This window comes from Mytilus galloprovincialis, chromosome 14 (genome assembly GCF_965363235.1).
Source record: "Mytilus galloprovincialis chromosome 14, xbMytGall1.hap1.1, whole genome shotgun sequence".
Classification (NCBI taxonomy): Eukaryota; Metazoa; Mollusca; class Bivalvia; order Mytilida; family Mytilidae; genus Mytilus; species Mytilus galloprovincialis.
In genome coordinates, this window is record NC_134851.1 from 28,045,855 (window position 1) to 28,117,943 (window position 72,089).

Below are 72,089 nucleotides of genomic sequence, written 5' to 3' on the forward strand. Positions count from 1 at the left end.
AGCAAGGTAACCACAAATTGGTAAAAAGCGAAATTGATTTTGTCACACATATATTTAATGACAGGACTAACATAGTTATTTCATGGCGATATTAACTAGTTTGCTTAAGATCCAGCTATAAATGCAAAGGTGAAAATCTTGTAGTTTTAATTTAGATATATACATGGCAGTGGGTTGAATGAAAAATGATGATACATACTTCGTGCTTTGTTTTTTTTTATAAATAAGATTGCAGAAGTTATAAATCAAAATGAGTTCAAAAAATTGAAATACTATTGATAAAAGTCAACAGGTATTCTAACACTCTTGTAAATAGTTGGTCATGTTTATCTTGGGATTGTTTGGTGAGTTCATTAAACCAGGAAAACACGACTTACCCTTTTCACAGATAAATCGTAACGACCACTCACAAGGGGCATCATGCCAAGGATTCTCGGCTTTCTCCCACAATGCAAGGCAATGTTCATTTCCGTCTGCATTGTTTGGTTGTCCCTCGAACCAATCAGTAAAGGTGATACGGTTCTGACTTAATTGGTGACCATATCCAAACACCTTCTTTTTGTTCGTCTGTTCTACCTAACCAGTACCCTATAAATTTAAAATATTTTGTATCCGGTATAGACATGTGCCTCAAATATATTTCCAGCTTCGAGCCTGTGTTCTCTTCAATAAGTCATTCTGCAAGTTTGTTGTCCTATGTTGTGACGTAAAAAATTATCAAAACGCTAACCTCTAATTTCAGAGCAAAGTTGGATGCAAAGTGAGTATAGTCATGATAGTTCAGCTAAAAGTCGTATATCTTATATTATGGTGAACGTCAAATTGTAAATAATATACTATACCCTTTGATAGATTTTTTGTGTCTATTTGGTTTTTTTTGTGTAGGTAGTGACCTTTTGTCGATCGGATAAGCCAGTCGCTTTCCATCTGACTTTCTACGTTTGTTCTGTATTACATATTTTTGTGAGTACTCAGCCCCTCTTTATTTTAGACTATGATGTATAAACACTTAATGTAATTAACCCCAACATTCAATGTAATCGTGTCATAGTCAATTGCAATTCACATTAACAAACGTGATGGGATCCAATCTTATCAAAACACAATGATTTGAGGCTGAAGAAGAACCACATGTTGAGTGTTATTATGTCATTTGAGGATTGCTGCTCACAAGGAAACTATGAAGCCAGGAGTTTAAAATGGTGAAATTGAAGTCATCCCTCCGTAATTTTTGGTTGACCGATATGAAATAACCGTTTCACAGATGCTATCGGATATGTTCCTAACGTCGTAACTACAAGCCCCTTCCCTTTTCATGAATGTACCCTACCGAATTTGACTATTTACCGGGTTTGTAATAACATTAGCAACACGACGGGTGCCACATTTGGAGCTGGTTCTTCTTACCCTTATACAATTGAATTTACTAGAAATAAATCTAATGGAAACACTATGCTTTCAAAGATGAATATATCATTTTCACACGGGAATCTTACTAAAATTTATGACAAAAAATGATTTTTCGTTAACTACTGTTGTTTTTCCTTTGTCATGTTTGTTGAATAGTGATGTTCGTTTGGCACGATCTTACGCGGATTATATGTCACACCTTAATTGCTATCTGTGTCTGTTGTGATGTTTAAGACTTGGACAAACTTTATATATGCATTACTGGTTAATGAATAAGTGAGACATATCTTTACCACAAAGTGCTTTAACCTTTTATTAAATTCATGCATAGATATAAAAATTTGCTTCGAAGTTTTGTTGTACCAGTTTGGTTTATATTTCAAACGAGATAGCACATTCACATTTTTATGGCGATGCCGTCTACCGTGTCCGTAGATTTAGAAACGATACTGGTAAACTGTAAAAAAACTTATTCAAAAAGGTTGAGACATCAACACAGAAATAAGGTCTTTAAATGTTTTTTTTTTATGATTGGTGATAATATTCACTTTGCTAATTTGTTTATTGAAAGCGAATATCATTGTTATGCAGTGGATTCAATAATATTCGTTGTATACCAATTTTCGTAAATTGAGTGGGTTCGAGAGAACCACGAATTTAGATGTTCAACGAATAACACATTTTAAGCCAATATAAAGTATAAATAAAGGTCAAGGGTATCATCATCTACTGAAATCGTTTCTACAATTGTCCGTTAATAGAAATTGCAATATAAAGAAACTAAGGATTCAAATCATTTAGCTAAAGTTGATTATGTAGCTCTTTGAGTGTATTAGTTTCTAAAGCATGTAAAGGTATTTGGTGTAAAATTTTTGATTTTAAGCATTCTTGACGAAGGCAAATTATGGAAATCGCTGCATAATGTAAGACATTTATATAGTGTAATTTCATTCTTTATATAAATAGGTCGATACCTATGCAGGTCGACTACTGGTGTTATTATCAGCTCAATATTCGGCACTTCGGTATGGTGATGATATGTTGAGTTTGGTGGATATTTCAACAGAAAGTCGATATTCCAATGGATACTAATTGCACACCTAATCTAGCTGTTGCTTTTGTACTCGTATAAATCAGAATGCAGTAAGAACCTCCGAAAAGACAAACAGAAAGAGCAATTGACACAATTCTCAAATTTTATTTATAGATATATTGATGATATCTTCTCCCCGAATAATCCATTTTCTTGTCAGGACTTACATTTCATTAATGCAAGTGAAATTAAAACCAAGAATGCTACTGATACTAGAGGGACTGCTGCATACCTTGATAGTTTCGTCTATATTGACTGATAATGACGACTTCACACTACAATCCATGACAAACGGGATGATTTCGACTCTCCAATTATCAATTCCTTTCTAAGCAGTGACATACAGTCTGCTCCTTTTGTTGGTGTTTACAAATCTCAATACGTAACTTTGATCATCACAAACATGAATGGGTTAATATAAACGATGTATATGTGTCTAACCTAAATACCGACGTTTTACATACGTCTTAGATTGTAGTTAAACTTTGATGTCGTCTTTCTACTAAGTACAGAACGTACCCTCTTTCCTACTACGACTGGTTTATCCAGTGTAAATTTTCATTGCTTTACGATGTGTCTCGGTATTGATATATTTAAAATTTCATGTATTAAGAAATGATGTTCCTGTTGTGTGGCTGTATATATAGTGTGCATGTTGTGTTATATATAATCGTTTTGGATATGCTTGGAGAGATGAGAGATGGTGAACATACATTTATTTTTAGTGTATGTTTGATTTTTGAGTTCCGTGATGCTATTCACAACGAGTCGTATGAATGTTTTTTCTTAACATATTAATCTGATTTCAACACCTCGTGTATTGCAAAATGTAACAAAAGACCTGTTAAACTATATGACCTGTAATGTAGACTGCATTACACGCTTTTTATGTACACACGGCTTTAACAGCGATGTTGGAATAAAAAAGACAAAGAAAGTGTTCCTGATAAAACAATTAAAAAGCTTACATCATATTTGCTTCTAAGAATTTTGCTTCGGATAGAAAATCCTAAGTATTTCTCAAAATGTTTTATTCATTAAATGTAAAAATAATGGTGGATTTTATTAGATTTTCTGTCAACATATCATTGCTGACTTCAAAGCATAAGATGCCGTTCAATTTCACACTTGATATGTTCAACAAATATTTCAATATTTGAATCAATTTAACAATTGATATACGCATAATTCTTCTTCTTTGACAAATTCTTAGTCATCACACATTATTGACATTCTGATATTAGAAATAAAGATGTTTTGTGTTCTATTGTCTTTCAGGTTTATTCATTAGTTCAATCTATGCAAATTTTATGTTCGGACGATCGTAGCGAGAAAAAAACTTACTGTGTATTGCTTACATACTGCAATTTATTAGAAGTATATATTTAAATGTATTGAGTATGTCTACCCCGACGACTCATTTTACGTCGAAGATGATTAACAGCGAGGATGAATATTTAGAATTAAATAAAAGATAGATGCTTTGTAGATTTCTATATGTACCAAAGAATTACTTCAGATAACACAAAATTTTCATCAAAAAGAATTTTTTTTTTCATTTTTGTCTGATTGAATCTATTTTAATATAGTCTGTATTTTTTTTCCAAAACTCACGTCCGTCTATTGGACAGCGTTTTATTTTTCGTCCCTCTCTTACAGACATTGGATGTCAGTCTGCGTTTTGAATGTGTAAATGATGAACCAACAGCGTCTAAATAGATTAAAGACGTTCAATTTTTTTAAGAGAGTGCAAAGCTTCTTTTTATGTTTGAAAACCGTCATATGATTCTTTGAGGGGTCTGTATGTAGCCAGTGTTCAGACTTTCTTTCTATCCCTATCCAGGTAACCCTTATTCTCCAATGGGTTTTTAAATTTTCCGCCCTTCATGTTGGTCAATACCTTTTACCGTATTTTATGTGTGTATTGTTGTCAGGTCATTAAAGATTACATGTTTTGGCTTTAATATTGATTCATTTATAGGGTCTTTACATCGGACTAAACACATTTATTTAAAAAAAATCAGTTGTTGGCATGACACGGGTTATGTTCTTCTCATATATTTTATGATAGTATGATACTAAACCTCCTATATCGAGAGGGATTGTGCCTGATACTCATATGATGAAGACATAATCTTTCAATCATTTTTATTGAGGTCTGGACCTGGCATGTCAGTTAACTGCTAGAAGTCTGTTGTTATTTATGTAGTATTGATATTTTATTTATTTTCTTTTGTTACATCTTCTGACATCGGACCCAGACTTCTCTTGAACTGAATTTTAATGTGCGTATTGTTATGCGTTTACCATTCTACATTGGCTACAGTTATAGGGGATTGATCTCATAAACATGTTTAACCCCGCCGCAATTTTGCGCCTGTCCCAAGTCAGGGGCCTCTGGCCTTTGTTAGTCTTGTATGATTTTAAATTTTACTTTCTTGTGTATAATTTGGAGTTTAGTACGACGTCCATCATCGCTGTACTAGTATGCATATTTTTAAGGGGCCAGCAGAAGGACGCCTACGTGTGCAGGAGTTTCTCGCTACATTGAAGACCCATTGGTAGCCTTCGACTGTTGACTGCTCTATGTCTTTTCGTAATCGTTGGTTTCTATAATATCTTATTTTTTAATGGTTGAGGTCAGTTGTAAAATCGGTCTTGATATGGTTTGAATTTTACTTATTTTCAAAATAATAAGATAAAAAAAAATCATCGTTTTTAAAAGGACACTGGCTACGAGACACTAAACTACAATATTTATAATTGAACTAAAGCATGTAAAGTTAAAGAAAATTTTAACAAGACTAACAAAGTACAGTGGTTTCTGACTGGGGACGGACGCACACATGCAGCGGGTTTAATTATGTTTTGTGAGATTCCAAACCTCTAGCCAATGTAGATTAAAAAAAAAAACATGACACAGCAATTCTGTAAATACTGTTTAACTATTATTTGAATATGCGTAGACTTGTCAACTAGGAATGAGGCAACATTTTTTGTGTTGTGTCTATTTTTATAAGTATTTTTTGTTTGGGGTCAATTAAACCTCAGTAATGTAATCAGTAACGATTGATACTACAAGACATCCCCACAAAACGTGCTGTTTCAATCCTGTATACCTTCAGGCTCAATGTTCTCAACACTCCTTTTTATTTAAAGGTCTTTTAATATCAAAAGCACTTATTAATGAAATAACAATGAACAAACGTTTGATGAATGGAATATTTTATTTTACAACAACGAACACACAGGATGCATACAGCAAAGCTTTAATCATGATAAGTACATGTAGTAAATGAATAAACACTATTACAGATATTGCAAAATATGAGGTATTTTATTGGTATGATTATGGTACCACGTGTCTTTGTCCTTTTTGATGAAATCAATTCTTTATTTATAAGAATTATATTTACTTTATATTTCTATATACCTTTTACCGTCTTGGATTTAAACCAAGGGATTTTTTGTAAACTTCCTTTAACGGACGTACACTTATATGTTGAGTTATTCTAATTAAGATCATTAACAGTTAACCATTTACGAAATTAAAGGATGAAATAATCATGTTTTTTAAAAAAAATTGACTAAAACTTCAGAAAGTAGGTTTGATAAAAATAATTTCATCTGATAATTAATCTGCAAGATTTCCCCCTCATTACGGACAAATCATGAACAATGTCGTCCTGAATATATTTCTTTTTTGAATCTTGCCCATTTGCACTTATATTACGGCTATGCTTATGATTTTCAAGCTTACAAAGTTTCCAAGGTAGACAATATTCATTTATCCACGAACAGACGAAATTCTCCTAAGTGTACAAATTGTTAGTTTTACTCAGGAATTGACATATTAGAACGTTTATATCATCCTATTGAAAGACTGTCGCCATTGTAACTCAATATGCCTATATGGTATTAGCAAAATACCTCAAATTGTTACATATGATGCTAAGATTGATACACATATTAATAACTAGTAACATAAAACAATTGAACAAAATTTAATCCTGATACATGTATTACAAATGTCTAAAAAAAAAGAGGGACGAACGATACTAAAGGGACAGTAAAACTCATAAATCTAAAACAAACTGACAACGCCATGGCTAAAAATGAAAAAAGACAAACAAACAACAGCACACATGACACAACATAGAAAACGAAAGAATAACCAACACGAACCCCACAAAAAAATTGGGGTGATCTCAGGTGCTCCGGAAGGGTAAGAAGATCCTGCTCCACATGTGGCACCCGTCTAAATGATATTCTAAGTTGAAGATTTAATAGAAATAGAGAAACATAAATACAATTAATATGCAAACCGTCCTTGGTCTTTTAAAAAAATGGTCTTGCGTTAAATGATTATATCGTTATTGCATTAGTTAGACATGATGTCCTTAAGAAATAAAATAATTCTTTTAGAATAGTGTTATTTGCATATTATCGAACTTAAAAATAAAAGTATGACTTAAAGTTGTTAATTTCTGAGTCATTTGGTCTCTCGTGAAGTGTTGTCTTATCAGCAATAATTCTAGAACTTCCTCTTTATTTTAAATCTTGTCAGTCTCCTTTTTTTTAAATTATAACGCGTTTCAGTAAACGCATGCAAAACACACCTCCCTCTACAAACACGTAGAGTGTTTGCAATTTTTTATATAAATTGTAAGATATTATATTTAGATACTAAGACAACATTCAAACTTATAGGTGGTGGTAATTGGTGTATATACAGCAAATCAACTAAATATGTATCTAGATTACTAATTAAACATTTATCACAACAATTTAATATAAAATATATAGCAGCATACACGATAGGTGCTTTGATTGATTTTGAGCTTTACACAATCAAAGGATGGACAAACAATCTTTAACTGTGAAAGGCAAACTGCAAAATTAAATATGCATGAACGAAGAAAGCATTAGCGGAATAACGTAGATTTTAACAAAAAAATATAATTATCAAGTATAATCACGGCAATGCAGCAAATTACCTTTTTCATATTCTTTTTATTGAAATCACTTTATACCACATTATTTGACAGGATTATTTTGTAATATAATAGTTAAAAACTGATGTTAATAAGATCTTCAATAAGGGAATAAACAAACTTTTGGAAGAAAAAAAAATCCAATTATTAAATTAGGAGCCGATCTATGTAAACTGTTCTATACACCAACAGTTATATTGAGTTGTTTTGTTATCATTGCATATATAATAAAACAAGACTCTAAAGAAGCAACCACAACAACACACAAGGAACTTGCATGACAGATATACAACTCTGCGTAAGACACATTACACTTTAATGTATAAGACAAATTGTTGTAGCACATGCTTCCTTGCACTCGCCGATCTCTGTCTTCTAACTCTTTTCTTTTTCTTCAACTCAATTCAATAAATCTGTAAGGAAAAACTTGTATAATTGAGAATGGAGATGGGGAACAGGTCACAGAGACAACAACCCAACCACACAGTAGATAACAATATTCTAAAAAAACACCAATAGAATAACTAAAATCCAAATGTAATTGAAGAATTCAAATACAGAAAATTAGTTATTCGTTTTATTAAATTGACAATGGAATTTTTAGTCTAATTACAGTAGAAAATGAAAGGAACTACATTGTATATCCTTTTCTACGCATTCACAATTGCTTTGATGCGACGTCATCGATGACGTCTTGACAACACCTATTGTTATATGACGTCAGATGAGTGAAATAACATAGTTTATTTCACATGATATATTTTCAGTTTGTATTTAACTGGGAAACCACGGTTTTACATTGCAAGCAATGTCATAAATGGAATTATATAAAGATCTTCAGAAAAGTAAACAGGATAGTTTCGTTAGTATGTTTTCCCTTTGGTTCACACTTTTTTTCTCAAACTGTGCATGCGCTATAAACATACTCATGGTATTCTGGGGTTTTGAATTTGAACTTGAAATATTGAAACAAAAACAATACAAAAATTTGTCAATGACAATAGAAAAAACAAAGTAAGAAAACCAATAACGGAGATAGGTCGATACATACAAAAGATATCTAGAATAAATTAAAGTCGTTATCTTAAAACACCTGACATCAATGTAAATCATCTGTTTCAATGGAGACTCTCGGACCTTAATCATTTTATGTTAAAAACAATAAATTTGATATAAAATAAGTAGATTAATTAAGGGTTACTATTCATACAATTCTTGTTTTCATGATTGCATTGAATTGCTTGCTAATATTCATTTGTAGTTGAAGTGAGAGCAGAGTTTTCAGGTAAACCGAATTGGAAAAAATCAACAATGTTTAATTTGAGTTTTGAAACGAAATAATAATAAATGCTTTGTTTTTATTAAACAGGCAGTAAGAACACATTTGATAGAAGATATAGTCATAACCTATAGTAAAAAAAATAGAGGAGCACACATGTAAAAACAATTCTTGCTAATCAAATATAGGTATCATTTAAAATTAAATATCGACATATTTTGCTAAATGTCGATATGTGATAACGACAGAAGCTGATAGACGACGACTAGGTTCGATAACAATATTTCTTTTACGGCAACTGTAAAGAGCAACTTAAGTGATAACTCATACGTATTTCCCGTTCTTGGAGTAGGTGGGAAAACTCGTGTAACTAACGACGCACAGTTTTGTTTTCCAAAATTCAACGAGAGGCGTGCAATTACGTTCACCTCGCCGTAAGTGATAATTCATAGAAATATTACCTAGGTTAACAAATGATACATCACAAAAATGTTTGAATGATATTCCTAAAGAAAAATATAACAATTCGTCTATTGGTGTATTTGTCAGATTTCTGAACTAATATATCTGTTGTAGCAATAACTACTATTTGTGTTTGATGATGGTTTACCGAACAATAGTAAATTCCGTAAATATTATTTTAGGTAAATGCAAAAAGATAAGTTATTTTTGTCAAAGGAACATATCATTTAAAACATTCATAAATCGTATAAAACAAAACAAAATATAAAACCATGTGCAAAGTGAAAAAAAATTAAGAAAAGAAAAATGATTTTAACAATAGAATTCATGTATGTATTGAATGGTAGATGAAATACCAAGTTCAAAAGGAATCAGATGGTTTTATTTATGGTCATCTTAACTTATCTGCTTAATATCTAGCTTAACAAAACTTGTGTGTCCAATTTACCTAGAGAAATGCCGAACTTCGTATTTTGTTAATTTCATTTGGGGGTAAAATAAAACTTTTGGATTGCAAATATTATAAATTAAAATGAATGTAAAACTTTAGAATTATATTGGAAAATTAAATCAAAACATACGATCATTCTTTTGCTACATGTATTTAATAAACATTTGTAAAGAAAAAAAAAGTAACTTACCTTTTTCACAGATAAATGGCATTAAATCGTTACATGGGCTATCATTCCATGCATACTCGGAGGATTTCCACAATGAAAGACAATGTTCATTGCCTTTATAATTGTTTGGTTCTCCATCTTTCCAATCAGTAAAGGTCATAACGTTCTGACTTTGTGACCATATCCAAACACCTTCTTCTTGTTCGTCTGTTCCACCTAACCAATACGCTATAAATTGTATCAACACAGTATTAAAACACTTTATTCCTTTATACATGTGATCCTCAAAATTATGCTAGCCTCAAGTCTGTTTTCTTTCAAACAAGTTACTCTCATATCAACTGTTCTATGTTTTGACGTAAGAAATTATCAAAACATCATTCGTATATCTTCAAACTATCAAAGTGGAGTAAAGACTTCCGAACTTTGACATGAAATAATCATACACGAGCTAAATTTCGTATTGTTTGACATAATGGCATAGGCCAAACAGTGAAACATATAGTACGATTACATCTGTTCTGTGATATAGATACAATGAATAAGCGTTCAGCGTTGATTCTTGAAAAAGAAACTATTGTGTTAATGTCTTTTTAAAAAATACGCCTATTCTTAATTAGAAGGTATTGCAAGTGAGTTTAAATAACCATGTTATCGTGTCAAATGTTCCATTTCTGTAACAATACATTAAATATCATATTTAAAAGGGTAAAAAAAACCAAATATATTATTCCACAACACATCTGCCCTTAAAGACCTTCCTTTTAGGAGGCATCTGAATATTATCTGCTTTTACAAAAAAGATACATTCTATCTTAATTCTATTTAAATTATAAATAGCAAAGACAAATGTGTCAAAGGGACAACAACCCGAAAAATAACATACATATAGTGCGCATATAATAAGTATGTTTCCGAAATTTCTAACAAGAAGTCGAATTCTAGGCACATCACGATTCTAGCAAAGGAATAGTGCGAATTAACATTTGTAAAATTATGTAATCAGATCAAATAATATTCCATTAATTTATAAAACAAAAATGACAAATATTATGTCATCATTTTTGTTTCAAACCTGTGGGATAGCCAACAATAAATCGATAATAAACGACCAAACAAAATTGAAAACTAGGGAATAAGGAAAAGAAAGAGAATTCAGGGATTAGAACCTAAAGAGACAAGTCCTTGTCGTTAATTCGTTTAAATTAACCATGAAACCTCATGGCTACCAACTCATACTATATGTTTAACCTATTATGTATATATAAAGGCACAAGCCCTGTATGTCCGCTGTCGCGATGCACATCATATATTCATTTATATATATATATATATATAATAGACATTTAAATCGTAACCGACTGGTAGCGCAGAGGTTTCGTCGATATTTTGATGTCAGTATCACGTAACACAGTAACAAAATTCATGGACGGGTTCGATTCCTAGTGAAGGCATATAGAAATTTCAGAAATTATAGGTAAGTTTTTAAAATAGTTCCATTAGTGAACTGAAATCAGTAAATTAGTCTATTCAAACTTAATGAAGGAGTGACAAAAGATACCAAAGGGACAGTCAAACTTAGAAATCTAAAATAAACTGACAACGGCATGGCTAAAAATGAAAAAGACAAACAGACAAACAATAGTGCACATGACACAACATAGAAAACTAAAGAAATGAAATTAGACACCGAAAGGAAACAATAGAATATAATCTGTTGAGTCCATTTCAGCGACGCATTCGTGAAGCGGTGATTCTAGAAAAATAGTCCACGATAAGTGAATAGGCTGACGTCACCACAAGGGTTTAAGTCGGTTTCAGACATTTTCAATTTGACGAGATCAAGAAGTTTGTTTATCTTCTCAATCTGAAGTTATTAAAAACGCCATAGTAGAGGCGGTAGTTTTAGTTGATTAAAAGTCAAAAATCGCCAGGAATTCTCACAGACAAGCCTAACAATATGCCTTATAATGCCAAACTACAATCTATCGTATTATAAAAACGTACATTTGTAAGATACTATGGATACAAAAATCAACGTACACTACCGGTTAACTGGTTAATCGGTTAAACGGTTATCTGAGTAACCAGTTACACAAAACTGTTCTATTTGACAAGACTACTATATATATATGTATATATATGTAACTGGTAGGTAGAAATATCGTATGCAACATAGCTTTGATTCATGACTTATTTACAGTGGAATACTACTGTTGCCTTTATTTAAGTTGAACGTGCTGGCTTAACATGATTTCAAAATGAGTAAAAAATGAGGAGCCTGTAAATCAGTGAATTTCGCCTTTTGCTGTATATTATATTTGTTGCTGTTCAAACATACGGCCGTTGGTTTTTCGATTATGAACAATAACATTTCATGAATTTTTGTAGCTTTTATGCACCTGTTAAATCTTATTAAGAATAAATGCGTTTACATACTTGACTCGCTTGCTGACACCTTTAAAAAGTCGTTTTCACATTTTGAATCTACTTCTACAAGCATTCCTTCTCCATCTTCGCAGGCAATCTGTTATAAATACACACAATTCATCATGGCACCAAATCACCTTGCATTATGCCCGACACACTAGAACATACGACGACCTAGGCCGTACATAAATATATATATTTTTGTTTTCGTTCAAATTGTTTCACAAAATATGTCAATTCAGGGCCTTTTATTGCTAATTATTTGTCACAGGTTCTGTTCATCGTAAAAGGACTTACAGTGAACTATAATTGTTAATTTCTGTGTCATTTGATGTCTTGTGGAGAGCTGTCTCATTTGTAATAATACGACACCTTTTTTTTTTATTTATAAACATTAAGCAAGAAAAAGATTTATATGATACACCAAAAATTATCAATAATTTTATAATAAAATCTACTAAAAAAAAGTGATAAAATAGTTTGTAGATTTACCCAAAAAGAATATTACTAAATAACATATAATAGTGCTAGCAACGTCCGATAATATGAAAAATGACTAATTACCAACCTTAGCATCTGTCCAATTTTTAAGTTCACCGTTGAAGTAGTAGCATTTGTTTTCGTTTTTTAACCATCCGTTTGGACATGGGAGTGAAACTGAAATTTGGCAATTGAATAATTAGACTGGAAAAAGAAATATTCATATGATATAATAATTTTACGGTTTTTGAATGAGTATCGATAATATGATTAAGTGACAAACTTAAATCGGTTGCGTTCGGAAATAGAATTCATTATCTGGTAATCAAAAGGTTTTTTTTTTTATTTATAATACAGTTTACGGAAGCTCTTCGATGTAATCATGTGTTTTAGACAAAAGACTTGAGCTAATGTTTGAAAATTGTGCAAAATATTAAATATCAACACATTTATTATGTGCCTGTCTCAAGTCAGAAGCTTGCACTTGGTCGTTAGTTGATGTCAGTCAAATTTATTTTTGGATATTGTTTTATATGAATTTGGCCGTTATATTCTCATTCCAATTGATTCATATTTTGTATGTCGAGATCTTTGATAGCTGACTTTTAGAAAAGGTATAATTGTACACCATGATATATTTTATTTGTACATATACTTATTCACCAAATTTAAAAGATCGCTTTAGCCGTGTGATATGACTTTAGTTATCAAAGGCTTCCGGTTTATAACAACTGCTTCCGGTTATTATCGCATGCTTTTATGTTACGTAATGGTATGACATTTCGACGTCATTCAGCATGTTCCGGAAAATACACTTTTTTTTGTCATATCATTATGCAGACCCCTAATCTTTTATCAGCCCATTGTCAAAAATTTGTATGGTGTGTATTTCGTTTTAGTCTACCAGAGTTTTGAGTTCATTTAATACATCAATATGTGTAATACCCTTGGTGAAACTAAAACCGAAGTAAATAGATAAATGTCCCTTGATTTAATCTTTATGATGGTTTACCGTCATTATAAAATTATATAAACAACTCAAGGGTTACTCACAAAATCACAATACGAAAGAAAAAATTGATAAATGCACAATCATTGTTTGATATAATGCGCTCTTCTTTATTTCATTTAAATAAATTTGGCATTATAATGGAAAAACATCTTATCTTATTTAAATCTTAAAATCTAAAACATTGATTGTCATGTCGTTATGTCACCTTTTAAACGTTTGAACATGTATGTTTTCTTTCATGTTTTCTTCTGAAGTAAAAAGATTAGTTTATACTTAATCGAAAAAAACCAATACATGTACTTTTACCTTTTGACTTCTTCAACAGCAGTGCATCTGCTGAAATTTCACTTTCTGGGCAGCAAGATGCATCTAGGTTGCACTGCATTGTTTTCGTATCATAACTTGCAAAGCAGCATGTTTCATAAATGGAACAAAAAGACGCACAGACCGCTGGAGACGGGGTCATTTGTTGTATGATTGTTGTACTTGTCGGGATAGTTCTTCTATCTTTTGTTGTTATAAATTTACGTTTTTCAATATTTAGCTGTGCAAATCCTATTGAAAATATAACACATAAAAACTCAACAGAAAAATGAACCATGGTTTTTCAAATTTGTATGATTCCTTTTACGCTGTTTCTGAATTCTAATACTTCTTTAAAAATAAATCCTGCTATAACACTCTAAACTAAATTTTAAACACCTTACTAGTAAACACTAACTATTTTTAAATACTAATTGGAAAACGAAAGAATATGCTAATTGAAGAAACATGAATCAATTGAAATATTTTCTTGAGCGTGTTTGTTCAAATGCTATTAGAATAAGTCATAAAAGTTCAATTATCGAGTTCAATGAAGACATTCATAGAAAATGTAATTAAGATGATAAATTTACAAAAAAATATATCGATTTGGAGAACTATTATAAAATGAATCATACAGCAGCAGTTTTGTCTTGTATTAATTTCAAACATTATAAGAAACACGACTGTCTCTTTTAAACATAACAAACAAAGTTCCAAAGACTTGGTATTCAAACATGAAATAAGTATTATCACCAAATTCGACATACCACTATATCAAGGTTAAGTGACTATGATATATACATCATCCCATTTTATCTTGAAATAAAGAATATCACTGATACAATGAAGTATCCTTCAGATTGTGAATTCCATCTCGAAATACCTCGATTAGGAATAACAACATTCCAACTGACCCTGCATATGAGAAAAATATCTCTCAATTGATATGCTAACAAAAAGCATGTTTTCCCGATCACAATTTCCTGGACAGATGTTTGCTTCTAACAAGGAGCTTATTAAACAAGGGGTTCCAAATAGAAAAGTTAAAATTATCTCTTCAAAAATCCAACAAACGTAGTAACACGTTTGTTTGGTAATTAGTACAACTTTGTGGAGATAGATGGAGAGTGTCAATAACATACTCCAGTCGAAACCCGTCTGCATTGCATTACATTGATAAATTCAACAACACTTTCCGTTATTTTGATGAGATTTTTTCGTTAAATAATCAAGAACTGTCTGAATTTACTGCTGACATTTATTCAGAACTTACTAAATATCAATAACATATAAACCCTGAGCACTATCCTATCAGAGATTTAGATATCATTTTCACATTAGAAACTCCTAAATAAAATTTACGACAAAAGAAATGTTTACCGTGTAGATATTCTCACCAATACTACTAAAACAATTGGTAATATGCGTCGGCCAATATAAAGTATTAAAACGGTCAAGGGTATCATCCGCTAAGAAACATAACTACTGAAATCATTAATGATGGCAAACTTTTCACCATTTTCCGGTTTATAAAAAAATGCAACATAAAGAATCTAAGGATTCAAATCATTCAGGTAAAATTGATTATGTAGCTCTTTGAGTGTATTGGTTTCTATAGGTATTTGACTTTGAATTTTTTTTATTTTAAGCATTCCTGACGAAGGCGGGTTAAAACGCAGCAAATAATAACATGAATAAGAAATTGATATTGTGTTGTTTTCATTCTTTATACATGTTATATAACTTGGCCGATAATTATGCAGGTCGACTTCTGGTGTTATTATCAGCTGTATATTTGGCACTTTGGTACTGACATGATATCATGGATATGTTGAGTTTGAAGGATTGATATTTCAAAAGAAAGTCGATATTCCAATGGATACTAATTGTCAACATAATCTACCTCAGTTGTTTTTGTACTCGTATGAATCAGAATTAATTCAGAACCTTCTACAAGACAAGAAGAAAAGGGAAATTACACAACTCTTTTATTTTACTTTCAGATATACTGATGATGTCCTCTCACTGAATAACCAATATTTTTGTCAGGACTTGCATCTCATTTATCCAACTGAACTTTAAAGCAGGGATACTACTGGTACATAAGGGACTGCTGTATACCTTGATAGTTTCGTCTATGTTGACTGATATTGATGACCTCACGCTACAATCCATGACAAACGGGATGATTTCAGCTCTCCAATTATCAATTCAATTCTCAGCATTGACAGACAGTCTGCTTCTCTGGTCAGTGTTTACATATCTCAATACGTTACTGTGATCAACACAAACATGAATGGGTTTATATATTAATGTATCTGTGTCTAACTAAAATAACAAGGTTTTACACACGTCTTAAATTAAATTTAAACATTGATGTCCTCTTTCTTCTATGAACAGAATTTACCCTATGTCCTACTTTTTTATCCAGTGTAAATTTGCATTGATTTAAGATGTGTCTCGGTATTTATATATACAAATTTCATGATTTAAGTTATTATGTTTCTGTTGTTTCTGTTGTGTATTTGGCTGTTTATTGTGTATGTGTGTATGTTGTGTTATATATAATCGTTTTGCATATGATTGTAGAGATTGTGAACATACATTTATTTTACTGTATGTTTATATTTTTAGTTCTGTGATGCTTTTCACAACGATTCGTATGAATGTTATTTCTTAACATATTATATAGATATAGGAAGATGTGGTATGAGTGCCAATGAGACAACTCTCCATACAAATAACAATTTAAAAAGTAAACCATTATAGGTTAAAGTACGGCCTTCAACACGGAGCCCTGGCTCACACCGAACAACAAGCTATAAAGGACCCCAAAATTACTAGTGTAAAACCATTCAAACGGGAAAACCAACGGTCTAATCTATATAAACAAAACGAGAAACGAGAAACACGTATATATTACATAAACAAACCACAACTACTGTACATCAGATTTCTGACTTAGGACAGGTGCAAACATTTGCAGCGGGATCAAATGTTTTAATGGATCCAAACCTTCTCCCTTTTTCTGAAACAATAGCATAACATCACAACAAAGAAAAACATACGATAAAATATTAATTGGCAGACTTAACTCAATCAAAAAACGTATGATTAAACAATGCATTCATTATCTTGTCTTTTAACAAAAAAGATCTATTAAACTACATGACCTGTAATGTGGTCTCCATTACGCACATTTCATGTACACATTTAGCAGCGATGTTGGAATAAAAAAGCCAAAGAAAGTGTTCATGATAAAACAATTACATTATATTTGTTTCTAAGGTCTATATCCGGGATAGAAAATCTGAAGAATTTCCATAAGATGATTTATTCACTAAAGAAAAGATAATGGTGGTTTTTATAAGATTTCCTGTCAACATATAATTGCTGACTTCAAAGCATAAGATGCCGTTCAATTTCACACTTGACATGTTCAACAAATATTTCATTGTTTGAATCAATTTAACTATTGTCGTACGCATAGCATGTATAATTCTTCTTCATTGACTAATTCCTGTCAACATACATTATTGACTTTAAGAAATAAAGATGTTTGTGTACTATTGTCTTCAAGGTTTAATCATAAGCGCCATCTATGTAAGTGTTGTGTTTGGACGATCGCAGCGCGGAAATACTTACTGTGTATTGCCAACATACTGCTCTGTGTTACAATTATAAGAAATATATATATTCAAATGTATTGAGTCTGTCTACTATGACGACTCACTTTACGTCAAAGATGAATAACGGCGAGAATGAATATTTTGCGTTTATTTAATTTTTATACTTTAAAGGTATCAAGGAATCAGTTTGATTCAATCAGTTAGATACTTTGTAGAACCCTTTATGTATCAAACAATTACTTGAGATAACACACACTTTTCAAAAAGAAATATTTTATATTTTTCATTTTTGTCTGATTGAATCTATTTCATTATAGAGTTTGTAATTTTTTGTTCTAAACTCACACGAGTCTATTGGGCAGCGTGTGTTTTTTTCTGCCATGGCCGAATTGATGTGTTTTTATCCACCGATAGCCAAAACGTTACAAACTTAGGGTGTCAGTCTACTTTTTAAACACTTAAGTGTCTATTTCATTTGAATCAATTAGTTTATGTGAAAGATTTTAACTGATTTAGTCATTAAAAATGAGCCGATTCAAGCTCAAATATGAAAAATCTACCAAATATGGCGAAAAATGTCACTTTTCAGATGGTTAGTGTCAAAAATGAAAGTGGCCGCATTCGTGTTCATCCTAAACCTTTATATATGTTATGTATTATCATAACATACAACTTACTTTTCAATATTAAGGATGAACACGAATGCGGCCACTTCCGTTTTCAACGAAAACCGTCTAAAATTTAACAAAAATGATAGAATTGTGAAGATTTCAGTAATTTAGCATGACTCTATGGTGCTAGTACCCGATATATGTGCATTGTATTGTCAAAAACAGCCCATATTCATGTAGCAGAAGCATTCTACTGTCCAATAAACAACTAAAAGTTTACATTTTAACAATTTTGTGAAACTGCTATATTTTGGGGCCAAAAAGGGGTCTTACTGGACCTACAACTTTCGACGCCTTTCATGGTGTATTAATTTTGTATTTGTTTTCGTCCTAAACAGCATTAATATTTGTCACTTGGCGTAGACAAGAAAACAACAATCAATTAATCTTCCCAAATCATTGCATGCCAATTGAACATGTTGAACATCTTTCCGGAATCGTTGGTTCCTAATAATATCTTATTTTTCAAAGGTTGTCGTTCTGAGGTCCTCGAGTTCCTTCTCACGTTGCGATTATTTTACTGTTAACTCTGTCCGTGTTTTTTTGTGGCAATGCATATTGCAAATAGTGTAGTCTACTATAGACAATTAGTAAGTGAAGCATTCCATACACTACAAAAGTCTTTTAAAAGTCTGAAAAGACCAATTTTTGTCTTAATTTGCACAAATCTGCACGAACCACGAATACATCCAACGTGAAGACAAAAGACAAGGCTAGTGATATAGTAAATGAACAACTGATTCTAGTCAACCACCGGGGCTTTTCACATGAAAACGACAAATGGAAGAACCAAAGGTATATTTGAATTAAATATAAAAGCTGACGAGTTGGCAAAAACGGAGAAACAATAAAGAAATCTACTAACAAAAATTGTGTAACCATTAAGATTGTGAACGGGGAAACTTAAAAATCGAGTTGATAGTTGTAAAAAAATTATCTTAGGAAAAGTCATCTTAATAAATGATGTTAAATTTGGGACGATTTTAAGATATTTTATTATGAAGCATAACATGCATAAGCTTAAGGTAAACAGACATAAGTGTGTCTATTCAAAAATACAATGCAGCTGGTTTAAACATGTTTTGTGAGATCCTAAATATCTAGTCAATGTAGAATTAACAAACATACACATGCACAGCAATTCTGTGAATACGGTTTAACTATTATTTGAAGATGTTTACACTTGTCAACGATGAAAAATAGGCTTCTGCAAGAGATTGTTTTTGCGCGTCTCTTTTTTACGTTTGTTTTTGTGGTTAAGAAGTCAATAAAAGTCCAGTGATCAGTTAATATTGGTATTAAAAGACATCTGGGCTATTTAAATCGCATTTATATTCGGGCATGTGGATCTCAGTATCTCTTTTTATTCAAAGGTATGTTAATATGAATATTAACTTATTATTGAATTTGATCTTTTACCAAAAAAACAACAACAACGATCAATAGTTTAATGAATGTAATATTTTAGTTTACAACAAATAGCACACAGGAAGCATACAACAATGCTTAAGTCAGATGATTACATGTAGTACACGAATAAACACTATTACAGATACTGTAAATTCAGAAATTAATGCGAGGTTTTTATTATTGCGAAAAATGCGACTGAGTAATAAACGCAATAATCTAAACTCGCATTTAGAAATATTTTATATGAATTTAACAGGATTTTTTTCAAAATCGTAAAAATTAAAATCGCATTAAGTCTAAAATGACAAATCGCAATAATAAATTAACGCAATAATTTCTGAATTTACAGTATTGCAAAGTATGATGTATTGCGTTCGTATGATTTATACCACGTGTCTTGATTCCTTTTGATAAAATAACTTCATTCTGTTGTTAAATATTAAAGAATTATATCAAATATATAATATAGTTAATTCAGCCTTTTTACGTCTTAAATTTTAAACTAAAGCGGTTTTTTTCAAACTGCCTTTGGTTGATATTTACCTATATGGTGTGTAATTCTATTAAAACAGTTACTGTAACATTTGATCATCTACGAAACAAAAGGATGAAATAATCATGGTTTTCAAACAATTTTCAAAAACTTCAGAAAGGTTGTTCGATAAAAATAATTTAAACTGATAATTAATCTGCAAGATTTCCCACTCAGTACGGACAAATCATGAACAATGACGTCCTGATTATATTTTTATTTTGAATCTTACCATTTTGCCATTATTCTGAATTTAACATGTATATAACGGCTACGCTTTTGATTTTTAAGCTTACAAAGTTTACAAGGTAGACAATATCCATTTGTTCAAGAACAAAGGAAAATAAACCGTGTACAATTCACCTATAAAAAAGGGACGAAAGATACCAAAGGGACAGTCAAACTCATAAATCGAAAATAAACTGACAACACCATGGCTAAAAATGAAAAAAAAACCAAACAGACACACAATAATACACAACGTAGAAAACTAAAGAATAAACAACACCAAAAACTAGGGTTGATCTCAGGTGCTCCGGAAGGGTAAACAGATGTGGCACCCGTCGTGTTGCTTATGTGATAACAAATCCGGTAAATAGTCTAATTCGGTAGGTCAAATTCATGAAAGGGAAGGGGATTTGTAGTTATGACGTAAGGAACATATCCGATATCATTTGTGAAACGGTTATTCCATAACGGTAAACCAACTCGTAATGGGTCTGTAAAAATTACGAAGGGATGATTTCAACTTCACTATTTGGAACTCTTGGTTTAATAACTTCCTTGTGAGCAGCAACCCTAAGTGTACAAATGGTTAATTGTTCTTAGGAATTGACATATTAGAACTTTAATATCATCCTATTGCATGGAAGGCCGTCGCCATGGTAACTCATTATGCCTCAATCAGCAAAATAACTAAAATATTTACATCTGATGCTAAGAATGATACAAATATTAATAATTAATAACAAAATGTAATCCTGATATAAAAAAATCTAAATGATATTCTACGTTTATGGTTCAATTCAAATAGACAAACAGAGAGACAATAAATATGAAAAGTGTCCTTGGTCTTTTAAAAACAGTATTGCGTTAAATGATTATATCATTATTGCATTTTTTGATGTCCTTAAGAAATAAAACAATTCTTTTAGAGTAGCGTCATTAGCATATTATCGAACTTAAAACATAAAAGTATACATCATCATCTCAAACCAACTAGACACAATTATGTATTCACATGTATATAATATATCTATGGTGGTGTTTAATAACACTTATATAGGGAGCTCTGACTTCGTGGTATGGGCTTAAGTCACTTTAAAATGCCGGACGGTGACATAAAATTGTTAATTTCTGAGTCATTTGGTCACTCGTGAAGATTTGTCTTATAAACATTAATACTAGATCTTCCTCTTTATTTTAGATCTAGCAGGTCTGCTTTTTTTTATTTACAAGTCGTTTAAGTAAACACATGGTAAAGATACTTCCCTTTACAAACATGCAGAGGTTTGAAAATACCTGTTTTGATAAAAAAAAAAATGTTTGCAATTTCAGTTATCAATTGAAAGATATAACATTTAGGTACTAAGACAGTATCTAGATTACTAATTAAACATTTATCACAACAATTAAAAAATATATAAAGCATCATACACGATATGGTTATTGATTGATTTTGAACTTTACACAAAACAAAGTACGGATAAACAATCTTCCGACACGAGGCAGACATTTAAAAACTAAATATACCAAGTATACAGACGAGACAAAAATTAATCTTTTACAAATGGGTTATAAGTTTATATAGTACATTGTTGAATACATGTATACATTACTCTCAGCCAACATAGTATTATCTATTTGGAAAATGATTAAGCTAATGACTTTCGAAATGATGTTTCGATATAAAATTGTGAAAGGAAATGGGGAATGTGTCAAAGCGACAACAACCCGACCATAGAGCAGACAACAGCCGAAAGCCACCAATGGGTCTTCAATGTAGCAAGAAACTCCCGTACCCGGAGGTGTCCTTCAGCTGGCCCCTTAAAAATATGTATACTTGTTCAGTGATAATGTACGTCATACTTAACTCCGAATTATACACAATAAACTAAAATTAAAAAGCATACAAGACTAACCAAGGTCAGAGGCTCTTGACATGGGACATGCGCAAAATAATCAACATAGAAAAAAAGTAACAACGAGGATAAAAATGAAGAACATTTTATTTCTTAGAAAAAAAGGTCAAAGAAAATAACAGCGAAGAGTATAATAATGAAATATGAATTTTATGAGACATTTTTAGTAAAAGGTAAGGTGGCTAGGAGGAGTCTTTATTAAAATTTTAAAATAAAAGTTTTTTATAAAAAAATTTATCATGCTTTTTTCAAAAATATATTAAAAAATATGGTTTACCGGCCTTTTTTCACGCTACCAATTGTGCGCAATTGTCAGATTTTGTATAGATTATGCGTGGAAAATCCAATTTTGTGTGATAAAAAGAAAGCGTACTATCAGAACTTTAAGATAAAATGTAAGAAGATTGCTCTTATAACATGCTTTCAGATAAGAAAAAGAAAAAATGGGGTCACCGAACTTGTTTTCTTGCTTTGTATCAAAATAGGTAAATTCATAACACTTTCTATTATAAAAATAACTTCATCTGAGTTATCTCTCCTTATTTGGCAAATTTCGAAAAAAATCTAATCAAACACAAACAAGGTGTTTTTGAGAAATTACAGCTGTAATTATGATAAAACACACAATTTTCTATATTAATATCAAAAGTTTTTTTACATAGATTACATACAACTCTCAAAATTGAACATTTCATCAAATATCTAGACCATAAGTTATCTGCATCTTCAAAATCAAAATCAAAGATAGAAAAAAGACACTAGAACCACCTGAAATGTGATTGGCAAAATGCAAGCTTAAAACTGTATATGAACGAAAAAAATATTGCGGAACAACATTGATTTTAACCAAAAAATATAATCATCAATTCTAATCACAGCAATCCAGCAAATTAGTTTTTCATATTCATCTTATTGAAATCACGAAACACAACAAAATAATTTTCCTTTAGTCCAATCACAATTTTTTTGTCAGATCAACTATCACACACATCACATATCAAGCGGACAATCATTGCCCTTAATTCTTAAATCGAAAGTCAGAATCAGTGGATAGCAAATCAATTTTCAGGTTTATTTTGTAATGTAATAGTTAAAAATTCAAATAAGATGTTCAAAAAGGAAATAAACAAATTTTAGGAAGAAAAAAAAATCGATTATTAAATTAGAAGCCGATCTATGTAAACTTTTTTCTATACACCAACAGTTATATTGAGTTGTTTTGTTATCATTGCATATATAATAAAACAAGACTCTAAAGAAGCAAACACAACAACACATAAGGAGCTTGCATGAAATATATACAACTCTCTGTAAGACACATTACACTTTAATATAGTAGACAAATTGTTGTAGCACATGCTTTCTTGCACTCGCCGATCTCTGTCTTCTAACTCTTTTCTTTTTCTTCAACTCAATTCAATAAATCTGTAAGGAAAAACTTGTATAATTGAGAATGGAGATGGGGAACAGGTCACAGAGACAACAACCCAACCACACAGTAGATAACAATATTCTAAAAAAACACCAATAGAATAACTAAAATCCAAATGTAATTGAAGAATTCAAATACAAAAAATTAGTTATTCGTTTTATTAAATTGACAATGGAATTTTTAGTCTAATTACAGTAGAAAATGAAAGGAACTACATTGTATATCCTTTTCTACGCATTCACAATTGCTTTGATGCGACGTCATCGAAGACGTCTTGACAACACCTATTGTTGTATGACGTCAGATGAGTGAAATAACATAGTTTATTTCACATGATATATTTTCAGTTTGTATTTAACTGGGAAACCACGGTTTTACATTGCAAGCAATGTCATAAATGGAATTATATAAAGATCTTCAGAAAAGTAAACGGGATAGCTTCGTTAGTATGTTTTCCCTTTGGTTCACACTTTTTTCTCAAACTGTGCATGCGCTATAAACATACTCATGGGATTCTGGGGTTTTGAATTTGAACTTGAAATATTGAAACAAAAACAATACAAAAATTTGTCAATGACAATAGAAAAAACAAAGTAAGAAAACCAATAACGGAGATAGGTCGATACATACAAAAGATATCTAGAATAAATTAAAGTCGTTATCTTAAAACACCTGACATCAATGTAAATCATCTGTTTCAATGGAGACTCTCGGACCTTAATCATTTTATGTTAAAAACAACAAATTTGAGATAAAATAAGTAGATTAATTAAGGGTTACTATTCATACAATTCTTGTTTTCATGATTGCATTGAATTGCTTGCTAATATTCATTTGTAGTTGAAGTGAGAGCAGAGTTTTCAGGTAAACCGAATTGGAAAAAATCAACAATGTTTAATTTGAGTTTTGAAACGAAATAATAATAAATGCTTTGTTTTTATTAAACAGGCAGTAAGAACACATTTGATAGAAGATACAGTCATAACCTATAGTAAAAAAAAATAGAGGAGCACACATGTAAAAACAATTCTTGCTAATCAAATATGGGTATCATTTAAAATTAAATATCGACATATTTTGCTAAATGTCGATATGTGATAACGACAGAAGCTGATAGACGACGACTAGGTTCGATAACAATATTTCTTTTACGGCAACTGTAAAGAGCAACTTAAGTGATAACTCATACGTATTTCCCGTTATTGGAGTAGGTGGGAAAACTCGTGTAACTAACGACGCACAGTTTTGTTTTCCAAAATTCAACGAGAGGCGTACAATTACGTTCACCTCGCCGTAAGTGATAATTCATAGAAATATTACCTAGGTTAACAAATGATACATCACAAAAATGTTTGAATGATATTCCTAAAGAAAAATATAACAATTCGTCTATTGGTGTATTTGTCAGATTTCTGAACTAATATATCTGTTGTAGCAATAACTACTATTTGTGTTTGATGATGGTTTACCGAACAATAGTAAATTCCGTAAATATTATTTTAGGTAAATGCAAAAAGATAAGTTATTTTTGTCAAAGGAACATATCATTTAAAACATTCATAAATCGTATAAAACAAAACAAAATATAAAACCATGTGCAAAGTGAAAAAAAATTAAGAAAAGAAAAATGATTTTAACAATAGAATTCATGTATGTATTGAATGGTAGATGAAATACCATATCTAGTTTAACAAAACTTGTGTGTCCAATTTACCTAGAAAAATGCCGAACTTCGTATTTTGTTAATTTCATTTGGGGGTAAAACAAAAATTTTGGATTGCAAATATTATAAATTAAAATGAATGTAAAACTTTAGAATTATATTGGAAAATTAAATCAAAACATACGATCATTCTTTTGCTACATGTATTTAATAAACATTTGTAAAGAAAAAAAAAGTAACTTACCTTTTTCACAGATAAATGGCATTAAATCGTTACATGGGCTATCATTCCATGCATACCCGGAGGATTTCCACAATGAAAGACAATGTTCATTGCCTTTATAATTGTTTGGTTCTCCCTCTTTCCAATCAGTAAAGGTTATAACGTTCTGACTTTGTGACAATATCCAAACACCTTCTTCTTGTTCGTCTGTTCCACCTAACCAATACGCTATAAATTGTATCAACACAGTATTAAAACACTTTATTCCTTTATACATGTGATCCTCAAAATTATGCTAGCCTCAAGTCTGTTTTCTTTCAAACAAGTTACTCTCAAATCAACTGTTCTATGTTTTGACGTAAGAAATTATCAAAACATCATTCGTATATCTTCAAACTATCAAAGTGGAGTAAAGACTTCCGAACTTTGACATGAAATAATCATACACGAGCTAAATTTCGTATTGTTTGACATAATGGCATAGGCCAAACAGTGAAACATATAGTACGATTACATCTGTTCTGTGATATAGATACAATGAATAAGCGTTCAGCGTTGATTCTTGAAAAAGAAACTATTGTGTTAATGTCTTTTTAAAAAATACGCCTATTCTTAATTAGAAGGTATTGCAAGTGAGTTTAAATAACCATGTTATCGTGTCAAATGTTCCATTTCTGTAACAATACATTAAATATCATATTTAAAAGGGTAAAAAAAACCAAATATATTATTCCACAACACATCTGCCCTTAAAGACCTTCCTTTTAGGAGGCATCTGAATATTATCTGCTTTTACAAAAAAGATACATTCTATCTTAATTCTATTTAAATTATAAATAGCAAAGACAAATGTGTCAAAGGGACAACAACCCGAAAAATAACATACATATAGTGCGCATATAATAAGTATGTTTCCGAAATTTCTAACAAGAAGTCGAATTCTAGGCACATCACGATTCTAGCAAAGGAATAGTGCGAATTAACATTTGTAAAATTATGTAATCAGATCAAATAATATTCCATTAATTTATAAAACAAAAATGACAAATATTATGTCATCATTTTTGTTTCAAACCTGTGGGATAGCCAACAATAAATCGATAATAAACGACCAAACAAAATTGAAAACTAGGGAATAAGGAAAAGAAAGAGAATTCAGGGATTAGAACCTAAAGAGACAAGTCCTTGTCGTTAATTCGTTTAAATTAACCATGAAACCTCATGGCTACCAACTCATACTATATGTTTAACCTATTATGTATATATAAAGGTACAAGCCCTGTATGTCCGCTGTCGCGATGCACATCATATATTCATTTATATATATATATATAATAGACATTTAAATCGTAACCGACTGGTAGCCCAGAGGTTTCGTCGATATTTTGATGTCAGTATCACGTAACACAGTAACAAAATTCATGGACGGGTTCGATTCCTAGTGAAGGCATATAGAAATTTCAGAAATTATAGGTAAGTTTTTAAAATAGTTCCATTAGTGAACTGAAATCAGTAAATTAGTCTATTCAAACTTCATGAAGGAGTGACAAAAGATACCAAAGGGACAGTCAAACTCAGAAATCTAAAATAAACTGACAACGGCATGGCTAAAAATGAAAAAGACAAACAGACAAACAATAGTGCACATGACACAACATAGAAAACTAAAGAAATGAAATTAGACACAGAAAGGAAACAATAGAATATAATCTGTTGAGTCCATTTCAGCGACGCATTCGTGAAGCGGTGATTCTAGAAAAATAGTCCACGATAAGTGAATAGGCTGACGTCACCACAAGGGTTTAAGTCGGTTTCAGACATTTTCAATTTGACGAGATCAAGAAGTTTGTTTATCTTCTCAATCTGAAGTTATTAAAAACGCCATAGTAGAGACGGTAGTTTTAGTTGATTAAAAGTCAAACATCGCCAGGAATTCTCACAGACAAGCCTAACAATATGCCTTATAATGCCAAACTACAATCTATCGTATTATAAAAACGTACATTTGTAAGATACTATGGATACAAAAATCAACGTACACTACCGGTTAACTGGTTAATCGGTTAAACGGTTATCTGAGTAACCAGTTACACAAAACTGTTCTATTTGACAAGACTACTATATATATGTATATATATGTAACTGGTAGGTAGAAATATCGTATGCAACATAGCTTTGATTCATGACTTATTTACAGTGGAATACTACTGTTGCCTTTATTTAAGTTGAACGTGCTGGCTTAACATGATTTCAAAATGAGTAAAAAATGAGGAGCCTGTAAATCAGTGAATTTCGCCTTTTGCTGTATATTATATTTGTTGCTGTTTAAACATACGGCCGTTGGTTTTTCGATTATGAACAATAACATTTCATGAATTTTTGTAGCTTTTATGCACCTGTTAAATCTTATTAAGAATAAATGCGTTTACATACTTGACTCGCTTGCTGACACCTTTAAAAAGTCGTTTTCACATTTTGAATCTACTTCTACAAGCATTCCTTCTCCATCTTCGCAGGCAATCTGTAATAAATACACACAATTAATCAAAATATCAGCCCAACAATGTAAGATCATTATTTTTTTGGACGCAAACGTTTTGTTCTTCCCTGATCGGGATTCAAACACATGCTATTAATATATCATGGCACCAAATCACCTTGCATTATGCCCGACACACTAGAACATACGACGACCTAGGCCGTACATAAATATATATATTTTTTTTTTCGTTCAAATTGATTCACAAAATATGTCAATTCAGGGCCTTTTATTGCTAATTATTTGTCACAGGTTCTGTTCATCGTAAAAGGACTTACAGTGAACTATAATTGTTAATTTCTGTGTCATTTGATGTCTTGTGGAGAGCTGTCTCATTTGTAATAGTACGACACCTTTTTTTTTTATTTATAAACATTTAGCAAGAAAAAGATTTATATGATACACCAAAAATTATCAATAATTTTATAATAAAATCTACTAAAAAAAAGTGATAAAATAGTTTGTAGATTTACCCAAAAAGAATATTACTAAATAACATATAATAGTGCTAGCAACGTCCGATAATATGAAAAATGACTAATTACCAACCTTAGCATCTGTCCAATTTTTAAGTTCACCGTTGAAGTAGTAGCATTTGTTTTCGTTTTTTAACCATTCGTTTGGACATGGGAGTGAAACTGAAATTTGGCAATTGAATAATTAGACTGGAAAAAGAAATTTTCATATGATATAACGTAAATCAAAATAATTTTACGGTTTTTGAATGAGTATCGATAATATGATTAAGTGACAAATGTATGGTTTGAAACTTAAATCGGTTGCGTTCGGAAATAGAATTCATTATCTGGTAATCAAAAGGTTTTTTTTTATTTATAATACAGTTTACGGAAGCTCTTCGATGTAATCATGTGTTTTAGACAAAAGACTTGAGCTAATGTTTGAAAATTGTGCAAAATATTAAATATCAACACATCTATTATGTGCCTGTCTCAAGTCAGAAATTGCACTTGGTCGTTAGTTGATGTCAGTCAAATTTATTTTTGGATATTGTTTTATATGAATTTGGCCGTTATATTCTCATTCCAATTGATTCATATTTTGTATGTCGAGATCTTTGATAGCTGACTTTTAGAAAAGGTATAATTGTACACCATGATATATTTTATTTGTACATATACTTATTCACCAAATTTAAAAGATCGCTTTAGCCGTGTGATATGACTTTAGTTATCAAAGGCTTCCGGTTTATAACAACTGCTTCCGGTTATTATCGCATGCTTTTATGTTACGTAATCGTATGACATTTCGACGTCATTCAGCATATTCCGGAAAATACACTTTTTTTTTTGTCATATCATTATGCAGACCCCTAATCTTTTATCAGCCCATTGTCAAAAATTTGTATGGTGTGTATTTTGTTTTAGTCTACCAGAGTTTTGAGTTCATTTAATACATCAATATGAGTAATACCCTTGGTGAAACTAAAACCGAAGTTAATAGATAAATGTCCCTTGATTTAATCTTTATGATGGTTTACCGTCATTATAAAATTATATAAACAACTCAAGGGTTACTCACAAAATCACAATACGAAAGAAAAAATTGATAAATGCACAATCATTGTTTAATATAATGCGCTCTTCTTTATTTCATTTAAATAAATTTGGCATTATAATGGAAAAACATCTTATCTTATTTAAATTTTAAAATCTAAAACATTGATTGTCATGTCGTTATGTCACCTTTTAAACGTTTGAACATGTATGTTTTCTTTCATTTTTTCTTCTGAAGTAAAAAGATTAGTTTATACTTAATCGAAAAAAACCAATACATGTACTTTTACCTTTTGACTTCTTCAACAGCAGTGCATCTGCTGAAATTTCACTTTCTGGGCAGCAAGATGCATATAGGTTGCACTGCATTGTTTTCGTATCATAACTTGCAAAGCAGCATGTTTCATAAATGGTGTTATTATCAGCTGTATATTTGGCACTTTGGTACTGACATGATATCATGGATATGTTGAGTTTGCAGGATTGATATATCAAAAGAAAGTCGATATTCCAATGGATACTAATTGTCAACATAATCTACCTCAGTTGTTTTTGTACTCGTATGAATCAGAATTCATTCAGAACCTTCTACAAGACAAGAAGAAAAGGGAAATTACACAACTCTTTTATTTTACTTTCAGATATACTGATGATGTCCTCTCACTGAATAACCAATATTTTTGTCAGGACTTGCATCTCATTTATCCAACTGAACTTTAAAGCAGGGATACTACTGGTACAAAAGGGACTGCTGTATACCTTGATAGTTTCGTCTATGTTGACTGATATCGATGACCTCACGCTACAATCCATGACAAACGGGATGATTTCAGCTCTCCAATTATCAATTCAATTCTCAGCATTGACATACAGTCTGCTTCTCTGGTCAGTGTTTACATATCCCAATACGTTACTGTGATCAACACAAACATGAATGGGTTTATATATTAATGTATCTGTGTCTAACTAAAATAACAAGGTTTTACACACGTCTTAAATTAAATTTAAACATTGATGTCCTCTTTCTTCTATGAACAAAATTTACCCTATGTCCTACTATTTTATCCAGTGTAAATTTGCATTGATTTAAGATGTGTCTCGGTATTAATATATACAAATTTCATGTATTAAGTTATTATGTTTCTGTTGTTTCTGTTGTGTATTTGGCTGTTTATTGTGTATGTGTGTATGTTGTGTTATATATAATCGTTTTGCATATGATTGTAGAGATTGTGAACATACATTTATTTTACTGTATGTTTATATTTTTAGTTCTGTGATGCTTTTCACAACGATTCGTATGAATGTTATTTCTTAACATATTAACCTGCATTCATTATCTTGTCTTTGAACAAAAAAGATCTGTTAAACTACATGACCTGTAATGTGGTCTGCATTACGCACATTTCATGTACAAACGGCTTTAGCAGCGGTGTTGGAATAAAAAAGCCAAAGAAAGTGTTCATGATAAAACAATTAAAAAGGTAACATCATATTTGCTTCTAAGGTCTATGTCTGGGATAGAAAATCTGAAGAATTTCCATAAGATGATTTATTCACTAAAGAAAAGATAATGATTGTAGGTATTAGATTTCCTGTCAACATATAATTGCTGACTTCAAAGCATAAGATGCCGTTCAATTTCACACTTGATATGTTCAACACATATATCATTGTTTGGATCAATTTAACTATTGTCGTACGCATAACATGTATAATTCTTCTTCGTTGACTAATTCCTGTCATCATACATTATTGACATTAAGAAATAAAGATGTTTGTGTACTTTTGTCTTCGAGGTTTAATCATAAGCGCCATCTATGTAAGTGTTGTTTTTGGACGATCGCAGCGCGGAAATACTTACTGTGTATTGCCAACATACTGCTCTGTGTTACAATTATAAGAAATATATATATTCAAATGTATTGAGTCTGTCTACTATGACGACTCACTTTACGTCAAAGATGATTAACGGCGAGAATGAATATTTTGCGTTTATTTAATCTTCACACTTTAAAGGTATCAAGGAATCAGTTTGATTCAATCAGTTAGATGCTTTGTAGAACCCTTTATGTATCAAACAATTACTTGAGATAACACACACTTTTCAAAAAGAAATATTTTATATTTTTCATTTTTGTCTGATTGATATATTTCATTATAGAGTTTGTAATTTTTTGTTCAAAACTCACGCCAGTCTATTGGGCAGCGTGTGTTTTTTCTACCATGGCCGAATTAATGTGTTTTTATCCACCGATTTGCAAAACGTTACAAACTAAGGGTGTCAGTCTGCGTTTTGAATGTGTAAATGATGAACCAACACCTTGACGTTTTGGGAGAGTGCATTTTTTTCGTTTGTAAACCTTGCTGTTATTCTGTGAGGGGTCCGGTCCGTATGTGTCTTGTCCTTACTTGATAATCCTTTTCATGTAACCCTTATTCTCCGATGGGTTTTCAAAGGAGTAGGTCCCGTAAGGACCGATTTCGCCTCAAATTTCAGGTTCATCTGACGAAAGATTTTGATTACTTTTTAAACACTTAAGTGTCTATTTCATTTGAGTCAATTAGTTTATGTGAAAGATTTTAACTGATTTAGTCATTAAAATGAGCCGATTCAAGCTCAAATATGAAAAATCTACCAAATATGGCGAAAAATGTCACTTTTTAGATGGTTAGTGTCAAAAAGGAAAGTGGCCGCATTCGTGTTCATCCTAAACCTTTATATATGTTATGGATTATCATAAAATATAACTTACTGTTGAATATTAAGGATGAACACGAATGCGGCCACTTCCGTTTTCAACGAAAACCGTCTAAAATTTAACAAAAATGATAGAATTGTGAAGATTTCAGTAATTTAGCATGACTTTATGGTGCTAGTACCCGATATATGTGCATTGTATTGTCAAAAACAGTCCATATTCATGTAGCAGAAGCATTCTACTGACAATAAACAACTAAAAGTTTACATTTAAACAATTTTGCGAAAATGCTATATTTTGGGGCCAAAAAGGGGTCTTACTGGACCTACTACTTTCGACGCCTTTCATGGTGTATTAATTTTGTATTTGTTTTCGTTCTAAACATCATTTGTCACTGGGCGTAGACAAGAAAACAACAATCAATTAATCTTCCCAAATCATTGCATGCCAATTGAACATGTTGAACATCTTTCCGGAATCGTTGGTTCCTAATAATATCTTATTTTCAAAAGGTTGTCTTTCTGATGTCCTCGAGTTCCTTCTCACGTTGCGATTATTTTACTGTTTACTCTGTCCGTGTTTTTTGTGGCAATGCATATTGCAAATAGTGTAGTCTACTATAGACAACTAGTAAGTGAAGCATTCCATACACTACAAAAGTCTTTTAAAAGTCTGATAAGACCAATTTTTGTCTTAATTTGCACAAATCTGCACGAACCACGAATACATCCAACGTGAAGACAAAAGACAAGGCTAGTGATATAGTGAATGAACAACTTATTCTAGTCAACCACCGGGGCTTTTCACATGAAAACGACAAATGGAAGAACCAAAGGTATAATTGAATTTTATTAAATATAAAAGCTGACGAGTTGGCAAAAACGGAGAAACAATAAAGAAATCTACTAACAAAAATTGTGTAACCATTAAGATTGTGAACGGGAAAACTTAAAAATCGAGTTGGTAGTTGTAAAAATATTATCTTAGGAAAAGTCATCTAAATAAATGATGTTAAATTTGGGACGATTTTAAGATATTTTATTATGAAGCATAACATGCATAAGCTTAAGGTAAACAGAAATAAGTGTGTCTATTCAAAAAAAAAAACACAATTCAGCTGGTTTAAACATGTTTTGTGAGATCCTAAATATCTAGTCAATGTAGAATTAACAAACATACACATGCACAGCAATTCTGTGAATACTGTTTAACTATTATTTGAAGATGTTTAGACTTGTCAACGATGAAAAATAGGCTTCTGCAAGAGTTTGTTTTTGCGCGTCCCTTTTTTTACGTTTGTTTTTGTGGTTTAGAAGTCAATAAAAGTCCAGTGATCAGTTAATATTGATATTAAAAGACATCTGGGCTATTTAAATCGCATTTATATTCGGGCATGTGGATCTCAGTATCTCTTTTTATTCAAAGGTATGTTAATATGAATATTAACTTATTATTGAATTTTATCTTTTACCAAAAAAACAACAACAACGATCAATAGTTTAATGAATGTAATATTTTATTTTACAACAAATAGCACACAGGAAGCATACAACAATGCTTAAGTCAGATGATTACATGTAGTACCTGAATAAACTCTATTACAGATACTGTAAATTCAGAAATTAATGCGAGGTTTTTATTATTGCGAAAAATGTGACTGAGTTGTAAACGCAATAATCTAAACTCGCATTTAGAAATATTTCATATGAATTTAACAGGATTTTTTTCAAAATCGTAAAAATTAAAATCGCATTTAAGTCTAAAATGACAAAATCGCAATTATAATAAATGCACGCAATAATTTCTGAATTTACAGTATTGCAAAGTATGATGTATTGCGTTCGTATGATTTATACCACGTGTCTTGGTTCCTTTTGATAAAATAACTTCATTCTGTTGTTAAATATTAAAGAATTATATCAAATATATAATATAGTTAATTCAGCCTTTTTACGTCTTAAATTTTACACTAAAGCGGGTTTTTTTCAACCCACTTTGGTTGATATTTACTTATATGGTGTGTAATTCTATTAAAAACAGTTACTGTAACATTTGATCATCTACAAAACAAAAGAATGAAATAATCATGTTTTTCAAACAATTTTCAAAAACTTCAGAAAGCATGTTCGATAAAAATAATTTAAACTGATAATTAATCTGCAAGATTTCCCACTCAGTACGGACAAATCATGAACAATGACGTCCTGATTATATTTTTATTTTGAACCTTACCATTTTGTCATTATTAAGCTTACAAAGTTTACAAGGTAGACAATATGCATTTGTTTACGAACAAAGGAAAATAAACCGTGTACAATTCACCTATAAAAAAGGGACGAAAGATACCAAAGGGACAGTCAAACTCATAAATCGAAAATAAACTGACAACGCCATGGCTAAAAATGAAAAAACCAAACAGACACACAATAGTACACAACGTAGAAAACTAAAGAATAAACAACACCAAAAACTAGGGTTGATCTCAGGTGCTCCGGAAGGGTAAACAGATGTGGCACCCGTCGTGTTACTTATGTGATAACAAATCCGGTAGATAGTCTAATTCGGTAGGTCACATTCATGAAAGGGAAGGGGATTGTAGTTATGACGAAAGGAACATATTCGATATCATTTGTGAAACGGTTATTCCATAACGGTAAACCAACTCGTGATGGGTCTGTAAAAATTACGAAGGGATGATGATTTCAACTTCACTATTTGGAACTCTTGGTTTGATAGCTTCCTTGTGAGCAGCAACCCTAAGTGTACAAATGGTTAATTGTACTTAGGAATTGACATATTAGAACTTTAATATCATCCTATTGGAAGGCTGTCGCCATGGTAACTCATTATGCCTCAATCAGCAAAATAACTCAAATGTTTACATGTGATGCTAAGAATGATACAAACATTAATAATTAATAACAAAATGTAATCCTGATATAAAAAAATCTAAATGATATTCTACGTTTATGGTTCAATTCAAATAGACAAACAGAGAGACAATAAATATGAAAAGTGTCCTTGGTCTTTTAAAAACAGTATTGCGTTAAATGATTATATCATTATTGCATTTGTTGATGTCCTTAAGAAATAAAACAATTCTTTTAGAATAGCGTCATTAGCATATTATCGAACTTAAAACATAAAAGTATACATCATCATCTTAAACCAACTAGACACAATTATGTATTCACATGTATATATCTATGGTGGTGTTTAATAACACTTATATAGGGAGCTCTGACTTCGTGGTATGGGCTTAAGTCACTTTATGCCGGACGGTGACATAAAATTGTTAATTTCTAAGTCATTTTGTCACTCGTGAAGATTTCTCTTATAAGCATTAATACTAGATCTTCCTTTTTTATTTTAGATCTAGCAGGTCTGCTTTTTTTTATTTACAAGTCGTTTAATACATCATTTTTTTTTCTGTTGAAGCACGTTTCCTATATTAAAACAATCAGTAAAATGAAACATGATTTCAAGAGTATTTTTCTGGCAGAAACTCAGGAGTAACTGGTGCCTTTTTTCTAAATTCGTGTAGCTAAACGCCGTTTTGCACCTTCTTAAACATTTTTCGCAACTAAATGTTAGGTAGGAGACGTTTGACCAATCATATGATGTGCCCATTGTATACTATAACATGTTGAAATAATCGGACTAGCAGTGTGACTGAAATGAACCAATGAAGATAAATCTAGTGCAACGTGCAAAGATTTTGCCTGTTAAATTACTCAACCATTTATTCCGTAATGAACGGCTCACTTTTTCCAACGGATAAATCCTACAAGATAAGTTTTAACGGTACTGTAAGCTTTAGATTCGCAAAGTAAATCCATATGAGCATCAACATTGGTATGCAGAGTTGGTGGCAAACAAAAATAATCTCAGATTCATAGGCCTGTAAAAACACATGTATAAACAATAATTAAACAATAACAGAATCTTAAATGTTAGAAACTATCAACAGAAAAAACTTGTTAGTACATATCATAAGACTATATACATATGGTCATAAATGCTGATCATAAGCATTTGTATTTGTTAGTATATAAGTTATAAACAAGACCAATTCAAGCTGTAAATTCCAAAATATGAAACCAATTTAGATATGCATTGTAACGTTAGGACACTAACAATGCACTAATACAGCCCTTAACATATCATCTGATACAATTCAGATTAAGCATGAACAGCTTCATAAGTAAAATATGTTTACAACCTTCATACATATCAGTATTATTCCCTGGAATCTAGCCTCAAAGCAAAAGCCTCGGTCACACCTTACTGGATAGCTCGAACAGATGACTAACGGATAACTTTTTTTTTCAATCCGTTCATGTCCGATAGACGTCCTTCTTATCCGTTAGATGTCCGTCCATATCTGTTGCATGTCCGTTAAGCGTACGTTTTGTCCGTCGACGTCCGTTCTGTCAGGTTGAAATTTTTGAGCATGTTCAAAACTTTGAACGGACGTCCAACGGATAAAATGTCCGTTAGGCGTCCGTTTTGTACGGTACTCGTCCGCTGGGTTTCCGTTTTGTACGGTACTCGTCCGTTGGGTTTCCGTTTTGTATCCGTTACGAATGAGAAACGGAATTCTACCGGACGTATAACGGATAAAACGGATGATGAACGGATCTGAAACGGATAGAAGCCAATTGAAAATTTCGCTTCAGAAATACCAATTATTGGTATGTCAGATTTCTTAAAGTTCATGAATTCTTATTATTCATAATCGATCTTAGAGTAAAGGCACGTCTTCACAATCAAGCAGCTCTGTTTCAGGCCAGACACTGCCCTTTGGTGGCATTTTGAAGAACAAGCCAAACCCAGTCACACAGAAACATTTTGAATATTTATGCGATTTACATGTATTATTATTGTCGCCTTTGATTTTTCCGTACATCTTGTTTATCCGTTTTATCCGGTACGCTTCCGTTATGTGTCCGTTTTAAGCGGTACTCGTCCGTTGGATGAACGTTCGACATCCGTTCTGTCTCGTACATTTCGGTTTCTGGTACGATGCACATCCGGTGTGTGTCCTTTATGCATTCGTTACACGTCCGTTTTATTCGGTCAGTGCATAAACGGACTCCCAACGGATAACAGTTTTGTCAACGGACAACTTTTATTTTCATCCGTTATGCGTCCATTTGTGCTATCCGGTGAAGTGTGACCGAGGCTTAACATTTTAAATGTAAGATCAGTTTTACCAAAATTGGCCCTATTGCTTTTACAAACAGTATAAAACTCCTTTCAGATTCTACATAATTATGCAATAAAACGATCTGTTAAATAGCCCCCTTTTGGGCATAAAGTAGGCAAATAACTTGTGGATGGCCAACAAGAAAGAATTTTGACACCTATACCGATACCTATTAAAATATTAGCTCCTTCATGTAAGTCAGTCTGGATTTACATACTGCTTTACTTAAACTTATTGATCATTGGTTGAAAGCCATTGATGATGGAGAAATGATAAGTATTATCTTCCTAGATTTTAAAAAAGCATTTGATCTGGTAAATCACATTATCCTTCTCTAAAAACTGCAGTGCTACAAAATTTTAAATTTATCATGTAACTGGTTTAAATCATATCTATCTCAAAGATTTCAACAAGTTGAAAAAGGGACAATTAATTCAAGGACACTAGAAATAAAATCTGGAGTACCTCAGGGCTCCATATTAGGCCCCCTTTTATTTGTATTGTTCATTAATGATTTGCCCTTTCATATAACCTCATCTCAAGCAGACCTCTATGCAGATGATACTACCATTCTCTGCACAGGTCGTAGTCTCTATACCATCCAGGACAGCATTACAAATGATTTAGAAAGAATTGACGATTGGTGCAAGGGAAATAAAATTATATAAATCCAACAAAACTACATCTATGGTTATTGGTTCTAGACAGAAACTAGCAAAATCAGACCATGTTCTTAATTTGACTTTTGGTAACTCACACATTAAAGATGTTAATTGCGAAAAGCTCTTTGGGGTTTTTATTGATGAAAATCTTGAGAGGACAGCCTAAATTGTGCACAAAAATCAGTACCAGGCTAAATCTTTTGTCTAAGATAAAGAAATACCTCCCCCTAGAAACACGAAAGTTATACTTTAATGAATATATTCTCCCTATTTTGGAGTACTGTTGTACAATTTAGGAAAATACCAGTGACCAAAATACAAATAGATTAGAAAAACTTCAAAAACGAGCAGCTAGAATTATTCTTGAACTTCCTTATGATACCCCATCTAATATAATGTTTAAACAGATATCATGGCTTCGATTTACTGATTGTGGAATTTACCACAAGGTCTTATATGTTCATAGATGTTTATATGGATCTGTCCCAGAATATTTGTCTAACAAAATCTCCTATGTTACAAATAAAAATGGAATGCAACTTAGATCAAATACTACCCAATTATTACTCGATTTATTTCACTTGACTGGGCGGAGTTTAACCGGTTCGCTCATAATAAACCAGTCCATCTATAGATAGGTGTTTTAGGATAAACTCATCAATGAAGTGTTCAGTCATTGTTATAGTAAATTCCTTTGATGACACTGATAGGTGATTAGAAATCAGTAATAATTATAACGGCAATCATCCTTATCACACACATCTTCAAATAGACTGTCCTTATGCAAATTAAAACGTAAGCTCCGCCCGATCAGTTGAATTAACATTGGTAATACTACCCAATTACTTAATATACCAAAGGCAAGAACAAACACATTCAGAAGATCTTTTTCATATTCTGGCCCAACCTTATGGAATAAACTACAGATGGGTGCGGTCCTAACCTTGACATAAGTTAATTTAGAGTTAACTTGTTGACTGCTTTTTAAGTTAATTTGAGAATTTTTAAGCAGACCAGCAAGTTAACTTCGTCTACGGTGGACCAGACCTACGGTCCGCTTTTTTATGACTGCTGCAGACCTGAATGTATCGACGGGTCTGATCCAGACCAGACCTGTGGACAAGTCTGCTTTTGACCAGTCCTGAGGACAGGTCTGCCCCAGACCAGACCTGTGGACAGGTCTGCTCCTGACCAGACCTGTAGACAGGTCTGCTTCTGACCAGACCTGTGGACAAGTCTGCTATTGACCAGATCTGGGGACATGTCTGCTTATGAAATGTTATCGTTTTTGCGACTTTTCATATCAGACTTGACCTTTATTAAAATATGTATAAACAACATTCGCATTGTTCTCTGATAGCAAATTTCTTTACTCGCTATACTCTACTAGACATTATTCATAACAACACAATTCTTTCTTTTTTTTTATTTTATATATTCTTATATACATTAGTCAATTACATAGAGCTATCATATTTTTTTAATAAGAAGGCGGATAGAAAGGTTATCCAACGCATCGGAACAACATTCTAATATCATGGGATATCAACATTTTTGTCGACGTTACTTCTTTCCCCGTTTTTTACCTGTCTCTTCCTAATTTTTACTTTACATGCTTTATGCTTTATATATGCAAGGATATTTCATTGTTATTCTTCTTGTTTGGATTGGATTTACTATTCTTTTTCCGCAGAAAATTCTAACGAAAATTGTACAGTTGTACAGTGTCCGGATATGTACGATGTGGTACAACTACCAACAATCTCGTCAAATTCGTCAGATTTGTCGAGAGATTTGTGCACATGAATGAAATAGTTGTCACTAGACGTTTAACTATAATTAAAATCAATCGACCGACATAATAGATTAACAGTATACTATTCCCAGAAGAGAACGTCATATACATTTTTTTTTATTAAAAAGCACAAATGAATTCAGACATGCCAGAAGCACTAAGACACATGTCAAACATAAATACTTTTAAAACAAACTGCTTTGAGTTTTTACTTGAAAATCCAGGAATTATTTAAATAACTATGTATCAATTTTGATTATGTTTTCTTATGTTTTTCTTCGTTATGAAGAAATGGTGTGAATTGCATTGTGAGGGGAGTGTGAGGGCCTCAAGGGAGAATAGTGTTTGAACTAATTGAGCATGTCCTTTTGAAATAAAGATTATCATTATTATTATTATTATGATTATTTGGAGATGCTTTAACTTAGAATCATTATATTTTTATACAATGTAGGTGCCCACTATATAGGTTTTGGATAATTTTAGGCATTCATTTGAACTACTATGTTGCCATGGAAACTACACCAAAAAATTCCAAAATATCAAAATGCTCCAAATTTAATGAAACTTCACAGTAACGATGAGCAACATTGGTAGATGTGCAATTTGGCGTTGGAATTTCGAAAATGTCTTCTGTTACCATGGAAACAATGCAAAAATGGTCAAAATCCTTCAAAATCCTTAAAGTGACATTTACTTTCTTAACATGGTAGGTCAAATCCATTGAATCTTTGACAGTATGTTTCCTCCCATGTACCAATGTGGTATCTGCCATTAGAAATTTGGAATGGTCTATGTTAACATAGAAACCAGCTAAAATGTAAAAAAAATCAAAAATTTCAAAATGCTCCAAAATTGATGAAACTTAATATGATTGTTGACTGTCAAGTCTGCATGAGACTTTTGAAGTTGGAATTTCCGAAATGGCCAATGTTGCCATGGAAACTGTGGAAATGTCAAATATTTTCAAAATGCTCCAAACTTTATGAAACTTAATATTATTGTTAACTCTCATGTATTGATGAGACTATTGACTTTGGAATTTTCAAAATGGCTGCTGTTGCCATGGAAACCACCGAAATGTGAAACTCTTTACAATGCTCTAAATGTACTGAAAATTTAGAGAAAGATATATTGCAATTCATAGTTCTGCATTCACTGTTAAATTGTTTTGAAATGGCTGCCGCTTAGTGGAAATAGGGGAAGGGTGACATCCGCTATTGCTTACAATGGCAATTCTAGCTATTATTATTAAACAAGCAGTGTTTCTATTCCTGTTGCATTGTCTCATGTAATTAAAAACACGTGGTATAAGAAACACAGGGCAGGCGGTACAAAAAGACCGTTAACCCCATACCAATCTACTGTGAAAGCATCAATACCAGAAGAATTGTCATTCCAAATTATTGAATAAAATACCCGTAACTTAAGATTGTGGTCAGAAGCAAACCAATCTCCTTCGTGTGGTCCCCATAAAGATTATATCAATTGAAAAATATAATGTGATGTTCCCCAATCATCATGATCAACGATGCAAGTAAAACAATCAGCTTTTTCGTTTTGTGTCCTGTGTATACAAACTATATTAATGTTGACATTGTACTTCAAACATGTGCTAAATATGTCCAACGTTCTGTACAATAGTTTTTGTACTTCCTTACAATGCTCACACAATTTTGGTTACCTGTGAACCATTTAATCTTTTTTCCGGATATAAAGTTAATTAATGACAGCAAAAACTTTCTTTACTGCTGAAAGTTTCTACCAAGTTACAAATACTACTTTCTCATTTAACCCACATACCATGTGCAATATTGTGTGGTGTTTCTACAATTTAACTTTCAAAACCTGTATCACTAGCGTCACTGTAGATATTACTATGACAAGATTAATCAACACTAAAATGTTTGACATTAACTTCACTAATATACAGTTTCCAGAATAGTAACTGTTCAATACTAGATGCAGAAAGCTTGATATAAGAATACCAAGACGCAGATGTGCTCACGTCTATAGTAAAATGTTTAGTCATTAAATAGACTAAATTTCCATTAACCAAGTATGTAGATATTATCTAACCAACAACATTTGCATCCCTTTTCACATACACACTTTTGGATCCAGTTAAATAAGATATTATGTCATCAATAGAATGATCATCCTATTTATTTTGTTATCTGGTATTTTGTTAAAAAAAATAAATCTATATCAATAAATGTTCCTAACCAAACCTAACGTTTAGTAGGTTCCCACAATGACTTTTCAGCATTTGGTAGAAAGCCACTTCTAACTTTTCCTAGATTAACTTGTTCTGACACAATCTTGTACATTTCTCGATCGTGTTATATACCTAAACCATCATCAAGGTACATAATAACGTGTTAACTTTCAGATCGCCATTTCTTTACAAGCGGCCTAGTCAGTTTAGTAAAAAGAAAACAAGCTGTACTCAAACCAAATGGTCAAACAAGAAATTTGAAAATGTAGGACATCCATTAATGATTCAGGAAAACCCTAAGTACTCTGTGTGTGGTTAAAAAATGTCAACATGGGGATAAGCTGAGTGAACATCAAGCTTGAACATTGAGCAGTCCTTATATCCTCACATATAACGCTCTGTTTAAATAAATGTTCATTTACCGCTCTCAAATCAAGTATCATTCTTCTCTTCAAATTATATTGAAATAATACAGTAAGAGGATTAACAACAAAAGGTCGTTTGACACATTGAACTATTAAACCTCTATATAATAAATCTTGGATAGCTGTATGTACAAAATCGGAATTATTCAAAGCTGATAAATGTTTGTATAAATATGTATACGGAGGTATAGAATAAAATGGTTTCTTATAACAATATCTTATAGTGTCAATAATATAGTCATAAGCACCAATATTTATCCAAAATCTGATAATTTCATTCAGCCTACCTTAGCAATAATATCAGTACCATCTTGCTCATATTCTTAATAATCATGTGTAAAATTTTGAGCAAAACATTATCTAAAGAACTAATGTGAAAATTATACTCATCTTTTACAAAGCTAGTTTCTAAGAGATTTTTAAGACCTGGAATGTCTTATCAAAACAGATAGAACCATTATGATTCCAACATATTTGTTCCATTTTATGGATCAGTGAATCCCAAAAGAGCAATTGCCATGTTTTTATAGAGAGCAGTAAAGACGGACAAGTTGAAGGCAATCTGTTTTGAACCCTGGTTGAATTGCGATATGGGTTGAAGATACAACTAGTATAGCCTACGAAGGAAAATTTTTTGAATGCATGTATATTTCACCAGATTAATTGAAGAATGATGAGCTGTATCAAATAGAGCAGGCATTAAAAGAGGGACGAAAGATACCAGAGGGACAGTCAAACTCATAAATCGAAAATAAACTGACAACGCCATGGCTAAAAATGAAAAGGACAAACAGACAAACAATAGTACACATGACACAACATAATAAACTAAAGAATAAACAACACGAACGCCACCAAAAACTAGAGGTGGTCTCAGATTCTCTGGAAGGGTAAGCAGATCCTGCTCCAGATGTGGCACCCGTCGTGTTGCTTATGAGATAACACATCCGGTAAATAGTCTAATTCGGTAGGTCACATTTATGAAAGAGAAGGGGATTGTAGTTACGACGTAAGGAACATATCCGATATCATTTGTGAAACGGTTATTCCTTAACGGTCAACCAACTCGTGATGGCATCCGTAAAACTTAAACTTACGAAGGAATGATTTCAATTTCACCATTTGAAACTCTTGGTTTAGTAGCTTCCTTGTGAGCTGCAACCCTCTATGAAGAAAATTATGCCTTCTTAAATCAATTTTATGTGACAACATGCTCATTATGTATTCCCTGTGCATGGAATGTGTTGATATGTCATAAAGCGTGTCTACTGGATACCAATTTTCGTTGGTTTCGTGGGTAGAGTTGAACCATGAATTCATATGTTCAACACATAACATTTTTCAATAGACTCTGTATACAGTGATTGGCAAAAACACGAAAAGAAATATCCATGAAAACGCAAGTTTTTAGCAATCCACGAAAACTGATACCCACGAAAATAAATGAATTCACAGTACATATTTTTATGTAATCTTTAAAGCTTGTGCAATATGTATTTTTTTTAACTAAATATTAATTCAAAAACTACATCAACGTCATTGCCTGCATAAAATTGTCTTACCAAAATTGAATTTATCTCGATGTCAAAGTTACCATGATTATACATCCACAAGCCAAATATCAAAGGCCTAGTTCAAAAGACAAAACAATTATGGCCATTATGTTCATTTAATGAACCAATTTTAAGTTGGGGGTGTAATTTAAACCTTAATTAAAAAAATCTTTTTTTTTTTTTTTTTTTTGAAAGAACAAGCGACTAGAATAACACTCCAAAATGTTAATTTAACAAAAGAATCTTCTTGAAATACTAGAACCATCACCCTCACCTTTTCGGGGCTGACTCTAAAACCCCCTTTTTTTTGTTCGGACAATATTTAAATCTAGTATAAAAAAAAACTTACAAGTAAAGGGTATTAGTAAAATTTGTACCAGTGGAAAATAAAAAAATGGTGAATTATAAACCTGTCGAGGAAAACGACAAAATGAATGATGTTAATGGATATCTGTTATACGTTCAGTTTCAAATTGAATGCACATTTAGGACGAGAAGATCTTAATATAACATGAATATAAACTCTGATGTATACCTTGCCGACAAGCTGATTGTGATTTTCAACGTTGAGTTTCACAAGAATACTGTTCTCAAGAAACAAAAGTTACTTTACCCAGACCAACTTATAAATCCAAGGCTACCGGTATTTCTTCGTACCCTTAAGTGGATTAAAATCAATTTTTAATCCTTGCCCTACCCGATCAGAGTTCTAACTAACAACCTCCTGCTCTGTAGGCTAACAAATTCACACGAGACTACTTTATCATACCATACAACTTAAATTCGAAACCAATAAGTTTCATAGAGTTTTCAAAATTGCTAAAACAAGCTTAAAGAATCTAACTAAAATAAGACACTTATATGATAAAGGAAACTCGTGGTCATTTGTAAAGTTGGTCGTGATACGGTCTAAATTTATCTTATTTTCAAAATAATCAGATAAAAAAATCATTGTATTTTAAGGGGCACTGGCTACGGGACACTAAACTCTAATATATATTATTGAACTAAATTTTAAGAATTTTTTACAAGACTAATGAACGACAGAGGTTTCTGACTTGGGACATACACACAAATGTGTCGATATTAAACATGTTTTGTGAGATCCCAAACCTTTAGCCAATGTAGAATAAACATACACACCAAACAGCAATTGTACGAAGTTACTGCGAGCAAACCAAGCCTACATTTTGACTTGCATCTTATTTAGCCATGCAGATAGACTAGAAATATTTTAAATTCGGACGAATTTATGAAGGAGAATTTAAAAGAAATTAACCATCAATGGAAGTCAACAAATCACATTTTCACCTATTTCTTTTTTATCTGTGTACAATCTTTAGTAACCATGTAACCTCAAGTTTCAAAAATATTCTATAGAAACCACAAATAAAAAATAATGGTGCTGTGAAATACCCAAGATATATGTTTATGACACAGAAAAGTGTTACTGCAATTAAATATAGGAATACTTATGCCTAGGACACACATTCACGGATACGATCCGGCATCATTCGTGGCAATCTGTATTAATCCATAGATATCCGTATTGTTGCCGTAGTCATACGTAGTAGTACTACAACTGTCAAGGAAATATTTGTTCGACCTATTTTCGTATGCAACCGGATGTGACGTACTATGATTTGGTGGTTTTACGACATTTAACGAAAATTGCTCTGACATTTATAGTGGCATATGTGCGTGAGTTTACAAGACCAAGTGTATCCAGAAGTAGTTCAAACAACCCATAATTACACGTCCCAAACACGCCGAAAGCACGGATAATAATCCCAAGTACGACCGGCACGCGTTTCAAAAACGTTCAAGGGACGTTTTTCCTTTGTAGCGTGCATTTCATCTGCGTTAGACAAACGCCAGTCATACGCCAATATACGTTACTTTAACGCCCGATAAACGCTTATGTGCGCTTCTCGTACTGCCCTAAACACGTTGCGCACACGATACAGATATGATTGACAAGTTGGCTGCGTCAAAAATTACTAGCGTATTGAAAGCGTACATGGTTGTTGGACAAGCCCGGCGTAAGTCAGTGCTATACGCTGATGTGTGACGCCGGTATAAAGTATGAGATGGCCCCAGAGTCTTCCAAAGTTACTATAGTAGTCTTTTTTCATATTTTTTTTTCGGGAAAGACTTCCCAAATCTTTTAATAATATATATACTACATTTACCACACCATATATAAATATTATTATACTATGAAATATGGTGTAGTAATGTATTTGAAATTTCTGAAAATGGGTTTCAGTTCACTTGAGGTATATTGTCTTATGATCATTTACCTCACTTTTATTTACAGGGCCTCATGTTGGAAATTAAAAAAAAACAAAAGCTTGTCTTCATATCAAATTGTTTTCACAGCCAGTGTCTTGCAAGAAGCAAGTTCTGTTCACCCTCTGACATTACTCCTGTTTTTCGGGATCCAAGTTTCTCATTTATTTTTAATTTTCAGTGTTGATTGTCTATTGATTGTCGTTTTGTGTTTTATCTGTTCTCTTGTTCATTGATTGTCCTTCTTTATGACTATTATTAGTCTTAGTGTTGCATTTCAATTGTAATTTAGTAATTTAGTTTTAAACTTGAGTTTTATTATATTTAAGGACCTTTTGTCTTATTTTACAAACTACTTTGAATTGTATCCCAGTTAGGAACTACATCAAGTTGTAATTGAACTGTGTTATAAAAACTGTCTTGACATAGTGATATCAATGATAATCAGCCCCCTCTTAACTTAATTTGAAAAAAACCATAACCATGACAATTAAAAGTGTTTATGCTAGCTAAACCCCCCCCCCCCAAAAAAAAAAAACACAAAAAAAAAACAGCATGCACATACTAACTATGTGAATTACATTTTTTGCTTTATTCTACATATTGGTCTTTTGGTGTTGTCCCTAAAAACTGAGAGTCTCACACTGAATCTATTTATTTTGCTTTGAGACCAGAATATTGTCGAAAAAATAATCAAAACAGAACTTGCGTTTCAGATAAAGAAAGGGTCTGGGAAACGCGCAGAATGCGCAAATTCGCATTATTTTTTCTATAGTTTCTTGGCTAAAGGCCCCCAGACGTTTCGCCGATTTTTTTTTAGCAGCCACAATGAGCTTACTCCTAACGAACTCTACAAAGGGATCTTTAGCGTGCACAGTCGTGTCCTTTCATAGTATAATAACTAAATATTTAACAGTTCTCATTGTCATTCAAAAACGTATCCTGGCACAAAGTGCTGACATGTAGCCTCCTTGGCTTACATGTAGATTTATGTAAACTGTTTATTTACAACTCAAGAACTAAACAAGTTAATGTTCGTAGTCTTTTATTAACGCTGGAGGATTTCTGAACCTCCTTGGCCTATCATTATCTGGGTCATTTTCAAAAACTGTCGAATTTTAAAATTTCAAAATTTATTTAAAGTTACTAATTCAAACAACCCTCGTGACGTCAAAAGCAAATCAAAACAAACAGAACTTATAGAACAACATATAAAAAGATGCAATCTTGATAATGTCAAACAAGAATATCTTGAAAAGTTTTTTGATAGGTGGTGCAATATTTTGTCTCTCCTGTTACTATGTTCAAAAGAAATGTCGGGTTATTTAGAAAAGGTTTCGATAAAATTTCAAGCTTGTTTTTCGTAGCCAATAAGATGGTTTTCAAGAGTAAAAACTTCTATATATATTCATTATGTGAAATGATAGATTATTTGTCAATTTTCCAAGTTGTACTGAAAAATGCCTCTAAAAATTGGTTTGCAAAGGTTATAAAAATAAACACCAGTAATGAAAGTCATAGATAGCAATTCATAACGTTCAGCATTTTTTGGCGTACTAAATTATAATCCTGGTACCTGGTACCTTTGATAACTATTTTTTCTCTCTTTCTAATAAACCCAACATCAAGTAATTCCCACGCATGTTGGTTTACATTTGTCTTAATTTTTTCTGTTTTCGATAGCAGTATTGCATTTGCAAATGCTAAATTGCGAAGATTAAGACGTTATAATCTTAAGATGAGTTCAAAGAACGAAACATTTCATTATGTGTACAACTATATGTAATTATAAACCTTTTAAAGACGTTTCTGTCTAATATTGTCTATCCTGTTAATGTAACCATAGCAACTATAGTAACAGGATATACATAACAGGATGGACATATTTCTTCATTTTTGTGAAATAACTACTCCCTTTTGATGAAGTGATAATGTTTTTTTGTTGTCATTTTGGTTTCCAACACGTTATTGCAATTTTTACAAGTATAATATTGGTGTAATTAATAAACATGTTGGTAACAGCATAGACATTACAAAAGGGTACCCATTATTTTTTTTTCAATAAATGTCTTGAAATGTCTTTTCTCTACACTGTAATACAAGAAACGTGCTGTGTTAAATGTTTAGGTTACTTTCCGCTTTTGAAATCAACACTGACTAGTTCAATATTCATAGGGAGAACAATTTATCGGTTGTTTTAAGTAGCGGCAACAGGATGGACATGAACTTCATGTACGCTGATTGAATTTAGTTTGTAGAACAAATGTTACATACAACAATAAAGAAGTTGCGATTTTCGTTAGAGTTATTATTAACATTCTCCCTTAAGAAAAAGAAACAATAATTTTATTAATAAATTATTGAAAATTTTTACTATCAGCTGTGTGGGAACTTGTAAAGCTTTTACAAGAAAAGACAAACGACTCCTTTAGCATAGCATAGTGGGTTACTTTATCTCTTTTGTAGACATCAAGGCAATCAGAAAATAAGATAAAGAAAATTATTAGAAATGTGTTACCTTGACATTGTACGCACATACATTATGCAAAAATCGGACTTAAATATATTTTAATCTTATCAAAATAGATCCAAATCGTGTTTATTATTTATGTTCTGACTCATAAATTCTACAAACTTTCATTTAAACACTTAAAACGGCATTTTCCATTAGAAATAACATTTTTAGCATAGGTGTACTAAAAATTCTACATGTTTTGAAAATGACCCATCTACATCCTCTACATCCACTAAAGGCAAAGAGTCAATGATGACCTTTTCTTCATGAATTTCTGATTCTTTTCGCTTGTTTTTCTCAGGACTTGTTTCGTCAACAAGCCCCCCCCCCCTCCCCCCCCTTTGGTATTTGTTGGGGACAAGGGCACATTCTATCTACATGTATGACTTGACCCACTCCCTTGCGCCCACAATTAACTGTGTATGTGACACTTGAGTTTATCTTAAGCACCTTATATGGACCACGCCACTGATTAGTGAACTTTGGCGACAAACCCGGGGTTCTAAGGGCGGAAATATACGTAAACCCTGTTACCAGGTTCTAATCTAGACCAACTGACATTTTTGTCATGGTTTTTCTTTTACCTTAACATTTGACCAGATACATGTCTCTGAACAATCTGATGTCCCTCTTCCATGTGTTCTTGTAATTCCCATGCTCATTGATTCTGGCGTACCGCCTTTACTTGGGATTGTAACTTATTTATTAAGTCTAGGTGCGTAGACACTTCCCTTCCCATTATTAATCTACATGTATTGGGGGTGTAACCAGTGGTCTAATTTTGAGAGGACCTATCATGACTAAAGGAAGTAATATGTACCAATTGGAGTGATACTCATTTATATGCCCCGTAAGCATGGTGACGAGAGTTTTATTGAACCGTTCAACCATCCAGTCAGATTTCGGATGATAGGGGTCGTACGGGTCTTTTCTTTCTGAAGCATCTTGCACATTTCCTTGAACAAGTGGCTCTTGAAGTGACCACCTTGATAGGAATGGATAAATGTTAGTACCCCAAACCTAGAAATAACTTCAGTCATAAGAATGTATGCAACTGTAGCTGCCTCCATGTTGGACATGGGACGACTCTCAGTCCATTTACTGTGAATTTATTTATTTTTGTGAGTACCAATATTCGTGGTTTTAGGAAAACTTTCATATTCGTGAATATTTAATTTCGTGGTTTTTGCAAAGTCTACAATATCAATGAATACATAGTAGTATAATAGTCAATGAAAACTAAGATATATTTATTGCCTTTGTCACTTTCGGGGAGTTCCCCAAAGATATCCATAGCAATTTTTTCAATGGGATAACCAGACTTTTTAACTTGCATTGGGGCCTTTCTTTTAGGAAGTTGTTTCTTTCTCTCAAATTGAACAACCGGCAATATAACTCCAAGTGTCACTTCTAACACCTGGCCAATAAAATCTTATCATAATACTTGTCAAAGTTTTCTTAATGCCCAAATGAGCGCTGTCCTATTATCACGAGCAAACTAAAGAATTTTTTCTTTCCTTCATTGGTATGACAACTTGTTTCACATTTGTTTCCGGGGATTCCCTAAACAATAGACCATCTTGAACCTTCAAAACATTCCACTGTGACCAAAGGAACTAAACAACATATTGACTGTGTTTATATAAAAAAGAAGATGTGGTATGATTGCCAATGAGACAACTCTTCACAAGAGACCAAATGAAACAGAAATTAACAACTATAGGTCACCGTACGGCCTTCGACAAGATCATACCGCATAGTCAGCTTTAAAAGGCCCCGAAATGACAAATGTAAAACAATTCAAACGAGAAAACTAACGGCCTAATTTATGTACAAAAAATTAACGAAAAACAAATATGTAACACACCAACAAACGACAACCACTGAATTACAGGCTCCTAACTTATGACAGGCACATGCATACAGAATGTGGCGGGGTTAAAAATGTTAGCGAGATCCCAACCCTCCTCCTAACCTGGGACAGTTGTGGTACGATACAACATAAGAACAAACTATAAACTCAGATGGATACAAATAGAAATACATCTAACAAAAACACAGAGTGGACGTGGCCGGGTACTTGTACATCCCAACAACAAAAAGACACTAAGTACACATCTGAGAGTACTCGCTGTTACTGACATCAATATGTAGACAGCTCTCTCACAAGAACCCTAACTGTAAAGATATAAGGGCATACACTACAGGCACGCGGACACATTCTACTGCATCCACACAGCACGAGTAACAAAACCTGCAGTAAATATAAAAAAGAAGATGTGGTATGATTGCCATTGAGACAACTCTTCTTCTCGGTTTGCGAGTATGACGGTCCTGAGCCAGCAGTCAACTATCCTATGACAGTCTGCAAGTTCTCGTCTGTTTCTTGCAATTGTCGTATATCTAGCCTAGGATCATCATCCTTGCCTTCCTGTAATTTTTTCATATTGACTGAACCAACTGCTTCCCAGTTCTCGACAAAGCCACACTTTACAAGGGATATGAATCAAAGCATCGGCATTGCGATGTTGGGTACCTGGTCTATGCTTAATAACCATATCGTATGAACTTGTAACTTCCAGCCAACGGGCTAGTTGACGGCCGGGTTGTGAATCGAATGAGCAATTGTTATGAGCTGTGAAATGTCGAAAATGTTTAACAAAATGACCACTGCTAGCAGTTCCTGCCTAGTAACACAATTCCGGCGCTCTGTTTTTGAAAGGGTACGACTCCCGTATGCAATAACATGTTCTTCACCATCGATAACCTGTGATAAAACACCACCTATCGCTCTGTTACGTGCATCCGTATCAAGAATGAATGTTTGGGAGAAGCCAGGATGACTAAAGACTGGGGCACTGACTAATGTGCTTTTTAGCTTTTCAAAAGCATCCTGACTATCATTTGTCTATAGAAATTTCGCGACCTTTTTTCTGTCATTTGGTGAAGACACTTAGCCGTATCTAAAAGAAATTCTTATTTACCGGTGATAATAGCCACACAAAGCTAAAAAGGATCTCAGCTATGTCACGATCTGGGGAACTGGCCATTCTTGTATACACTTAATTTCATCGGGGTCAGTGGCAACACCCGACTCCGAACCAACATGTCCTAGAATGGTAACCTTTTTAGAAAACAAATAACAATTTTTGGGTTTGAGTGTTAAAGCCCTGCGCCTTGTAACTTCACAAAAAAACTTTCGTAAATTATATATCATTTCATCAAAAGTCAGCCATAATTATGATATCGTCCAGATATATGAGACAAATGTCCCATTGGAGCCCTGTCATAACAGTCTCCATTAGCCGCTCAAAGGTGGCAGGGGCGTTTGCCAAACCAAATGGCATACAGCGAAACTGATAGAGACTATCCGTGGGGCAAAATCCTTTTTAGTGCGATCTGATTGCTCTTCCTCTACCTGCCAGTAAAAAACCACTTGTTTGATGACAACTGTCCCAGCGAATCATCAATTCGGGGCATAGGAAACGCATCCTATATAGTACATTCGTTTAACTGTCTATAGTGTACACAACATATAGTGGTCCCGTCCTTCTTCTAATCAAAACTATTCTGGAGCACCATGGTCCTTCCGAAGGCTTAATATTTTTTCTTTCCAACATATCGTTAATATGTTGATCTACTGCACCCCTTAGACCTATTGGAGTGTACCGTGGTGGCTGTTTTATTGGCCTTGTAGCACCAGTGTCAATCCTGTGCTTCGAAATATTTGTTTGTCCAAGATCTGAATCGTAAGCTGCAGAAAGTGGCTTAAATTTCAATAAAAACTCTCACTAGACCTATCTTATAAATTTTCTAATTCACTGCTAAGAGCACAATCATTATCACTGTCTATCTGACTAATAATTTCAGCTCCGCTGAGATATCCGACCACAGTTCCGACATTAAGTACTTGGACACTGCCACTTACACTCAACAGCCTAACATGAACTATCTTATTAGACGTCACAACAGACTTTCCAACAAGAGCCTTTCCTCGATCAAGAAAATCTTCGCTTGGTTCAATAATGCCAGTAACCTTAACAGCTGAATCATAGTTCAGTACTTCGCCCTTGATTGCTACCTCCGACCTTCAGCTATGCTAATTTTATATTTGACTGCTACCCGATAAACGCCTAACTTTCCCTGTAGTAATAAAGGTATTTGTTAATTGTCCCTTTCCAACACACTATAGCCTAAATCGACTATACAGTCGTTTGTTTGCAGAAAATCTAGTGCAAGAATACCTTTCACTGACAACCCTACTATAACACTTTCAATGACCGTGTGAAAGCTTCTCAACTTAACAGAAAACAGTGCCTTGCCAATGATTTTTAAAGACTCTCCATTTGCCATGATTGTAATTTCCTGAGTGACCTGTCGTACACTTGACCTATAACGGGACTTAAATTTCTCAAAAACAGCATCCGACACCGAACTGACTGTAGATCAACAAGACACCTCACAGGGGTTTCATTGATCAACAACTCTACATAGAGCCCTGCTCGAGGTGTTCAGTGTATTCGAACCAAGGTACAAAGCTTTACGTTTCAATTTACCACTACGGCTGTACAAACGCCTAACTGAAGGTCCTGATGGTTCTTAGTTTTCCTGCCTTCTATTTCCAAGAGCATAACAATTTCTAGCCATGTGACCGGGCTTGCCACAATTAAATCAAATGAATTTCGACCTATCAACTGGCCCAGACATGTTGGCTTTATTCTTAAATTTATCCAACTCTTTACGCATACTCACCAATTAATCATAGAAAGCTTGTTACATGCCCTCTATTTTATCTGAAAACCTATCATAAGACTCAGATACTTTTACAACCGGGTCACTTTTGTCTACAACTCTTAAATGGGCTTTCCTTACTTAACTTATCAAATTTCTTTACTGCCTTGTAAAACGTTTCTAACTCCACAGCTAAACAACTAGCGGAATTAAGGTCAGGGGGCCTTTATCGTTTGATTGTTATACGCATTTCGGTATTAATCAATGCATCCAAGAAATGTTCTTTGGCCAATGTTTCCTTAACTTCATCTGGGGCAGTGGAATACGCCTTATTCACCTGCTTGCGTATCGTTTGTCATAATCTAGGAAGCGACTCCGAAGGCCTCTTCTTCCTTTCCTTAAATTGTACCCTGTACAAATCTGATTGATTTGGGGGAGCGAACCGTTCTTCTTAAGGTCGAACCAACTGGTCAAAATGACTTTTCTTGTCATCAGATAAATCCCGGAGAATACATTGAGCCCGACCCCTTAATGATGCCGCTAAATATGAACCTTTCTCTTGATCATACCAACCGTTAATGTAGGAACATGCCTCAAAATGTGACCGGTAGTCATTCAAATCACCTGACCTATCGTATGTTGCAACCTTAATATCTCAACGCTTACTCACTCAATATTGTCCCTGGTGCCTTCCCCGGTGATTTCATATCGGACAGGTTGACAGGTGCTTCCTTAACAACTTTATAATCCTGGGGGTTTCAACTGATTTGAGGCTCCTACATCTTGTAATACCTTTGGCCTTGTTCTAATACCTATTTCATATGAACCGATTGGGGTACTATGAATCGGGTTGTCTTATCAACAGAAGTTTGGTTCAAACGCTGAGTGGTAATAATCCCTGAGTCACTTGTAAACTCGGAAATGAGTGTAGAATGTGAATGACGACTCTTTGACAAGGTGTCCTGAAGTTCTTTCTCAAACCTTGACAATTTGGAAGACATATTTGCTTCTTTATCCATATTTATAAACAAAACCATATGCCTGACTATATACCGACTAAATAACCAACTATACAGCGAACAAATCCCACAGCTGCCATCAAATATTGTTACATGTAGGAGTCCTACACGCAAGATAGTACTTTATGTATTCGTTTTTTTGTGTATTGTTTGATAACCCTTACAAATGGTAACGTGTATCCTTAACTTAACCTACACTAAGATATAAAATCCCAACGAGAATGAAAAAGATTACTTCCGGTAATTCAACTATATGCGACCCTTTTCCTAACAATGGATTACAACACAAGGGACGGATTATTTTAGCCTTACTTTAAATAAATGACTGTTCACCTATTTGCCTTACAGTACTTTAGTACTTTGATACTAAGGTAATATTTGAATAAATGGTAATCAGTGCTCCCCTGGTCCTTATTCAGGGCCAAGTGTCACTGGTCCAAGGGGCAGTATGACGCTGTCAACTTCATTGTATACCAAAGGACAATATGTCACCACCTTCTTCAGATAGTACAATAAGCTCTTGCTTATTTAAGCTTAACCATAGGTTCTTGGTAAGCTACCTCTTATTCAGAAATTGCTATAGTTAACTTTTCGTATGTCTTTACTCTAGGAGCTCTGTCGACCTATCCAATTAACGCTGTGAGAAACTCTACTTATATAGTAGAATAATTTCTAATCAAAATGCATATAATCTCTAAACAGAAATAACTATATTCCCGTATTACTATTATGTTTTAATGTAACGCCTAAACTACTTTAATATGAAACACTTTATTTTCATCTTAAGAAGTACCAAAACTTCGGAAATTGTTTTCCGTATCACAACCGTAATAAGCGTACGTCATTAACAAACGAAATTGAAAGCAGAATTTGTCATGTAAACATTCACTGGATTTAAATATATGCCGACTTCTTAACAGAGAAACTTTGGACTTCCTTATATTATTAAGGTAGCTAGATATTTTCGTCACAGTAGTCCCGAGGATGGTTGTAATTTTTCCCGAATGTATAAGATAACCAATTAATCGATTAACTTTGATAACGTGCATGTGCTTGTATGTAATGTCACAGTAATGTGTTGACGTTACCTTACGTATATTTTATAGTAACGTCATGTACAAATGTGTGGAAACGTAACGTTGTGAAAACAAAAACGAGTCGGCGCTCAAAAGGTTAAGACGATGTACATTTCATCCATGGCAACGGACATATGTGATTTCTTCAATAAGATATAAACACTTCATTTTTCACCTAAAATCTTCTTTTTGTCACATTGTATTACATTCTGAAGCGCACAACATGTCTCAAAATGTCTGATGTTAAAATTGACGCCTGAACAGCACATAGGACGACATACTGGCATGTGCAAACCACTAGATGAATGATTCGCGGAATTTTTAATTAAACTAAATAAGAGTGTTGACGATAAAAGAATGAGTTTAACAACTCGTAAGAACTTGATATCACTTGATATCAACTCGAGTTATTTAATTTCAACCTTATAATAAACAAGCCTTCAGGTTTATTTAAGGTCTTCAACCATTGACGAGTGTTCATACAACATGCCAAGATCTAATCGTCACGAGTCTAAACAAACTACCATTTCACAAACCTAACTGATACATCAAGCACAAAAGTTTGAAATATATTTTTTTTGGTGTTCAATCGATTTCTATTTTCCATAATTTAAAAAAAAAAAGATTATCTACTGAAATGCAAGGATGCAAACAAAATTCACAATCATATAATTTACTTTGTAAACAATGAACAAGACATTCGATAAAAAAAATGACGTAGTTATTTTGTTCATTATCTTTTCGAACTTCCTTTAGATTTTTTTCTCCATTTTCTATTTCAACATTTTATAAATTTTTTCAATTGTTCTTTAATTTCTGGTATTCTCCATACATAAATAAAAGGATCTACAAACAAGTTTAACATATGTATGTAAAATAAAACTACGTGTGTTTGCCTTGCTACAACTGTATCCGTCAGTATTTCCATCCAATATGAGACTAAGAACGGACCGGTGAATATAATCGCAGACACAACTGTTATGACAGACGTTGAAAAAGCCCAAATTTCCCATGCCTTCTTATCGATCCGGCCTAATGATATTATTGGAAGTCTTTTTGATGGTTCACCCGATTTTGAATAAACTTGGTGTCTATGTTTATAATTGACGTCACTATTTATTTTCGATTGTTGCTCGTTAAAGTTTGGTACGGTGTCATTTTCTGCATAATTATCTTGATAGTGAATGCTTATAGAACTCAGACGACGTATGCCATGATTAGGCGTGCTCTGGTTTGAGAATTGGGCCTCGTTATGATTACTGCTACCACTCGGATTCATTTCGATATTGACCGGCTGCACACGACTTGAAAAGAATATTTTCCAGATACGAATTCCTGTAATTACTGTTATTAAAATTACGAAAAACATCAAAATTGCTCCTAGTCCGAAAATGAAGGCGAAGTAGATTATAAAATGATGTCCATACAATTCAGTAGATGAACATACAACTATTGCTTTTTCAAAAGGCGTTAATAGAGTTACTGCCAAAGAAAACAAAAATACGAAACATATATTTCCTATTACGGTTATGTATCTATACTCTTTAAAGATCTTATTGGTTCCAAAGTTGTATGATTTAATTGTGAGGTACCTTTGTAAACAGATAAACAATAGTAAACTGTACTGTGTCAAGGATCCGAAGGCAAACCAAAACGTTTGAAACAAACATATGCCGATTAGTTGATTTGAAGATAGGAAAATCGCAGTGGAACCATACAACATTAACGACAACGCCATAAAGGCATCATTTAATAAAAGTAAACAAACAGAAAGCTGAAAGAAATCGCTTCTGATATTTCGAAAGCATGCAATCGCACATACGGTGTTGACTGTAATTGAAATTAACGATAAAATAGACAGGCAGATGCTTTCATATAACGAATAGTTGGTGTCATGGATTGAGGAATTACCCATCGAAATCTGAAATAGATAAAAGTGTTTTCTTACGTATTTGAACTTCAGATTTCTAAAAGATACACTGACATTAATAATTCTCATCCTTTTTATATTGAATTATTAATTGCTAAACAGTGGCAAATTGTCATGCATATTTTTGGTGACATTTATGTTACTTCAGGTATAATAATACAATATGAATACTATTTTCATCAATATAGCATGTTTTATTTGTTTACTATTTGTTTTTTTTATAGGAGGAACGTTGGTGGCCGAGTGGTCTAAGTAGTTCATCAACTGCACCATTAGCCTGTCAACACTGATGTTGTGAGTTCGATCTCCGCACGTAGAAGGTGCGTTCGACTCCAATCTTAATTGACTAGGATTGTCAGTTTCATGCCGATGTTCAGTGGTTCTCTCCGGGCACTCCAGATTCCTATTCCAATCAATCTGACCACCTCGACACAATAGTGCCGAAACTAGCGTTTAACACAAAAAATCAATAAATCAATCTTGTTTTAATCTATCCATTTTTCTCTGTCTCACCAAAAGTTAATCCGTTCACCAAAAAAGAAGAGAACGGCAGAACAGCGAGGATAAAGTAAACAAAGTGATGACTTCATTTTTTTCATTGTGAGTTTTCCGTTTTTATGTAGGAACGTTTCCGCCAGCAGCACCTGTATTTAGAGCAAAAGAAATACTTTCTAATTGGTAGTTGCCAAACGTTTACTGTCAAATATTCATTCATTTTGAGCTGTATTTACACTTTTTTTTCCTCAACATACTAATATATTTTTTGTATACTTTGAATAGTGATAAAGATTATTATATAAATAACACATAGCTGAGAGGGTGATAGAGCAGATTGGTACCCCGAGAAAACATTGTCAACCGCGGCGAAGCCAAGGTTGACAATGCTTTTTCAAGGGGTACCAATCTGCTCTATCACCCTCTCAGCTATGTGTTATTTAATTTATTATACTGAACGTCCTACCATTTTTGTCTTTTACAGATTAATTTTATTTCAAAAGGATTTTCTATGACGTCACGTACATAACAACGTTACGAGTGTTAGAAATAAACAACAAGATGGTTTATTTTTTTTCATTTTGACAGTTAAATAATAAAATTTGATCCAGAACGTAAAACTTAAGCATTGACTTTGTATTCATCTACTTGATGTAAATTCAATCCATTGTCCTTTAAATTGTCGATTTTTGATTGGTTTAGACGAGAGGGTAACATTCAAAAAAATTGTCACCCTCTCAGCTATGTGATAGAGTAAAATGACACCCTCGTATTAGCCAATCAAAATATGGCATTTTAACGTGAAGTATAATAAAACACAATGTTGACTGTTGTACCCAATTGTTTTACATTTTTACCTATTATGTCTGTTTGTTTTGCTCACACATTGTTGTCAACATAATGGACTTATATGCGAATGTCATACAAGTGAGAGATTTAGCTAGCTTTAGAACCAGGTTTAACCCACATTGTTTTACATAAAGAAATGCCTGTAACAAGTCAGGAATATGACCGTTGTTTTCCATTCGTTTGATGTGTTTGAGTTTTTGATTTTGACATTTGATAATGGAATTTCCGTTTTGAATTTTCTTTGGAGTTCGGTAATTTTGTTATTTTACTTTTGCAATATTATTGGTTTTAGCTATTGATGGTTTTTTTTACCTTGTCCCGCCAATAAATATTTTATGAAAATTCCTTACAAACTTACAAGGTACCTCTTTTTCTTCTAAACAGTTTTTTTTTTTGCCAAATTGTTGAGAATTTATAGAAATAAACTCATCAAAGATACCAGGCTAATAACTTTGTACTCGTCATGCGCGAGTTTCGTCTACAAAAAACTCGTAGAAAATGATTCCTTTTGAAAGGTTTTTTAAGGTCTGATCAGACACTTATATTTATTCAGAAATTTAGTTTTCTGAAAAATTGTGTACGACAGATTGCAGGCCAGATGAGACTTTAGTGTTGATCAAATAAAAATAGAAATGGCTTATGGGTATGGATTGGGTCTACAGTATAGAGAGTAATGGACAAAATGTGCAGATTTTAAAATGAGCAATAAAAAAAATAAGTAATAGAGTAAAATAGGCAAAGAAAAATAAAGATTAGAAAATATTGGGGTGTTAAATATAAAGAATAGAAAACGAAAGGAAAAATGTATAAAGACAATAACATAAAAAGTTGAAGAATAAAGATATGAAAGACCCCCATCTAGATTCTCTCTTATAGGGGGAGGGGGGACACTGTAGTGTGAACTATGTAATATCTTATTTTCATATATCCGCTTATAAAAATAATGAGATATTGTATGACATATGAAATGGGAGATTTAACCGTTAAATATAAGATGATGTAATAATTGAGGATGTGGATGGGGGATCCTTCATATCCGTATTCGTTAATGTTTTAGTTCATTTTTCTCTATTCTTTATATTTTTTGTCAAATACTCTCTATTGTTTATAGTTTTGCCAATTATTCTCTATTACATATATCAACATTTTGCAGGTCAAAGCAAACCGTTTAATCTATACTTTGCCAATCGTTGCAGAGAATCATTGAATGACAAAATTAAAGAACAAAACAGAGTAAAACAAATATATTGACTTTGCCATCTTAAATGATCTATCGTAAACTTACATTAATTCCAAGAAGATCGTCCATTATCTGCCCTTTAAATCTATTAAATGAAAATCGTAGAAATATAATTATTGTTTATGTAATTATGTTTTTAGAATTATGTCGACTTATTCAGCCGTTATAACGTTAAAGTCTAAAAGAAAAAAAAAGAAAGAAAAAAAGATAGAAAGAAAGGCATAATTACATCTATTTGTATACTCACGTTTGAATCGTCTGGATGTTTTCTTGTTACAATGTACAAACAAAGTTATACTTTTTTATTGTTACAGAAAGAAAAAAAAAGACATACTCACATCTATTTTGTACTCAAGTTTGAATCGTCTGAGTCAGGTTTATTGTTATAGTGTCACACAATTTTTTCAATTGTTAAAGGAAGAAAAAAAGACAAAATAAAATCCTTTGTTGTACACACGTTTGAATATTTTTATTATTACAATGTATGCAATTTTTGTTTTACCATAAAGTAAAGAAAAGAAAGAATGAAAGGAAGAAGGTAAGACATACTACCATTTTGTTTGACTCATGTCTGAATCGTCTGAATGTTTGTTGTTACATTATAATCTAACCTTTTATTTTTATGTAATAGATAATGCTTGGGGTGTCAGGATTGATTAAATGAAAGACCGGCCGTAGGGAGGTCTTTCTTTGGGGCAATCCTGACACCACGAGGAGTGTTATACGACAAGAAAATCCTTACAATATGTTTTTCTGACTTGTACATGTTGTATACCGTCAAAAAAATTATTATTAAAAAAAAAAATGAGAAGATTTTAATAATTGTACCTATTTTACCGATCACATTGAAGTTGGATATTCTTTTCTTTCGTGTTTAGGTAAATTTTTAATGTGAAATCAATCTCACTAATTAATCTAGATATAAACATTAGATTGATTGATTGTTGATTGATTGTTGATTGCTTAACGTCCAATGGCAAATATTCCATGCATGTTCAGGACGAGATCAGATTAACAATAAATAGGTAGGTCCTTTATATTTGTACTCAAGTTTTGAATCATCTTGATGATAGTTGTTACAATTAGAGCAAACCTTACCCCTTTATTGTACATTAAGGGAGCACAAAACACGCACGGGAGTTGACTCTTTAAAAATCAGTTGAACGTTTATATCGCATACTATTAGATAAGAGAAGTTAAGTTTCTCAGTTCTCACTCATAAAAATTAGTGTTTGTCAAACTCGTAAATAACCAATGAAATTATTCCTGTAAATTGTGTGGTTAAATTTCTTGATTTTTTATAATTGATGTAAACAGGTCAAAGTGATTATTTTGTCAAAATTTTATGAAAATTAAACGAACCAAATCTATTTTAGTCAATGTGTTAGGAACCCCCTATAATAAAATACCAAAGAAAAAAGACATAATAACATATATTTTTTTACTCACGTTTGAATCATTTTTTTTGTTTTTGTTTCAGTAAAAATGAAAATATTATTTACTTTTTATTGTAAAAGAAAGAAAGAAAGAAAGACCTAATTACATCTATTTCTTTACTCACGTTTGAATCGGTTAGTTGTTTTATGATTTCAATAGATGATGATAATGATGTTCTCTATAAGTAAATAAGTTGTTGTCTTTGAAAGTGCTGTTAATTTAATGATAATTCGATGGAAAATGATGCAGAATAAATACTCTACAAGCAACGCATTACCATAGTACCAAACACAGTATCAAATAATTAATCATTGAATAATCATCAATTAGATTTTCACCAGATGTATGATAATTAACTTGTTCAATGTTAGGCAGCAAAAGATCAAAATTTTACACTTAGGTGTTATAATAACGGTCATTTCGCAGAAAATACTCGTGTATATGAAAAATATGGTCAGAAATATTTAAATAATTATAATTTCTCCAAAATGTATATTTAAACCCTTGTTTATTGTTGTGCTCTTTAATTAGGCAGTTAGTTTTCTCGATTCCATATTTTGTTTATCAGGGCATTTTATAGCTTACCGTCTATGGAAATGGGTTTCTTTTTGTCGAAAGCCGTTCGGTGACCTGCAGTTGATATTATTTGTATTCGGTTAAAAGTCTTTCGTGGACAGTTGTCTTATTGGCCAAGATATCACATCTCTTTTTTTTGTATCAATTCATAATATAGAGAAATGTTATACCCGGTCGTTATCTCCCGAAATTTTGTTTGTATTTTGAAAGTAACACAGTTCATTAGTAACAGTATACTTGATATAAACATAAACATCCTGTTTAGTATACAGTTTGGAGTAAAGTATACATTTCAAAGACTATTTTGTGTTCTACCAAAGGAACATATTCCCTTAGCTGTATTTAGTTAACACCTTTCGGAATTTTGGGTCCTCCATGCTCTACAACTTCGTATTATTTTGGGCCTTTTAACGATTTTGATTCGAGCGTCACGGAAGATTCATTTGTAGTAAATACGTGCGTCTGTTCTAGAAAATGATAATCTTGGTAAAGTCAATGAGTTTAAGCCAAAAAGAAATAAGAAATATAAATAAGAACAAAGAATTGAAATAAAAAATAATGATTGTAATAAACATAGATAATAAAATCAAAAGCAAACAACAAACAACAAAAATACACAATTAGACTGGTAAATTTGTCTCAAACCTGACTGCTTTGAGTTCTTTGCTGTTTCATCCAAGTCAGGAACTTTATGATTGGTTGTCGTATAAAACATCTTAGTAATTGTAGTATTTATAGCTCATATGGGCAGTTTCAGCTTTTGCGTGCGTGTCCGTTTTCTAATACAAAAACTTCTCCTCTGAACCGATCGGGCCAATTACAACCATTCTATGCTATAATCATTGTTAGAGTATCTTCTGGTTGTTTCTTTGATTCAGTAAAAAAACAAAGATCTACTTTTTATTGTAAAAGAAAGAAAGAAATACCTAATTACATCTATTACATTACTCACGTTTGAATTGTCTAGTTGTTGATGATTTCAATAGTTGGCACTGATCTATAAGTAAATCTGTAGTTGTCTTTTAATGTGCTCTTAATTTAGTGATAATTTGATGGAAAATGATGCAGAATAAATACTCTTAAATTATCGCATTACCATAATAACAAACACAGTATCAAATAATTAATCCATTAAAAAGATTTTCACAAGATGTAATTAACTTGTTCTATGTTAGGCAGCAAAAAATCAAAATTTTACACTTAGGTACTGAAAGGTGTTATTATAACGATCAATTCACAAACAATACTCATGTATATGAAAAATATGATAAAATGTTTTCAATTAATTGGAATTTCTTCAAAATGTATAATTAAATCCTTGTTTAATGGCACTAAAACATAAAAATTATACACCTAAATTTTATATAATAATAACTTTATAGAACGTTCAGGTTGTCCGTAAACAACATGATCAGGACTATGCGTTTTTCTGTAGAAAGCATGGTGAAGAAATGTACACAGAGAAAGGGTGAATCGTTCACAAAAATGTTTAACCTCGCCATTTACGTTATGTGCCTGTCCAGATCAAGTAGTGACTTCTGTTGATTGTCGTATGTCATAAATATAAGAATTTTAAAGTTTTGAATTGAAAAAAAAAAAATACAACATACAACATGCATGATTTTTTAAAGTTTTTTTTTACATTTCATTTTTACATAATTGAATTCATTGGACTATCATTCACACGAATTATTTGTGAAAAGAATACCAATTATCGTTTATTTCATTAATGGATCATACATGTACATACAATATAATAAATCTAAGCTAATACATTATTTTGTTTGAGGATTTTTTTAACATTTTTTTTTAAATCATCAATCCAAATAAGTAATACAATATTTGTAATAAAACTTATATTTAAGTCATGCATAACTGATATTGACGAATTTAGAATAGTTCGTCCCTACATCGTTGTTCTTGAAACAATCTTTACTAGTACATGTATATATATATGTAAGTTTCCTGACGTATAAGCGCCATTGAGAATGAGCTTGTTCTTGATATTTGAAACTACATGCATATACGTATACGTTTATGATAGTGATGAGATCTTGCGTCTGACGAAAACTAAATTCCTGCATGATTATATTTTGCTATACGTTTATATTGATTTGGTAGGTGATCACTCAAAATCGTTATTTAAAAATCCTGTTTGTGAGATGTAGATTCACTTCAATACCGAACTTTCGTCTATATATTTCACAAGTGTATAAATCTGAAGGTACATTACTCCCATTTTGTGAACCATCGATGTTTACAGCAATATCAAAGAATAAGATGATGATGGTAAAAAGAACTATGGGCGTCATGTGACAAATATAACATGCATATCGGAGCGGGACCATTAGTTGTCAATCTGTATGAAAAGATTTCAAATACAACTATATTGAGAAGGAATGTTTACATGCTATACTCTATCGCGTACTAGTATTACAGAGTTCTTGTGTCATTCACCTTAGACACACATCTTTTTAACGATGTTTAAAAAAAAGACAAAACCAATTTAATGTCATATTTCCCTATTTTTTAAATATAACTATAAGTCTTTTATCTGGCAAGAATACCCCCATTTAGCGGACAAGCAGTTTATTCTTTTTTCTGTTATTGATTACCAAGAAAGAAAATAAATCCCGAAATTAATTTGAAACTTTGATACTCAATAGTTTTCCAGCAAAATATTTACATCCCTTGGGGATAATTAGTGTACGTCCAGTGGCATATATATAACATGCATGTCGGAACAGGAAATTTGGCATAAAGTACTTTCAGAACTGCCATGTTCACATTATTATACATTATACCCAACAAGTGTGAGGACGAATTCCTTCCTTTGTTCGAGAACAATCTTATTGAAATAGAAATCTGTGATTTTACTATGTCCATAACTTCGATGAATCAAAGAAAGTTAAATATCGACCTGCATTTAATTCAAATTGGTTCTCTTTCTTCTTCTTTTGGTATCAATAGTCCATCGACTTCCCATGATAACATACTGTTGTCATACGAGGACTATTCTATTTACAAAACTTTCAATCCAAATTAAACAAAATGTATGTTTCTTCTTATGTTCAATGTAAAAATGTATATAATTTTAAATTGCAACTATCTATAGTTCCGTAACTTTCTATCCAGGCGTATAAACGAATGATCGACAAGTGCGTATATTTTTGTTAAATCAATATTTCTTGTATATAAAAAAGAAGATGTGGTATGATTGCCAATGAGACAACTATCCACAAGAGACCAAAATGACACAGACATTAACAACTACAGGTCACCGTTCGGCCTTCAACAATGAACAAAGCCCGTACCGCATAGTCAGCTATAAAAGGCCCCGATATGTATGTTTCAAATTTCTAAGTAGCAACATTCCAGCAGCACCTGCATCCGGGGTATATATCTCCCAATTGATACGATATTCCCGTGCTTGCATTTCCTATCATGATTTTCTTGATAGAGGGTTACTGCTCACAAGGAAGCTATTAAACCAAGAGTTCCAAATGGTGAAGTTGAAATCATCCCTTCGTAAATTTTACGGACGCCATCACGAGTTGGTTGACCGTTATGGAATAACCGTTTCACAAATGATATCGGATATGTTCCTTACGTCGTAACTACAATCCCCTTCCCTTTCATGAATTGACCTACCGAATTAGACTATTTACCGGATTTGTAATCACATAAGCAACACGACGGGTGCCACTTGTGGAGCAGGATCTGCTTACCCTTCCGGAGCACCTGAGATCACCCCTAGTTTTTGGTGGGGTTCGTGTTGTTTATTCTTTAGTTTTCTATGTTGTGTCATGTGTACTATTGTTTTTCTGTTTGTCTTTTTCATTTTTAGCCATGGAGTTGTCAGTTTGTTTTAGATTTATGAGTTTGACTGCCCCTTTGTATCTTTCGTCCCTCTTTTGACAACGAGACTTACATTTTCCCAAATTTACCCTTGGAAAAAATGTGTAAACAGATTTTTATTTTATCAAATTCTTTTTTTTTTGGAATTATTTAGATTTTTTAAATAATATTCTTTACACCAGAAATGTTATTTATAAACAAGTGTATGAGTTTAAGTAATGACTAGTATATCACTATTGGACACGCAAGACAGAGATGTATATTATACACCTGATAGTTCAAAATGGAAAGTTTCAAGTTATCGGTCGTGTACACTGATCAATACCCTAAGAAGAGAAACGATGCATGATCTTGCAAGTCCGACAGGAAAACGCTTGAATACCTGGACGTGTCATCTCACAATACATTTGGGAGTAATACCTTTAGCCATGCTGGTGATCGGGCAAGGGAAGGTCTGAATTTATTTAAATAAGTTTATTACATAAAAGAATTATGAACAAATTAGATTTTCGAAAACAATTTTCACGGAAATCTATGATTATTTATGACTTTGAACTATGACTTTTTAACCAATTCCAATATAAACAGTTAAAAACAACAGACCTTGGTTACTTAAACAAAACATCATTTTCCGTATCAAGTTAGTTAGTCGGATTATCGGATATAACAACCGTACGATTAACACGATATCGACACGCAATTACGACTTCATTAGGTTACTGTGGTTTTGGTCCTTTGTGGTTTATAGACATATCGTGGTTAAAAACGGAGAAGATGTTCAAAATGGCGACTTGCAGAGAATTAATAATTTAAAATCGATGGTGATATCTTGTCTAGCAGTATAACTTTAATATCTATGAATTTGAGCATTTTTATACAGAATGGACATAATATCATTTTTTTTATTTTTTGGCGGAGTTTCCCTTGAAAGGCACTAACACATCAAAATGTCATACTAAAATTTTATATAATAAAAATTTCATAGAAAGTATACGTAATCCGAAAACAACATAGTCAGGAATATACGTATTTCTGTAAAAAATCATTTGAAAGAAATGTACACGGAAAAAGGATGAATCCTTCACAAAAATATTTAGCCCCGCATTTTTCTTTATGCGCCTGTCCAGATCAAGCAGTGAATTCCGTTGATTGTCGTATGTAAAATATTATTTTTCATTTATTTCTGTGATCTGAAATTTGGCTGGTTGTTTATCTCGATTGAACCGTTTCACATTTTGTTTAAAATCAGGCCCATTGAATAGCTTATTACCTATTGTATTGGGTTTCGTTTTGTCGACAGTCGTCCAGTAACCTGCAGCTGATATAATCTTTATTCTTAAGTCATCAGTGGACAATTGTGTCAATGGCAATGATACCGCATCTGCTTGTTTTTATATTAATTCATAATTAGAGAATTTAAATACCAGGTGGTCATACTCAGAAATTTTGTTTGTTTTTCGAAAGAAACACAGTAAAGTGATAAACGTACACTTTATAGCGACATACACATCCCGTGTTTACTTATTCATAGAATATCTTCTGGTTGTTCTTGATTCAGTGAAAACCCTACTCAACTATTTCTTTACTCACGTTTGAATCTTCTATTTGTTGGATGATAGATGCTGGTTATGATGTTCTCTTTCAGAAAATCCGTTGTTTTTCTAAGTGCTGTTTATTTGGTGCAAATTTGATGGAATATGATGCATAATATATACTTTGAAATGATCGCATCACCTTAGTAACAAACGCTGTAACAAATAACTCATAATTTATTATCATGGACCGTAAGGTGTTAATATTACGATAATTTCAAAGAAAAAAAAAAAAAACAACACGTCATTATGAAAAAGAAGGACATAAAAATGTTATTGATTAGATTTTCGCCAGATGTATAATCAAATCCTTGTTAACACATCAAAATGTTAAAACTAAAATTTAAATAATGAAAATTTAATAGAAAGTATACGTAATCCGAGAACTTCATGATCAGGAATATATGTATGTCTGAAAAAAACATGCGGAAAAGATCATTCGTTCACAAACATGTTTAACCCCGCAATTTTCTTTATGCGCCTGTCCAGATCAAGCAGCAAATTTCGCTAATAGATGTATTTCATAACTATTTTTTTCATTTATTGCTGGGATCTTAAATTTCGAAGTTAATTCTCTCGATTGAATCGTTTCACATTTTGTTTAAAAACAGAGTCATTACATAGCTTACTATCTAAGGTATTGGGTTCGCTTTGTCGAAAACCGTTTGATGACCTGCAGTTGATATCATCTGTATTTCTTAAGTCTTTAGCGGACAGTTGTCTCATTGGCATTGGCCATGATACTACATCTCCTTGTTTTTGTGTTAATGTATAATATAGGGAAATACAATACCAGGTGGTCATCCCCCGAAAGTTTATTTGTATTTATCAAGTCTTTAGCGAACATTTGTTTCATTGGCCATGACACCTGATTTTTTTGCTTTTGTGTTAATCTATAGTATAGAGAAAAGTATACATTTCAAGACTTTTTGATTTTCTACCCACGGAATATATTCTCTCAGCTGTATTTGGCAAAAATCTTTCAGGATTAAGAATCCTCCATTCTTTACATCTACTCTGGTGTGTGATTCGATAGCCAAGCGTGAATAGATAATTAGAGGGTGTCATCAAACCTTTCTTCAAGCAGATATTAGGGACATTATAGACCTGCTGATTTGTGGAATAAATCCGGTAAATTAAAGTGTAGTTTTGATGATTGCAGGAACTAATATTGGATTTGTTTTAAGGTGCAGACTATGATGATGCCTATGATGTGCTTATATCTACAATTGCGAGATTGGTTACACCAAATACAGTATTAATTTGACAATACTTATTCCTCGATAATTTGATTTTCTGAACACTGGTAATTTTGGCACCGTGTGCATTATTAACTCTAGATTAAGAATGTTATGCTCATATGACCTTTACATCGGAATTTAACACATTGATTGTAAAAACAGTTCTTCTCCTATATTTTATCATGGTATGATACTTAACCTCTTACGGAGGAATTTTGATTGATTTTACATATAATTTACATATATGATGGGGACATAATAATTCAATCAGTTTAATTGAGGTCAGGAAATGTCATTTTAGTAAATGCTAGTATTCCTTTGTCATGTTTGTTAATTTATGCTCATCATTGCGATTTTGCTTAGTTTCTTCTGTCACCTTATCTAACATCGGATTCGAACTTATTTTTACTGTCAGTTTGAATATTACGTTGTTTTTTTTTATTCCACATTGGCTTAAGGTATAGGGGAGGGTTGAGATATCACAAAATATGCATTTCTGCGCCTGTCACACGTCAGGAATCTTTGACCTTTATTACATGTATTAGTCTTGTATGTTATTTTTAAAAAGTTTGGTACTTTAAATTTTTCGGAGTTTAGTGTGACGTCCATTTTCGCTGAACAAGTATACATTTTTAAGGGGCCAGCTGAAGCCAACCTTCGGGTGCATGATTTTCTCGCTGTGTTGAACACCCATTGGTGGCCTTAGGCTATTATCTGCTCTTTGGTCGGGTTGTTTTATCTTTGACACATTCCCTGTTTACAATTTTGTTTTGCATATTTCCCTTAATATGACACTTTAAACTTGTTAAACATGGTAATTTTCGCGGATAGGTGTTTGGCAGTCAACATTGTGTTATAATCTTAATCACTATCAAAACAAACAACCATGTCAACAAAGAAAAACAAAATGACATATAGACACTTTACAGACAAAGCACATCAACAAAAATTAAAGACAAGACTACAAACGCGGGATTTACAAATACCGAGTCACGCAAAAAAGATGTTACCAAAAATGGACTAAACAGTAAAGGTTAGATAATGTACAAAGCCAATAAAAAGAACACTATAACACGTAATAAAGATGATAAACAACACTAAAGTACCTACATGATTCAAGACCTACATGTATTATTGGTGAAGTTGATACAGAATACTTATCAACAAAGTCTTGGTATCTTCTGATGAACTGTTTTAGAAAAAGGACGAGACATTCTTTGACATAACAATGGTTTATCAAATGTCTGCTCATATACTGGTGACGTTTTATATCTGTCTGTTTTTCTTTAAATTCTACTTCTGTCAGATATATTAATGGAACTTAACTAGAAAAGTGTTGATTGTTAATAGAAAGAACATGATCAATATATCTGAATGCGAAATTAAATGATCTGACTTTTTTTCGATCTTCTTGTTTTTACAAGTGTCTGAAGGAAATTCTACTAATATGAAAATATGAAGAAGTCGACAAGGCGAGGCGCACAGTTCGTTTCAATAGGAATGCCAACAATTTATTGAAAAAGTATTTCATTATATCCATCACTTATGTTGTCAATAAGAAACTTAGAGAACCGATCATTTGTTCTTCGATGTAGTATGTTTAACATTTTTATTCACTATTAACAGAAAATGCATTATGGTATCCCAAAAACAATAAATAAATAGCGTATATTACCATTTTTTTTATATTAAATAGCATTTTGGATTATATCTTTAAGACGATTTTTCGAATTTGCACGAGGAAAGGTGGTATGAAGGTTTAGGAATTAAAAGGTCTTGATAGAATTTATTTCAAAGAAAGATTTAGAATTGTCAAGAAGTTCTTTAGGAGTTTTTTTTAGGAATCCACATATGGTTAATACCACTACATGAGTCAATTTCATAGTATCTCTGAAGATTTTCTTTAACTTCGGACAAACACTCAACATCGACTGGTTATGCTATTTTGATCTTTATATAATCAACATATAATATCAAGGCGTTCTTATTATTCGCTCTGGATAAAATCATACCTGCTACATGTCCTGACAAAACACCAAGAAACCAGATTTCACAGAAGAATTGATAGCTAGTCGAAAACACCTCCATGTTTTACAAAACACTGTGAAAAAGTTATAATTGTGAAATGTTATAAACCAGGATACAGACTTACTGAAATCGGATCGTTGCTTTTCAAACAAATATTTTAGATTTGTCCAGTTTTATCTTATATGACTGGTACTTCATAGCAGTATATAATGCATATCCGTACAGAAAGAGAGACACAATTCTAGGCACTCCCTTTATCGTTCATTTCTTTATTGTGAATACATGTATAAGAAAGCGAATATCTGTCTTCGTGTGATCATATTAAAATTGAGTTATGCGTAATGCAGTGAATAGATGTTTGAAATCACCTAATTGCTTATTTATGACTTAACGAATAATTTTTAATTGAAACATAGCGTACCAACCAATCATTATTCACAGACTAAGTGTATAATATCTGACATAAACAAAAATAACATGAAGCTCACTAACATAAAACAAATATACATGATATCAAAATTATCGTGTATTCCTATGTAGCAGTCATTGTTTTGTCTTTTTTGTCATGCTTAATACCAATAGGGAAGATTTGGGAAAAACAATTGTTGTTAAGGTTTCGATTAAAACGGTATGTACACACATTTACCATATAAAATTAAGTATTTGCAGTTTGACAAAATAATGAAAATGTAATAGTAGCGTGAAGGTAATACGATACTAATCGAAACTTAAGATCACACTACTACTCTACAACAATTCTAACAACATCACCTGCAACGATATCAGTTTTAAATTATCGAAAACGG